The sequence below is a fragment of the Pantherophis guttatus genome, chromosome 17 (genome assembly GCF_059756535.1).
Source record: "Pantherophis guttatus breed Tessera chromosome 17, ASM5975653v1, whole genome shotgun sequence".
Classification (NCBI taxonomy): Eukaryota; Metazoa; Chordata; class Lepidosauria; order Squamata; family Colubridae; genus Pantherophis; species Pantherophis guttatus.
Window position 1 is genome coordinate 15,514,697 of NC_142079.1, and position 53,083 is coordinate 15,567,779.

At 42.8% G+C, this 53,083-nt stretch overlaps 4 protein-coding genes across 5 annotated transcripts; 2 read left to right on the forward strand and 2 right to left on the reverse strand.

The window, feature by feature from the left end:
• Nucleotides 1–12,507: 12,507 nt before the first annotated feature.
• COX6A1 (cytochrome c oxidase subunit 6A1) lies at nt 12,508–16,523 on the forward strand. Its single transcript, XM_034438462.3, has 3 exons — nt 12,508–12,668; nt 14,344–14,483; nt 16,278–16,523. Exons 1-3 carry the CDS (start codon nt 12,569–12,571, stop codon nt 16,356–16,358), a joined length of 321 nt encoding a protein of 106 aa, XP_034294353.1. The 5' UTR covers nt 12,508–12,568; the 3' UTR covers nt 16,359–16,523.
• TRIAP1 (TP53 regulated inhibitor of apoptosis 1) lies at nt 15,164–22,528 on the reverse strand. The gene is made up of 2 exons (XM_034438463.3): nt 22,376–22,528; nt 15,164–21,714 (listed from the first exon to the last, which is right to left on the reverse strand). Exons 1-2 carry the CDS (start codon nt 22,526–22,528, stop codon nt 21,631–21,633), a joined length of 237 nt encoding a protein of 78 aa, XP_034294354.1. The 3' UTR covers nt 15,164–21,630.
• Nucleotides 22,529–22,572: 44 nt separating this feature from the next.
• Nucleotides 22,573–24,815, forward strand: GATC (glutamyl-tRNA amidotransferase subunit C). 2 transcript variants are annotated; one of them, XM_034438460.3, is made up of 4 exons: nt 22,573–22,706; nt 23,036–23,202; nt 23,638–23,741; nt 24,262–24,815. In XM_034438460.3, exons 1-4 carry the CDS (start codon nt 22,608–22,610, stop codon nt 24,321–24,323), a joined length of 432 nt encoding a protein of 143 aa, XP_034294351.2. In that variant the 5' UTR covers nt 22,573–22,607; the 3' UTR covers nt 24,324–24,815. The 2 variants fall into 2 exon arrangements, with proteins under 2 accessions (XP_034294351.2, XP_034294350.2); XM_034438459.3 differs by having other exon boundaries at nt 22,579–22,706; nt 23,033–23,202.
• A 1,007-nt stretch (nt 24,816–25,822) lies between these two features.
• SRSF9 (serine and arginine rich splicing factor 9) lies at nt 25,823–47,229 on the reverse strand. Its single transcript, XM_034438458.3, has 4 exons — nt 46,636–47,229; nt 29,458–29,627; nt 27,830–28,002; nt 25,823–26,792 (listed from the first exon to the last, which is right to left on the reverse strand). The coding sequence occupies exons 1-4, from the start codon at nt 46,893–46,895 to the stop codon at nt 26,649–26,651; spliced, it is 747 nt and encodes a 248-aa protein (XP_034294349.1). The 5' UTR covers nt 46,896–47,229; the 3' UTR covers nt 25,823–26,648.
• Nucleotides 47,230–53,083: the final 5,854 nt, after the last annotated feature.

Consider the following 53,083-nt stretch of genomic DNA (forward strand, 5'->3'; position numbering starts at 1 on the left):
ACTTCTTCCTGGATAGTTTAGTCTAGAGGGTTTTTTCCCCTGCCAAAAAAAGGATTTTTTTTAAAACCATAAGGAGATAGGTAAAAGAAACAATTGGATGCGCTCTTTCATCTCTGTCTCTCTCGTTCTTATTCTCTCTCTCTCTCTTTCTGTGTGTGTGTGTGTGTGTGTGTGTGTGTGAGAGAGAGAGAGAGAGAGAGAGCGCAACCCTCTTCTCTTGAGGGTATGAATTAAAGTTACCCTGATGGAGATATTTCATGGGAAATCCAAACCAGCTTCAGAGGAAGGGAAAAAAAGGAAATATAACTTTCCTTCTGCATGGCATGGTTCCAGCCTATGATCTTCATCATCCTCAGCAATATACGGTCTACTAAATATTGCATTTGGCTATAAATGTGACCCTTTTGTGCTCCAGCAGGCCTCTTGTTCTCTCCCCTCTTCCCCACAGTCCTTCCCTTCCCTTCCCTTCCCTCAAATCACAGTATTTTGGGAAGAGGTTTCAAACAACCCAAGTATCCCCAGAATACGAGTCCTGCTATTCTCTCACTGCGTCTTTTGACAGGAGGGAACTGGGACTGTCCCATCACAGCCCCATCAATGATGTCAGTTCTCTTTTACCCTGGACAAGAAAAAAGGGGATTTCAAAGTAACCAGGATAGAATTAACACCAACATTTTCTACTGTTGTCCTTCTTCGCTTAGAGGTCAGTGTGAAAAGTAAGTTTTCACAATGGCCACAACAATGGTCGATGCAGGACCGCTGTGGCTGGGGAGAAGGCCATTTCCTTTTTTCAGATCTCTGTTCCTACAAGAGAACCTCTTCTGAAGAGGCAGGTCTTTATTCCCGAAAGATGTTTCCAATATTTTCTATAATTTTTGGATATTTGAGTCCATCCATGATGGCGGCAGCTGTGTTCCACCAGCATTTGTGGACCATTGCTAAGCCCAAAGGCTAAAGATCTTGTGTTCTTCAAAACATCAGCCAAAGATCTCCAGACCAGATCTGCCAAAGGACAGCCTGGCACAAGAGTGCCCTCTTGTGTGTTTGTGTCATGTGTCACAGCCTGACAAAGGGGTTGGGCCACACCCTGAAAATTTTTTCCATGAGCTTTGAAGCTGGTGGCGGGAAGTGTTTCCAGTCCTTTCCACCTCCTTCCATTTTCTTCTCCAGCAAATCCTCCTGAAGTCCAAGGTGCCTCCTTCATTGCCCTACAATGTCCTTCCCCAACATAACACCCCACTTTTTAACCTAATGTTCTTATGCCAGCTTTGTTCTCAACATCTCAGCCAACCATTGGCAAGGGCCTTCCCTGACATTAGAGCAACTCAGCCAACAGCCCTGAGAGATTTCATGGTTATCAAATCATTGCAATGCAGTTAGAGTCAAAACATGAAGTCCATCCAAACACCAACTCCGATTGATCCTTGCAAAGAAGAGCTGTCCTTAGCCTCAAGGGCATCACTCTTCTCCGTCTGCCTGCTTTAAGCCAAGGACACCAGTCCATAAGAAATAGCAAGAGATGAGAAGGACTTGCTTTCATTCAGCGCACAAGGCTGCCTGGCATGATTTTTTCGCAAGAATTTTCTCAGGAAAATTACAGCTTGTCCTTCTTATTTTTGCGGCTGGTTGTCAGAGAAAGAAAAGAGAAGCAGGTGAAAGAAATGGAGAAGGTGAGTGGCACATTGGCCTTCCCAGAAAGTTATTTGTGGCCTATGGCTGAATGACCATTGCAGATGCCATGAGATTCCTTTAGATCAGTGTTTATCAACCTTAGTGACTTTAAAAAAGATGTCCACACATCTTAAAGTTGCCAAGGTTGAGAAATACTGGTCTAGAGCTTATCAGTCCTTTGTCAAGGAGAAAACCAGCAAAGTCATATCAGAGTAAGTGCCTCCAAAACAGCCTCTTTGCTTCCTCATTCTCATCCAGATCTCCATCCTCTGGGACTTAAGCTTGACACCATCTCCGATTCAGGCTTCTTGAGATGGCTCTGTTGTGTTTCAAGGCAGACAAGCAAACTTGTCTACTAAAGAGCAACAGCAACGTTAATTTCTCCAGTTAAATGAGGCCACTGAAGGGAAGGAAGCAACTGAGAAGCAGGAGGACAGTTACCCTTCAATTGTTAGGTCAAGGTTTGGTGTCAGCTCTTCTTCTGAGAACAAACTCCTGGGCTTAATTGGGCATTCTAACCTTTAAGGCAAATATCCAAGCAGGCTGGGAGTAAGAATGTCCTAAACAGAGTGAATGATAAAGGTGTATTATCTACAGAGGGAACTCTGGTAAGAATTTGAAATTCAAATCTAGCACTGTCCAATAACTTGGAAGGGACTTTGGAGGTCCTTTAGTCCAGGGGTTCCCAACCTTGGCAACTTTAAGACTTGTGGACTGGCTGAGGAACTCTGGGAGTTGAAGTCCACAAGTCTTAAAGTTGCCAAGGTTGGGAACCCCTCTTCTAGTCCAACTCCCTGCTCAAGGTTGTCCAGTATTTTCTTGAAAACCTCCAGGAATGGAGCACCCACCACTTCTGAAGGCAAGTTCTGTTCCACTGATTAATTGTTCTCACTGCCAGGAAGTTCCAACATGACCTAACTACTAACTACACCATCCAGCTTCTGCCTCCTGCACACCATTCTGGGTAACTGATTTTGATGTTCTAGTAAAAAAGAAAAGCAGCAAACAGAATAGGTTAGTTAGAGAGCCTCTCGGTTATTTTAGAAATACCAGGAAGATTGGAGCTCAGACAGTATTGAGTCAATTCTAGGCTTCGTAAGGTCAGGCCGGCCGGTGGGCAGCCCAAGACTAAAAGGGGCTTTGGAATGTCACTTTGATCTTCTTTTGTTTCACTCCCTGCTGAAAAGACCCCGGTAACCAGAAGGAGCTCACACACCCACACGCACATCCACCATGGGTGGTGTGCTCTCTTTGAAAAGGGAGCAGCGCAAAGCAAAGCGCTCAGCCTGAATTGCTCCTGAAGTGGCCTGCCAAAGATCTCCCCTCCTGCTTCCCCCCCTCCCCAGGCCTCTCCCCCTCCTCTCCGGAGACCCAGTTCCCAGGATCTTCCAATAAAGATTTGCATAAGGCGCCTGTTCTTTAGAGAGGGACAATGGCATTCCAGCCTCCCTCCCCCTCCCTGGCAAAGGCACGGAGTGGCTTGTCAAAAGAAGGGGACGGGCGGGTGGAGGAGAGGACACAATGAGATGGAGGACATGCAAGAGTTTCCAAGAGGGGAGAAGGGGGGGGAGGGAGACGCGGCCCATCGGCCATGGCTGGTTCTCTCCTTTGCTTTGCCTGGTTCGGCAGCCATGCAGATTAATGGCTGCGAACGGACTGTTGAGTTTCTTCTTCTTCTTCTTCTTCTTTGGTTAGCGTTGAAAGCAGCAGTGTGGGAGGTAGGCCTCCCCCACAGGGGCTTCTCACACCACCCCCCACCTCTAGTCAAAAGACTCTGCCCGTTTCGGTCCTAGCTTTGTAAATCTGCCCAAGTAGAGACAAAAGCAAAGGCGAAGATGCAGGGTGAGTTCATCGCAAATTAGAGCAGCCTGTTATGTGAGTTGCAAAGCAGGGAGCCGGTGCCCATTCCAGATCTATTTCAGCACCAGATATTTCCAAAGCAGGCGGAAATAATGGAGCATAGAATTATAGGGCTGGAAGGGACTTCGGAGGTCTTCTAGACCAACTCCCTGCTCAAAGTAAAAACCTTAGACCATCCCAGGCAAATGGTTGTCCAGTATATTATTGAAAATCTCCAGTGACAGAGCAAGTCAGGGAAACACACAGTTCTACTGATTAATTGTTCTCATTTCCTATCTCTCTCTCCCAGGTATTTTTTTTTTAATTTGATTTATATGCTGCCCTTCTCCGGAGACTCAGGGCGGCTTACAGTGCATTAAGCAATAGCCTTCATACTTTTGTACATTTATACAAAGTCAGCTTATTGCCCCCACAAACTGGGTCCTCATTTAACCTACCTTAGAAAGGATGGAAGGCTGAGTCAACCTTGAGCCTGGTGAGATTCGAACTTACTTTAATTGCAGACAGCTGGTGTTAAATTACAGTGCCTTGTCTGCAGAGCTATCCAGGTATCTCTTCCAAGTTCCATAAAGATTCAATCAATCAGAATCAATCAGGGGTCAAAGGTCTAGTCCAACCCCTTGCTCAAGCAAGAGACCCTCAAGCAAGAGACAGGCAATGGCTGTCCAGTCTCTTCCTAAAAGCATCTGGTGATGAAGCATCCACTACTTCTGAAGGCCAGCTGTTCCACTGGTCAATTGTCCTCATGTTAGGAAGTTTCTCTTTAGTTCTAGGTTGCTTCTCTCCTTGATTAGTTTCCATCCATTGCTTCTTGTCCTGCCCTCTGATGACTTGGAGAATAGCTTGACTCCCTCTTCTTTATGGCAGCCCCTCAAATACTGGAATACTGCTATCCTATCTCCCCATAGTCCTTCTTTTCCCTAGACTGGCCATACCCAATTCCTGCAACTGTTCTTCATGTGTTTTAGTCTCCAGGCCTTTAATCGTCTTAGCTGCTCTTCTCCGCACTGTTTCCAAAGTCTCAAATGGGGTCATTCCTGGGATGCTTGAAGCTAATGTACATATTGGTGCATATCTGATATTTACCTCGTTAGTCTTTAATAGGGGTGCCCAAGATGTGCAATGAAAAAGATGGCAGCTGCAATGGTGCAATCAAAGATCTGTTTTATTGGTTTATTGGTTCGATTTATATGCCACCCTTCTCCGGAGACTCAGGGCGGCTTACAATGCATTAAGCAATAGCCTTCATACTTTTGTATATACCTGCTTAGTAAGGCTTTCGCTCCCCCTCACCAAGCAGTGTTCTTTTTTATACAAAGTCAGCTTATTGCCCCCACAAACCGGGTCCTCATTTTACCTACCTTGGAAGGATGGAAGGCTGAGTCAACCTTGAGCCTGGTGAGATTTGAACTTGCAATAATTGCAGGCAGCTGGTGTTACTTAACAGTGCTTTAGTCTGCTGTGCCACCAAGGCTCTGTTTTGCTCTTCTTTATGTGCAACTACTGTCCGGAGCTGCTCTTGAGCGACTTTGTTCTTCCTTCAAAAACTCCTGCCTTTTTCTCACATTTCGGGCCAATTCTTGCCTCCAAGAAGGGGTTTGAGCAATGGCCGCTGAGGCTGCTGTCGTATCAGGGCTGACCACGGGATCTGAGTTGACACTCTAAGGCAGCATTTCTCAAACCTGCCCACTTGAAGCTGTGCGGACTTCAACTCCCAGAATCCCCCAGTCAGCAAAGCTGGGAGTTGAAGTCCACACAGCTTCAAGTTGCCAAGGTTGAGAAACACAGCTCTAGGATTTTGGGGCAACGTCTGCAGCGAGGAAGATCAAAAGCAGCCAGATCTTGGAATTGGCTGGGCCTTGCAGGGTTTCACCAAGTCCACGTGGTGCAGTTTTGCTTATCCAAACGGCAGCTGCAGAGTCCCTGGCCATGGGATGGGAGGACAGAGAGAAGAATGTCAACTTCTTAGCTATTTGCCTTGATAAGTAACTGGGCTGAAGTTCAAGAGAAAGTCCTATCTGCACTACAAGAAACTTTTCTCTAAGAGCAGCATCAAGGAAAGAGGTGTTGTCCAGAAAGAAGAATGCCTAAGCTACATGCTCCAGCAATAAATGTGATGGCAAGTAAAGTAGGTTCAAGAAAGAGATGAACCACTGATGACTATTCATTTGTCTTTGATGTAACCTACAATGCACAAGAAAAAAAATACATGTAAAGCAAATTAAGACAGTGAACTTCTGGTAAATCAAAATAACCCCAAATATCAATTCTTCATTCATCCATCTGTTACCCTCACCTTACTACACTTGTGGACTGTTAGCTCAAAGGTCAGATGAAGGGAAGCAAAAGATGGACTTCACTGGAGGTCTTTAGGCAGAACTGGATGATCACTGCTGGGCATGTATACAGAATCCTGCGAATTAGACTTGATGATCTCTAAGATCCTTTCCAACTCTACAGTTCCATGACTCAAAGTTCTCCTCTCCTCCTTTCCCCTCGTCTCCCCACCACTTTTACAACTTGGCTTCACTGTCCTCCAGAATGGAGGAGCAGGATCATTGCTATCTTCTGTTGATCACTTCCCTTCTTCATGTAGAAGCTGGTTCTGCTCTGTTCTTGGGTCCAGTTCCTTTCCTGGTTCCAGGAATCAACCCAGTTCTGGAAAACAGTCAGCCCAGAACCGGGTGTTTGTATCAGAAGGCCTTGCATGACGCTTCTCCCATCGTGGCTTCTGTGGTTTGGTCTCCTAGCACAGCCTCCTGACCCAAGTATGCACCACCATTATGGGTCTGCCTTTCTATAGTTCCCCAACATTCAGATTTTTCTGAAGATGCTGATAAATTCTTGCTGTGGTTGCAGATATGAAGGATGACTAGGAACTTGGGGTTCAGTTGGTTGTGGGAAAGCAGCCTCAGCAATTTGTGGCTCCTGGACCACTGTTTTGAACTGAAATACTGTGCATTTTTAAAAACAGATTAACAGAGTTGGAAGGGACCCTGGAGGTCATCTAGTCCAGCACCCCCGCCCAAGTAGGAGACCCTGCCTACACCATTTCTGACAGATGGCTGTGCAGTCTCTTCTTGAAAGCCTCCAGTGATGAAGCTCCCACAACTTCTGAAGGCAACTTCTGTTCCATTAGTTGATTGCTCTCCCTGTCAGAAAATTCCTCCTTATTTCCAGGTTGAATCTCTCCTTGATCGATGTCCATCCATTATTCCTTGTCTGACCTTCAGGTGACTTGGAAAATAGCTTGACCCCCTCCTTCTCTCTGTGGCAGCCCCTCAAATATTGGAAGACTGCTATCCTGTCTCCCCTGGTCCTTCTCTTCACTAGACTAGCCAGGCCCAGTTCCTGCAACCGTTCTTCATGTTTTACCTCCAGCCCCCTCATCATCCTGGTTGCTCTTCTCTGCACTTTTTCTAGTCTCAACATCTTTCTTATAGTGTGGTGACCAAAACTGGATGCAGTACTCTAGGTGTGGCCTTACTAAGGCTTTAGAGTGGTACTAGTACCTCCCTTGATCTTGATTGTGTCCCTCCATTAATGCAATTTAGGATCGCATTGGCTTTTTTGGCTGCCGCTCCAGAGTTAGCTCATATTTAACTGTTGGTCCACTAAGACTCCAGGATCCCTCTCAAAGTTACTGCTATTAAGCCTAGTTTCCCCCAGTTTATATGTGTTTATATGTGTTTTATATGTGTTTGGGGGTTTTCTTGCCTAAGTGCAAGACTTTACTTTTCTCTGCATTGAATTTCATTTTGTTAGATTTCTTTGGCTGTTGCAGATTATGTGGAGATGGGTGTGATCCAGGGGTGAAATCCAGCAGGTTCTAACAGGTTCTGGAGAACCGGTAGCGGAAATTTTGAGTAGTTTGGAGAACCGGGAAATACCACTTCTGGCTGGCCCCAGAGTGAGGTGGGAGTGGAGATTTTGCAATATCCTTCCCCCAGGAGGGGAGGGAATGGAGATTTTGCAATATCCTTCCCCTGCCATGCCCACCAAGCCACACCCACAGAGCCGATAAGGAAAAATTTTGGATTTCACCCCTGGTGTGATCCTGTCTTCACTGAGCTTTGATAGCCCCTTTCTTGGCTCAGTAGCAAGAAATTAAAGGTCAATGCCTTATTCCACCTCTTAGATAATGAAATCTAATCCAGACGCTTCCTTTAATAGCAACATCCTACTGTAAACATTCTGTAGATAACAAAACTTATAAAATGTAACCAGTTCAGCTGTTCGCTCATCAGCTTCTTCCTTTTTAACCCTCACCCCTTAATCTTACAGAGAGGGAGAAACTGTTTCCAAGCAATTTGCCATTCAAATCAACAGTGCAGTCTGCTGAAAGCCCCCCCACCAAATTCCAGCTGCTAACGGGAAAGGGGCTCAGGAAGCCATGGCAACTCTCAAGGAAGCCAGCCAGCTGCCTGTCCCATCTTGAAGGGCGAGTTTGGGAAACATTTATTTAAATTCTTGAAAACAAACAAACAAACAAAATTAAGCAGACTTTGGTGCCAAGATTAGGAAAAAGACGACAACAGCTGGAATATCTTCTTCAGCAGTCCAGGGCTTTGGATTCCCAAGGAAAAAAGGGCTACACAGCCTGAGGCCCCCAACTCAAGTAAGTCCTTTGCTGCCTTGGATCAGAGTCCAGCTGCGGAGGGAAACTGCAGGACACCAAGGATTACAGATTAACAGAGTTGGAAGGGACCTTGGAGGTCATCTAGTCCAAGCAGGAGATCCTACACCGTTTCTGACAGATGGCAGCCCAGTCTCTTCTTGAAAGCCTCCAGTGATGAAGCTCCCACAACTTCTGTTCCATGGGTTGATTGTTTTCACTGTCAGAAAATTTCTCCTTATTTCTAGGTTGAATCTCTCCTTGATCAGTTTCCATCCATTATTCCTTGTCTGGCCTTCGGGTGATTTGGAAAACAGCTCAACTCCCTCCTCTCTGTGGCAGCCCCTCAAATACTGGACCACTGCTATCATGTCTCCCCTGGTCCTTCTCTTCACTAGACTAGCCAGGCCCAGTTCCTGCAACCGTTCATTGTATGTTTTAGCCTCCAGTCCAGTGTGAAATTCAATTTTTTTTACTACCGGTTCTATGGGCATGGCTTGGTGGGCGTGGTGTGGTGTGGCTTGCAATCCAGTGACTTGAATTCATTCCAAACATCTGGGTGTTCTCTCACCACTTCCTTGACTATTTTGACTTGCCTTTTCCTTCTGTCCCCACAGTCCAGCTTCTGATAGGTTCAAGTACATTTGCAAAATGACAGGTGCAAAGTTGGAATTAAACAGCTTGACCTTCTCCCAATTTTCTCTTTTACCATCTTACCATCTTGTCCTACCAGAGACATTCTTCTTGCTCAGCAAATCTTTAGAGAACCCTCTCAACATGTTTTGGTCTTTGTTGTGAGCCTCAGTTCATTCTAGGCCTTCATCTTTATCCTTGATTTTGTAGAGAAAAGGAAAGTCTTACACTTAGGCAAGAAAAACCAAAAGTACACATACACAGCGGGTGAAACCAGGTTTAATAACAGTAACTGTGAGAGGGAGTCTTAGTGGACAACCAGTTAACTATGAGCTAACAGCGACAGCCAAAAAAGCCAATGCGATCCTAAATTGCATTAACGGAGGGATACAATCAAGATCACAGGAGGTACTAATACCACTCTATAAAGCCTTAGTAAGACCACAGCTAGAGTCCTGCATCCAGTTTTGGTTACCACACTATAAAAAAGATGTGATTCTAGAAAAAGTGCAGAGAAGAGCAACCAGGATGATTAGGGGACTGGAGGCTAAAACATATGAAGAACGGTTACATGAACTGGGCCTGGCTAGTCTAGTGAAGAGAAGGACCAGGGGAGACCTGATAGCAGTCTTACAATATTTGAGGGGCTGCCACAGAGAGGAGGGAGTTGAGCTGTTTTCCAAAGCACTTGAAGGCCAGACAAGGAACAATGGATGGAAACTGAACAAGGAGAGATTCAACCTGGAAATAAGGAGGAATTTTCTGACAGTGAGAACAATCAACCCATGGAACTGAAGTTGCCTCCAGAAGTTGTGGGAGCTTCATCACTGGAGGCTTTCAAGAAGAGACTGGACTGCCATTTGTCAGAAAAGGTGTAGGGTCTGCTTGGGCAGGGGGGGGTTGGACTAGATGACCTGCAAGGTCCCCTCCTCCAATTCTGTTAATCTGTATCTGTATCTTCCTGGCACCATGCCCCACCCAAACATCTGACCATTATCTGACATTCTGCTTTTATTACATGCCCCTTTGCATCTTCTAAATTTGTTCTTTGGGCTTCTCAATTTATCAGAGGGATCAAGCAGACTTGACATGTCAACTCTAAGCCAGTCACATTCTGCCTAACTTAATCTCACAAGATGCTTATGGAGAGGATAAACTGAAGGCATCACCTGCTTGAGTTCCCAGAGAAAAAGCAGTTTAAAAACAATAAAGTCTCCCTCAAGTCAACTTTGGCTCCTACTTAGCAACCTCTGTGTCTCCTGCCTGGATTTATTTCCCACTTCCAGCCCACTAACCTGTCCTGGAAATCTCTCATCAAAAAAGCTTCTAGATCAGCAGAGATGGAAAAATTAACTACTCTAATTAAAGAAGAATTTATTCGGTTTTGTTTCTGCTTGGAAACCACTTCTGAACTTTATGCTTGAAACAGAAGAGATTGAAACTTTGATCTTAGGTTTTGATGATTAATTTGTCATAGAATTGTCTACTACTTACTAAATATACAAAGCAAAAAGCTGAGGCTGTAACTGAATTATATAAGTTGAAAATCACTTTTTTCCCTTTCCCTTTCTTTTCCTTCCCCCAGTTCCTGAATATCTTTGTTTCTATCTGTTATATTATATTATAATAAGGTTTAATAAAAAGGACCCAACCTACTTAGGATCCAAACCAAAAGAAGGTTGACCAGTTATTAATAAATAAAAGAACAGTAGAAAGAGCATGGATATCTGAAGAAAGGGAGAGCAGAAAAAACCAAGATGATTGCCATAACTGTATGATGAAAACTTTTTCCCTTTTACTTGTCACAAATAATGATGTATAAAACAGAAAAAGATGTGTCTTCTATATGCAGTTTCAGCCATCATTCTGACTTTTTTTCACCTTCCCCTACCCACCTTGGAAATACTTGGAAATAAGAGACAAAACCAGAGGGTATTTTTTCCTTCAATCCAGAATTGCATAAAAAATAGGATATTAAGATCAGGGAGCCATAAAGGGTCCAGGTGAATCTATCTAGCCACAGAATTGGAAAGATCGCAAAGACAAGTGAAGTGAAGACTCGAAGATCTTCCCCTCAAATTCAGCCTGAATGTTGGTGCGATTAAGTCAAACTTAATTTTTGACATTATGAGGCTCCTTGGATTTATTTCCTGTAGTAAAGTGAAGTTTCTCAACTTTGTCAACTGGAAGGGAGATGGATTTCAGTTCCCAGAATGCCCCAGCCAGCACGTGGGGACTTCAACTCCCAGAAATCTTTGCTAGCTGGGGATTTCTGGGGGTTGAAGTCCACATATCATCAAGTTGCTAAAGTTGAGAAGTCCTGGTGTAGAATCTCGACCTGCCCGCTAAACTCGGGAAGGCGCCGACGTGCCTCGCGTGCCGCCCAGCTGCAAGAGGGGAAAGGCCGCCACGCACCAGCGAAGGCCTCTGTCCCGCGTGGGCGACAGAGCCCAACCCGGGCCAGCCACTGATGAATCTGCCCGGTGCCCGAGCCTTCCAGCTGCCTGCAGCGCTGCGCGTCCGAGGGTCGGAGAAGGGCTGGCCGAGCGGGCCATCGCGCGGAGGCCGCGGGGACTGCAGCTGGCCCGCCCGCCACGGCCAGAGGACGGGGAGGGAGGGGGGGGGCTCATGCCCGGGACTTGCTGCTCCTGGCCTGAACGGAGCCTGCCCTTCCCCGGAGCAGCGGCCGCGATCGGGGCCACCTCGCTGCGGGGATGCCCGAAGCGCCGCTCGCCCTCCAGGCGCGGAAAGGCTCTGGCAAGCGGAAGAACGGGAAGGTGGCAGGCACCTGGAGGTCCTCTAGTCCAACCCCCTGCTCAAGCAGGAGAGCCTCCCCTCGGCTCCTCCGTCCCCCAGCCGCCCCGGTGCCCCAGCCAGCGCCTTGCAGGGGCTCCTGGGGCTCCCTTGCGCCCATTCTTCTTCGGAGAGGAACCTTTCCAGCTGGAAACCGGCTGGGCTGGGACTCCCGCGCTCGAGCAGGGAAGCCCGTCGCCCGAGGAGCCTCTCGGCTGAGCCGCGCAGTTCCTGGCTGTTGCCTTGCAGACGTCTCGTGACCCAGCCGGGGTACCTCATCAGCGGCATCGCCTGCCTGGGTCGGTCAGGAGACGCCCGCCAGGCAACTGTCGCCCTGCGAGCGGCGGTTTCTCAATGGGATAGACGGACAGAGAGACACGCGAGGGAGGGAGGGAAGGAGATAAGGGATGAACGAATGAATTGGATGGCTGAACGGATGGATGGATGGCCCAGCTGAGGGAGCTCCAACGACTGCAGAGTAGACTGGGCTCCATTCTCCAGCCCTCTTTCTCTTGCAAAGCTGCCTCCCTCCCCTGAAACGAGTCCCGCAATGAGATGGGCGGCTATATAAACTGAATAAAATAAAAAAATAAACTAAAACTAAAACTAAAACCCGCGTCAGTCCTCCGCCCACGCTCGGCCCAACTTCAGGCGGCCGCCTTCGCCCAGCGGACAAGGAACCGGAGACTTTGCGGGAATGCAGTCCGTGCGTTTGCAGGCACCGACCCACTGGCCTCGTGCGCATGCGTGGCTTTATTCAGCGGAGCTTTATTCTTAGAGCCTGAATTCCGCGGTTCTTCCGAAGCCCCGCCCAGCCGGCCTCGAAGGGAACCCGGAAGCAGCCCCCTTGCGCGCGACTCTGCCTCCAAAGTTTACGCAGGCGCGGGAGCGCGTGCCTTTCGGCGCTGCCGTGACGTCACCATCCGCGCCGCCCAATCGCCATTCTATTTCCGGTTCCGAGCGACCCTCCTGAGGACGGAGGGGGAGAAGGCGGCGATGGCGGCGCTCGGCAGGGTCTGGCGGCGGCTGGGAGCCGGGGCGGGCTGGAAGCGGGCTCTGTCGACGGCAGCGGCGCCGGAGAAGCACCAGGGGACCGGTGCGTGGAGACGGCCTTGTTGACCGGGTGACCTTGTGCTTGTTCCTCCTCCTCCTCGTATCGGGGCCGCCGCGGCCTCTGCAGGCGGGAGGCGGTGGGCCTGGCGCCCCCCCAGAGAAGCTTTAGAGGCCCGAATGTCCCCCCTCCCCGAGGCGAATCGCGGCCTTGAGCGACGCCCTGCGCGGCTGGCGCTGCCTGGGACTGGAGGAACCGGCAAGGGTTAGGAGCTCCCTTCCCGCACTGGGGAGGCTGGTCTCGGGTGCGGCCCCCGGGCAGCCAATGGAGAATGTATCGAATTTTCACGACTTGGCCTGTTGTGCGAGCTAAGTCTGTGGCTGAGTGGATTGAACGTGGGAGATGGGTTAATGCAGTCAACCAGCCCAGTGGGGCGTAGCCCCTGCGCCAAAACGAGCCTCCTAAGTACCGCTCATTGTATTAACATTTACGCAGCAGTTTAGGGGCTCTCAAAAAAACTTAATTAAAATGGGAAGCATTTCCCAGAAGGCGCTGCAGATTATTTGGGAGCGGGCGTCTCTAAGAAATCTCTTAAGTAATATAAAGATCTAAATAATATAAAACAGGATGCTAAAGGTACAATGCTTCTTAAAGATCCATCTAATCCCGGGCACCCTTTTTTTGAATTATTACCGTCTGGCAGACGGTACAGGGCAATAAAAACAAGGACAAATAGGCTGAAAAACAGCTTCTACCCAGAGCAGTAACTATATTGAATTCTACTGTATAGTGCAATATTAATGCAATATTGATTTTCAATTCAATTGTATAGAATGCGAAGGATGTGGGTTTGTGTTTTATTTTTATAAATATAATGTACATTGAAGATGGCATTTAATTTCATTGTACGAGGTGCAATGACAATAAACTAAATTATGTAAGATGCTAAATTACACAGATAAAAGATGCAATGATTCCAGTTCACAGAAGTATCTTTGATTCCACAAACTACTATTCTGAGATTGATCTTTAGTACACCTATTTTATAAAATACTGACACTAACCCTAGCTCTTTACCTGGATTTCTTCATGTGGTGTTAGCCTTGCTCTTTTTCTTTTGCTGATAATATTCTGGAATTGGTAATGGAAAGGAGGGGCTGGGGTTGAGAAAAAAATATGACATTAAGCAGGAAATTATTGTAGCAGAGAGGCTTCAGCTTAAGAAAGGGGTGTCAAACTCGCATCACGGTGGCGTCACGTGACGTATTGGGACTTTCCTCCCCTTCGCTAAACCGGCCATGGGCGTGGCCAGCGCATGATTTATCTGGCCCATGGGCCAGGAGTTTGACAGCCCTGGTTTAGGACATCGTGGTCCAGATATGTTTTTGTTGAATTGCCTATAGGAACTAAAAATCAGTCCTGGCCAAGTAAAAAAAAATACTGAAGCACAAAGCAGCCCAATTTTAGCTTAGTATCTTTTGTGAATTGAGCCGCTGTATAATCAAAAAATAATTCCAAACTAATTAGCATCTTCCACTTTTTCCTCCTCCTGGTACATTTTCAGTTCAGTTATAAGCTGTCCTGCAACAATTTTTCATTGCACCATCTGTAAATTGAATTAAAAGGCTTGGATAGTAATTCTATTGGTCCTATATTTTAATTTATTGCAAAGAAATAACACTCCTTGACTTTCTGTTTATGTTTGAATTCAATCAATTAGATCGTTTATGGAAAATCTTGTCTCTTGTGGTTGCTATTCCTTCTGTTGCTATCTGCCAGCTAAATTGCTACCTGAAGAAAGAGGATCATCATGAAAGGCCAGAATTCATTCCTTACAAGCATCTTTACATCCGGACCAAGGTACTGAATTTGCATTGTTTTTAGATCTGTTCTATACAGACTGTTGGGAGACATTTGTAGAAATTGAGGTTTTGACTGGTTGGGTCAGATCCCAAAAGCATGGCCTGGATATACCCATTGCTTTTCATCTAATACAGGTAGTTCTCGACTTACGATCACAATTGAGCCCAAAACTACTGTTGCTAAGTGAGATGTTTATTAAATGGGTTTTGCTCCATTTTAAGACCTTTCTTGCCACAGTTGTAAGTGAATCACTACAGTTATTAAATTAATAATATGTTTGTCAAGTGAATCTGACTTTGCTTGTCAGAAAGTTACAAAAAATGATCACATGACCCCGGGATACCACAACCGTCATAAATATGAGTCAGTTGTCAAGCATCCAAATTTTGATCACATGTCTATGGGGATCCTGAAAGTAGATGTGAAAAATGGTCATGTCACTTTTTTTTTGTGCCGTTGTAACTTTGAATGGTTGCTAAACGAACTGTTAAGTTGAGAACTACTTGTATTTCCCTTCTTGTAAGTCTCTTCTACACTTGGGTTTGAAGTAGGGTGAGAATTACATTGCCTACCTATTGGGAAACTGATTATGGTTATTTAGTATCCTGAACTCTTATTAGTTCACAGCAAATTTTAAGGGCGAGGTGACATAAAATTACATAAAATTCACAACTAAGTTTTGATGAGAAATGAGCTTTATTTCCAATACAGAAAAATCAATTTCTCACCCAACAATCCCTGTGCATGATCTTCAATGGGCCAATTGCTGTCTCTGAGCCACATTGACAAAAAATATAAAAAGTACCTCTAATTTCTGATATTCCTCAGTGGGTGCCAACTTTAAAAAAGAATCATTGCATTACTGCCAAACAAAGCCACTGTTCTGCACATTCAGTTGCACATCTTCAAGGATTGATTTTTGAAAAATATTTTTTAAAATTGCTTATTATCCTTAAGGCTCCTTTGAATCAAGTTTGACCCCTGGTAACCTCTTGAAAATACCCATGCACTTTTCTTCGCTACATTGTGGAAGTAGTTTGTCTTTCCTTCTGAGATTTCGCCCCTCCCGTCCCCTTTTTGACTTCACAATCTAGTCTACAGCCTTGGGATTTTGTAGTGGTCCCCCACGTCTATACTAATTACATCTGACCAGGTTTAGGTTTTTGAGATAACATTGGCTGGCTGCTGCCACCTTGCTGGTCAAAAAGCCATTATAGAGATCTTACTGTATATATCACTTAGGACAGGGGTGAAATCTAAAATTTGTTACTACCAGTTCTGTGGGCGTGGCTTGGTGGGGGGGTGCAATGTGACTGGGTGGGCGTGGCCTTTCTTTTTTTTTACTTTTAAAACCATTTTTAAAAGTAAAAAAATGCTTTCAAAAGGCTCTGACGATCCCAGCTGAGTTGCCTGATTGGCAGAGACTTTTTTTCTTTTAAATGCCTCTGATGATCAGGCAATTCAGCTTGGATCGTCAGGCATTTAAAAGAAAAAAAGGGTTTTTTTGATGATCCCAGCTGAGCCGCGCAATCATCAGAGGTTTTTTTTTTTTTTACTTTTAAAAGCATTTTTTCGGCCAAAGGTTGTATAAAAATGCTTTTAAAAGTAAAAAAAAAGCCTCTGATGATTGTGTGGCTCAGTTGGGCATGGGGGTGGGGGGCAGGGATTTTTGCTACCGGTTCTCCGAACCACCTGCCGTCATCGCTACCGGATCGGGTGATCCGGTCCGAACCGGGAGCATTTCACCCCTGACTTAGAAAACTAAAAGTACCATCTCTCTTCTCTTTGCAGCCCTTCCCTTGGGGTGATGGGAACCATACTTTTTTCCATAATCCACATGTCAATGCACTTCCAACTGGCTATGAAGAGTGACCATTAGGCAAGTGGACCACAGCCACAGCATGGACCATTAAAGGTAGCTGGACCAGAATCAAGGCTGGGACCATAATCTGCATTTCCTGTATTGTTTGTTCTGACTTCTTACAGTCGATGTTCTTCCTGTAGAAGTCTCCTGAAATAAAAAATATTCTAGCCAAATCTTTCATTTATTTTTTAAAACTTTGTATCAATACCTTTTATCCTACTATCTTGAAGGGGGGGCATTGTTGAGCTTTGTAGATGAAAAATTAAGCAGCACTGTTTGCAGGAAAGCAGTGGTGCTCAAATTGTTAAGATATGTGATGTAAACTGATACCGGTCAAGATTGCTTGGAATTAGAACAAATTATTTTCTGAAGAAGTACGTTTCTAGTATGGAAACTGACAAGAAAATGAGTAATCATTTTAGTGAACACAGAATTATTCATCTTGTGATGGTAATTTTTCAGCACTATTTAGACCTGACTTGCATAGTGCAGCTACTAAGGGACAAGTGCTGTTTTCAGATGCATTAACAGGAACATAGAATCCACATCGCAGAAGTCAACTCCCTGCTCTTCTCTTTGCCTTGGTGAGGCCCATTCTTCCCTTCCAGTTTAGGCACTGCGATCTAAAACAGACATTGAAAACTGGAGTACGTTCAGAGGAGAGCTGCCAAGCTTTTGGAACAGTTGAAAGATCTAGGTCTGTTTATCCTTAAAAAAGAGGAAACCAAGGAAAAATACAATAGGAGCTTTCAGATTTGTAAACCATTGTCATATAAAGGAGGGAGCAGGCATGAAGCTTGACGTCCCTGAGGTCAGAACTAGAATCAGTAGGTTGAAACTAGATTCTAAATAAACACGTTTGGTTAGATACCAGTAGAAATTTCTTGATCTTCACAGCTATCAGCCAATCTTAATAGGTTGCTTTTTAAAGTTTCCCTTTACCAGAAGACTTCAAACAGAACCCTGTCCAAAATTGTTTTAAAATCTTTCACCAAGCAGGAGATGAACTTTCAAATCTGTGATCCAATACTGCTTAAAAAAATTCCCAATGTGATAAATAGCAGTGGCATGTGATTGCATCTTATTGTTGGCCTCTGCGAGGGTTCTTTATAGTAGAGCAGCATCCATTGCTGATCTGTGGGTAGGAGGGCAGCCCCACCCACCCCCCGGCTGGTGGAGAGAGATTCTCTGAAGTTGAGGTTGTGAGTGGGTTTTCTGTCAGGCATAACTTCTGTATTTCTGTAAACCATAACTTCATATGCTTCTGTCAAAACATAACCCCCAGTTTAAACCTAAGTTACAAGTCATTTCTAATTTTGTATTTTAGTTTCCTAATTTAATTTCAATTATTGCATATACCAGAACACACTTTTAACTGCTCAATCACATTGTAAGGCACTTTCTCCTGCAAGAGTGTTTCCATGCCTTCTATGACAGTGTCCAAAGTGTTTTCTATTATACACAGGAAAGTGGGTTTTAGATTGCCTTGGCACATTTGAAGAAATGCTGCTTTTGTGGATAAATCTGGGAGAGAGAGTAAAGGATTGCAAAAAGGAATTTTGTCAGAGTGGAGTAGGTGCTGGGAGAGGATTACTCCAGTAGTCTCTCTCTAAGAGTTTCTCTCTCAAAATCTGTATTATAAAAATAAAATTGTAGTTTTTTTATGGTGAGCCAGAATTTGCTTCATTGTGCTGATGCTAGACATGCTCTACTTATATCAGGTGTTTCTTTAAAATGCTCTTTTCCTGGCAGTGATGCTTGCTGAAAGGAGTTTGCACCAGTGATACAGGGAGGGCTTCCTGCTTTATTGCAAAGTCTGAGGTTTTTGATGTTTTGTTGCCTCAGTGGTGGCATTAACTGGAAAAAAACAGGCATTCCTGAAAACAGGATTTTTTTTTTTTTTTGCTGCAAGAAGGATTTAACAAGCTCATCCTGTATCCAGCTTAGAAATGTTTACGAAAGTTGAGGCACCTTAAACTAGTTGCTTCAATTTGGCTACAATAATGCCGCCTTCAGTATTGGTAAGGTTTTTTTTTAATTCTAATGCCACATGAATTATTGCTAATGCTACTGAATTATTTCATTTCTAGATTTGAAGAATTAAGGGTTCTGCCCATGAGATGAGAAGAGGCTGCCAGGGAACTTTGCCTTCTGGCCTCCGATTTTGAACGTGGCCCAGGGTACAAGAGCAGCGGCCTATTTAACAGTCTTGGTTGGGAAGAGCAGCCAGCTTAGATCAAAGGGCAACATTCTGGGGTTGCAGAGGTGCCATCTTGTCTTTAATGGCACCTTCAAAGGGCCTGTAGGCATCCACACAGCCTTAGCCAGACAGATGGGAGTGCTCCTTTTTCCATTCAGACAGGCAGAATCCTTCAAGAGAATTCAACTGATCCAGGACTTCACAGCACTTCCACCTGCCCCACTCCAAAATGTCAATGTCCAGGCCTCAGAAAAAGATGTTGGAATTGCAAGCTACAAATTCAAATGCAAAACACAGCAGCCCCCTCCCTCCGAAATAGTGCTTAGCCTTGATCCACCTGCCTTGGCCAATACAGGGAAGTTCACAGCCCTGATGAGCTACAGTCATGTGAAAAAGTAAATATATCCTATGTAGTTTAAATTATGTAGACCAGGGGTGTCAAACATGCAGCATCACGTGACGTATCTTGACTTTTTCCCTCTTCGCTAAACCGGGCGTGGGGGGGGGATATAGACATACTATTATTGTATTGTCAAACAGTATATGGGTGATTTGATTGAACAAAATAGCCTATGAAAAATGGACATTGCAATCATTTATTCAACAACAGATATGCCCTTTCCTTGTGGGAAAAAGGAAGTCCTCCTCTCCCGCCCTTGGCTCCAAGGCCTCTCACTGACCCCTTTGGCAGAAACTCCCTCCAGCAGGCATTTCTCATGACTGTCTGTCTTCTTTCCACTCCTCCTACAGAATTTTTTCAGCTGGTGGTTTTGGAGGGTTTCCTGCACGCAGAGCCAAGCTCAAATCCCTCTCAGCATCTCGGTGGGATTCAGATCCAGGCTTTGACTCGGCCACTTCTCTCCTTTTCCAATCGTTCTGTGGGGTTTAGAATCATGGTCATGTTGCATGGTCCACTTTCAGTTGAGCCTCAATCTTCTGAGAGATGCTCTCGTGTGACCCTCAAGTGCCCAGAGTTCCATGGTGGGGAGCTGTCCAGGCCCCGATGCAGCCCCAGACCAGAACATTTCCCCCCACTGTGCTTTACAGATGGTATCAGGTTCTTGTGAAATTTTAACTTTACTCAGAACCAGACACAGGCGGCTATAAAAATGAGTAAATAGATGCTGTCCTTTATTTTTTTTCATCTAATTTTATTATTTTCATACACAACTCAAGGTGGTGAACATGCGTTCTGCCTATTTTCCTCACATAACTCTGAGCTGGGTGGGACCAAGAACGTGCAACAGGATTTTGTCCCTCGAGGGACTAGAATTCGTCTGCTGCTTTCTAGGTCAGCACTTTCTCCACTACACCAAACTGTTTTTTTAATGTCTTCTGCTACTAAAGCCAAATAACACTATTTTTGCCTTGTCTGTCCAGAGCACATTGTTCCAGAAATTCTGCTCTTTGCCTAGTGTCCCACTTCAGGTTCCAAACACACAGAGTTGCTTGGTGATAAGCAATTTACCTAAGGCTCAGCAAAGTAATGTAAGTCAGGGTCTTTGAAGATAAAACTTGCCCAAGTAGCCTCACTTTCCACAGGGCAGGCTAGAGCAGTCATGATTCAGTCCAGAGGTCTGAGCAAATCAGGCTCTTCAGCCAGTCCTAGGGTGAGAGTTTCAGATTTCTTACACAGGAACAACATATTATCACAACAGGAAATCACAGTTGTTTCCATGGGTCAGAGCTGCCTCTTAAACCAGGCAGTAGCCAACTATTTTTAATTAACGCACACACCCATTTCACAAAGAACCTCATTGAGCATCTTGGCTCTGCTGTCCGCTCTACGTGTCAAGTGTTTGATGAAGGGGCACACCTCATGATTCGACTGCTCTGGTTAGTCTGATGCTTTTGATCAGCCTCAGACGATTCCTGTGTTGGTGTCTCCAGAGACTGACATCCCACTGGTTTAGTTGGAGCAGCTTTAGACTCAAGAGTTGTCCAAGTCATGGGCCACAACATCTAGATGTTCATGAGGAAACTAGTCTTGTCCTGATGGTCCTTCTGAAGGTCAAAGGTTTCCTGGCTCACTTCCCATGTAGATTTAATTTGTGCAGCTTCATTCTAATGGTAGAGTCATACACTTAGACATCAATAGTGAAGAGAGATACCTGTTGGTCATGTGACATAATTCTGAGGTTCTTAGAGATTTCTTTCGAGGTCTTGCATTTGCCCATGGGGTGAACCTAACCGGCCCCCCTAGGCTGGACAATGAGTCATTTTATTTTGGTCACTGACCACCAAATGCCTGGCCAAATTGGCTGTTGTTTGAAATCTTCTCCACTTGTAATCATTGGAATGATTGCTGCCCAATTATCCAGTGATCTTTTAAAATCCTTTTATGGCTCATTGATTTCTATAACCTTTTGGAAGGCCTAAGCATTCTTTCAAGCTAAGCAGGAGGATACCACATATTTCAGCAACAGTATAAACCAAACTAAAAGCCTGAGGCTTTAAAACAGGGCTATCAAACTCCTGGCCCGCGGACTGGGTGCCACATGCTGGCCATGCCCATGCAGTTTAGCAAAGGGGAAAAAAGTCCTGATACATCGCATGACGCTGCTGTGATGACGTGAGTTTGATACCCCTGCTTTAACGACAGGTTCCTCCAAGATTCTAACAATGTTCTACTCATCTAAAACCCTATTTTAGACATTTGAGGTAGTGATAAACAGAGGTATAGTTACTTTGTTATACATGCAAAATTTCAATTATTTTTATTTAAATTTACAATGGTCCACAAAATTTAAATAGCGCATGATATATGTTATATTGTGTCCTCTTTATCAATATTGTGGAAGTTCAAGTATCTGTAGGTTGAAGAAGTCAAAAATTTCAATAGGGGTGTTTACTTTTTCACATGACTGTACATAGGCAATCATGATAAAACTTTCCCGGCAACAATGGAAGCGAAGCAGCAGTCCCTAGACTGATGTGACAAACATTGCAAGGAAGCAGCACCCTGTATCTCCCCACCCGCATAAGCGGTATTAGGGTGAGTTCCTTGTTTGGCAGCCAGTTCATTTTAGTTTGCCTGTTTCATAGTCTTTTGGGGGGGGGGGTTGCAGGTGTCATCAGATTTATGAAGAGTTCTCAGACTTTTCTTTGCTGGAGCCCATGAATTCCAAGCCTTCGATGGGTATGTCCTTCTCCTTAATAGCTTTCTGAAAGGGAAATAAATGAAGGATATTCTAAGATGCTGAGGAGGCTGAAAAAAACATATCCTAAGCATTAAAAGTCTGGGACAGCCACAAGATAAATGTCCGAACTGTCGAAAAGGAGCATCAATTGTTTTCAGATTTGCAAGCAAAACCCCCTACTGCCCTCTTTTTCACAAGGCATTTGTCCACCCTTCAGCAATCACTCCCAAGGCTGGATTTGCAGGACAACCACATTTCAGCCTAGCAGGACTCGGAAACCCGCAGCTGAGAAAATTCAGAGTCTCACTCAGCTGGGAAGCGACCCTCATGCCGCATATCCCCAAACCAGGCAGCCTCTGGTGGTCGGGCTGCCCGCTACCCGCCCTGGGATGCAGGCTGGGGGCCCAAATTCGCTTCCAGGACGCTGCCCGGAAACACCCAGCGGCACCCAAGGGAGGCGCTGGCTGGAGACGCCCCGCCCACCGCCTTCGGAAGCCTTGGGTCGTCCAGCCTTGGTCGCTGGCTGGGGAATTCTTGGAATTGAAGTCCGCCCGCCTTCACGTGACCAAGGCCGAGAAGCGTTAACACGGCACTCTCCCTTCTTCGGGGGGGGCATACTTTTCTGGACACACACACACACACAGAGCCCCCCCCGCCTGTCCCGCGAGCGAGCCCCGCCCGTCACCTGGACGCAGAGCTGGTAGCGCTTGAAGAGCTGCACGCAGGGGTCTCCCTCGGCGCCGGCCTCCCCCTTCAGGAACTTCTCGGCGAACCAGCGGTTGAAGCACTGGTCGTAGTCGCGCTTCAGCTCCGTGCAGGCCTCGCCGACGCTGTTCATGGCGGACTGACGCAGCGCCCAGGAGGCAGGCGCGGCGTCACTTCCGCCTCGGCGCCGGAAGCGGAAGAGGCGCGTTGAGATGCTCGGCTGCAGGTGGGCCCGGCGGGGCTGCCGGTCGTGGCGCGCTGCGCTCGGCTGCAGGGGCGCCTCTTCGGCGGAGGACGCCGGATCCGGCCGGGTGAGTGGGGAGACCGGGCGACACCCCCCCTTGCCAAGATGACCGGGGAGGGGGGCACGATTAGGCCGGGGCCTGAGCGTCCCCCGGGCTCTGCTGCTTTGGGGACCCGCAGGGAGTTTCTCCAGCTCGGCTTTCCGCTGCGTGATTTAGGCTGGCAGGAACGGAGCCTTTCCCGGCGAACTGAAACGTGAAGTGTCCCATTGTCCCTTATCCCATTTCTAAGAATATATTCCCAGTTGCCACACAGCGTGGTTTGCCGGCATTTCTTTATTTTCCCCCCCCGAGGCTGAAATGCGCTATTTGAAGAAAAAACAGAATTGTTTCAGCAGGCAGAGATTACTCTGGAGTTGTTGGATCACCTTGAGCGACTGGCGCTCGTTGACTTCCGCAACTGGGAGGGCGTCCGCCGTTTGGAGAGCGCAGTTGAATTCGCTGAACAACTTCAGGAGGTGAAGACCGATGGAATTGAGCCCATGGAATCGGTGCTGGAAGACAGGTAGCTACCGGCAGCCCCCGGCCGTTTCCGGAGTTTACTTTCTGACTTTCCAGCTCCAGGAGAGCCGTGCGGATTGGGTATTCTCAGGAAGCCATTTACGTCCGGGTTTTTTTTTCTGTATTTTTTTTTAATGATTTTCAATAAAAAAATTTTTTTAAAAAAGGAAACCATTTAATTGTGAGGAAGGGTATTCGTCACCCCTTCAGAAGCAGCTGACAGTTTTTGCAGGCAGAAGGTGGCAAGGCAACGATATTGGTACTACTGAATCATTCATTCCCCATTCGGATGAAAAGTGGGACCACTTGCAATCACTGCTCTTTCTAGTCTTGGCAAGCCGTGTAATATCACCTGGCTTTTAGGGAGAGAACATTGTAGAAAGCTGCCATATTTCTAAGCATCCTAGCAGGCTGATGATGAATGATTTGTATTCCTCAGGCATCTCTACCTCAGGGAAGATAGTATCTCAGAAGGGAATTGTGCAGAGGAACTACTGAAGAAGGCTGCAAAGACAGTTGAAGGATATTTCATAGCTCCACCAGGTAACATTTTGCAGGGGGCACGCAGGGAAATCCATGTTGTAGAATGTTAAAACACCTTTTTCACAGTGTGAATGCAAGAGAAGTTTCATTATATAGGATGCAGTAATGGTGGGTCTATTGTATCTCTGCTGAGAAATACCATTCTGGATTTTGGAACCTGCCTAAATTATTGAATTCAATATTACGTGCTTAATTTCAGTTATTCTACAGAGTATAATTTGGTTGATGCTGTGTTGGAAGCAACACATAGAACTGTGCCATGAACATCCTTGACAGCTGACATTTTCTATTTAAAATTTGTAAGGTGTTGCCTTGAAGTTCATTTTTACAACTAGGAACACAACTGAAACTTGTTTCTTTGGAAACAAGTTCTTTGTTCATCAATAATATACATCTGATTTAGCTTTATAGCACTGGTAGTTAAATTATATATTGGATAATATAAGTCAAATTTTATTTCTAATAGAAATTGCCAAAACGATCGAAGTATTTTATTCCTGCCAATTTCTTTTTGCACTAGGTAACATTCCTCTGCCAAAGGTAGAAGAGAGAAACACTTTTCTTCACAAGGAAGATTCTTAATAGAAGATCCGACTTGAAATGCCATCACTGATTGCTTTTAAACACGTGCATTGTCATCTAGAATTTTTATATCAAGTACCTCATATAATTGGGGAGGGGAGAGGGATGAGAACTGAAATGACTGGTGTTGCTTTATGGAGAAAAAAAGGCATAGAGCTGTATGGATTGGGAAAGAGTATCACTGACTCTAAATTTAACAGAAACATGGTATGCTAACATGTCTAGAACTTCTTTTAAACCCCATACAAGAATTCTGGACTTTGGAAATATCAGAAAAAGTGACATTAATAAATGACACACATGCTTCTGTCTTTGGAAAAAAAATCCCAGCACAAGAGGGACTGTGTATTACTGCTAAGGGCAGAACATTCTGAAAATTGAATTCAAACACTCATTTTATGAATTCAAATTGAATTCAAATTACTGTTACCTTGTTACGTGGTCATGAAACAAAATATTTTCTAGGAAAACTGAATAAAATGTAGCACAATTGATTTTATACTTTGAAATTTCTTTCAATTATTGCAAAAGAAGATGTGTGGTATTGTGTATTAAGATATGCTGTGGCATTTAGATTTAATTAACCGAGGAACAATATTCATGGTCTTTAGAGACAGTCTTCCAGATGGGAATGAATTGCTTCAGAAATATAGCCCTTTTTTGGATGAAGGATAATGTTTAGGCTAACCTCTCTATGTATGCCTAAGAAGTACAATTTTTGTGTGTGTGCCCAGTAACAGCATTTTATGATTAGTGTGGCATCTAAAAGTCCAAAAATGGCCAGCTAATATTTTGTGCTTTATGAAGAGCAGGTGGAGGCATTTAAGCCTTGCAGAGAAAAGAGTCCAATTCAGGAGAGAGTTTTATTTTAAAAAAAGGAAATTGGCGTCTTAAACCACTTTAAGCCTTAAACCAGTCCCCTCAATAAAATGCATCTAATGCTATTCTGCAGGATACAAAATAAGTGCAGATAAGCCACATTCAGGGTATCTAATCACTAAGCCACAAACAAGCCATATTTTTTTTTACTCAGTGCATTTTGAACTCCAGCCACTATTTAATAAGCAAAGCACAAAGACACTCGGACAAATATGCCACATTGGATTTTGCAATGGACATGTACTGCTTTGTGCTTTTCTAGCCAAATGTTGCTATGTAATTATTTTATCATTGTACATAAATTGTATTTCATATACAACACAAGCAGCTTAATCCGTTTTATACCAAAATGGCATTCGTTTTATTCTCCCACTAACTCTTCATATGACTGCAGCTATTAATATGATGCAGTAAGGTATTAATTCAATAAAAGACCTGGGACTAGATCTTTGCAGCAACTCACTTCTGCCAAGTCTCAAAATATTATTCTCAAAGCCTAGATTGGCAGCACTTTCTCTAAATTTGCAAGCTGGTTAAAATGAATCTCCTTATTAAGCTCTTAATATGTGGACAGTTACAGACACAGAATTCAAATAAAACACCTCATTTTACAAGTTAACTAAGCACAAAACCACTGAAATCCATTTTATTTTATGGATCAAATTAATGATGGGACTTCCATAAAACTTCCAAGAAATGTTTAAATTGAACACGTTTTGCAGTTGGTGAGAAACACAGAACACTCCTTCCCCAGTAAGTTTCCCAAATTTTCAGCCCCTCCCTTTAAGTAATGAAATTGTATTAAATCTGCTCTCTCAACTCTTCCAGGCTTGATAAAATCTGTCCTGGATACTATTTTGTGAAATAACGTATCAAAAACAGCCAGTAAAAGTAATTGCACTGGTGTTATAGTAGAACAGCTTAAACATCCGTTCGATGTTTCCAGTATAACAGCTGCAGAGAGCAAAATCTTTTTAAATGCTTCTTTAACCCAATAAGAAAAAGTAATTTAAAAACCAGGGTCATCTGTTTTATCTCCACTTTCTACCCTGACTGCACAAAAAGACAGCCACTCATTTATGAGTTACAGAAACATTGGAATATATTTTGAAACACCACCAACAATCTCTGCTTTAAAGCCCATCCAGCAAACTATTTAACATGTGTGAGTTTCAAGCTCATTTTTCCTCACTGAGAAGTAAAGCAAAAACAACTTTACATTTTCCAAATAAAATGCATTTTAAGTGGCAATGATTCATAATACTTCATTACCAACACTTCCCTAGTAAAAACAGTTGTCATAAAAAAAAGATTTTCTTGAATAGAAAGAAAAAAAAAAACCAAAAAGGTTCCTACGAAAGATTATATCCATCCATTTTGGAATGTAAACTCTGAGCACAAATGACAAGCTCAGTTCACATCGTTACAAGTCCCTATTGGGTGCAATCAGAATGGCCTAAAGGGTGAAGAGTAGCGCGGTGATCCCCTGCTTTGGTAGGGAGAATCGCGACTCCTTGAACCAGAACGGGAGCGTGAGTAGCTGTAGCTGATGCTTCTTTCAGGACAAACTCTGATATAGGCTGTTTCACCCTGGAATTCAGAACAGAGAAAACCCAAACATTGGCATAACATCCTGTGGTTAAGGGTTATGAATAAATGAATGCCAAAAATGAAGGCGAGAAACCAATGCACAGAGTGGCTCAGGACTGAAGAGTTTTCATATACAGGCAGGTCAAATCCTATTGCTGCCGTAGGCCAATTCAGATGTGGCCCCTCAGGTCTGCAGAAAAAGGGCTTGTTACGGAACAGCTTAGGCTGCGTAGGCCAACACAGACACGTTTTGTCCCCCTGTAACTAAGAAGGGCGATGATGTCGGATTCCAAAGTTAAGCTATCAGAGGGAGAGATGCAGGCTACTGAAGTCCTTCAGCACAGCTAGGAAAGGTCTTGGTGAATTCTCACCCAGTCCATCTTAACTTAATTCTGTTTCTGCGGTTCAGATTCTTGAAGAAAATTCCATAACAAGCAGCCTCCATCTGTGATTGACTGGGTGGTTGAAGATCAAGCCAGCCACTAGAAGAAGGTGGTTGCAAGTGAAGTAGCAATGCCCCAAGAATAATAACCTGGTTTATAGTAGAGAGATCAAACCACCTTAAGTAGGAAGATCCAAGCACAGGTGGGGAAGATTACTATTAAGTAAGCCATAAAGCTACACAGCTGCTCCTCTGGGAAATATCATTTCAGCTTGCCAATAGAAGGCAAGCTAAGCTTATTGAAACAATCAGCTGGTAGCCAACTTTGTTCACCCACTGGCTGTCAATGGGAGCATGACAAATGAAATCGACTTGACTTGCTCAGATGTTAAAAGCAAGTAATCCAAATGCTCATTTTCCAGGAATAAAGCACAAAACCTAGTTTCTGCTTCAATGTTTTTAACCACACCATCATGGGGCAGGACTCACATAGCCTTGGCAACTCTTAATCTTACAAAGTTTAAGCCACCGTTTCCAAGACTACTGCTAGATTGCCCAGAAGCCTCTTGAAAGAGCATCGCAAAAGGACAGGTTAATGTGCGTTCCTCCATGACTGGCACACACACATGCTCTTCACCCACAGGCAGGAACCCACCTCATGAGATCGGAATTTGGTGTCATCCAGTTTACGCAGTGCATATTCCATATCTTCTTTGCGAAGAAACTCAACCACCCCCATTCCATCTTTCTGAACATCTGCATAGCATACATCACCAGCTTCACGCATATGATCCTTCAGGTCCTGCCAGCTGCCTGATGGAGGAAGCCCTGAGCAGTGAACACAAAACACAAGAGATTGTGTAAAGAGATGTCACTAGTTGCTGAGGCTATGCCAGGCATGGCTGTGGTCCACCATTTCCATAGAGTTCCTGTTCTTTCCAGAGAGTCAGTGCTACAATTAGGGTCCACAGAACAGCAATAAGTTCCACTCCAAAGGGTGAGCCCTCCGTGTCAGCAAGGCAATCCCCTAGGTAGGTCTAGGATTCAAAGTACTGGGTGGTCAGAGGGCTCCTCCTATTTGTCCAATGCAAATTTAATATCACCCTAACTCTGACTGGACAGATTGTACTCCATGTACTCAAAATTAGATTCCCATCCAAGAATGAGGGTCCCATTCTAAGAGTGTTTGGCTCCTTAGATTCCAATAGCTTATCCTTGGGCAGCGAAGCAAGGATACCTGTGTTAGCTATCCACAAGTATGCTATAAAGAAAGATAAAGGGAAGTGAGTTCCCTGTTCCACAGCATATTCTGAAGAAACTAGTATGCTGCTGCTTCCTGGCAGTTTTCAAGAATGCTTCACAACACTCTCTAGTAAGGCAGGTTCTCCCTTCAAGCCAATAACCAGTCCAGGTATCCTCCCTGCCCTCCCAGGCTTCTGTGTGGGAGATGTACACCTGGGGTTGAGCCTTTTCGTCTCCAGGTCCTGCTGCAAAATTGAAATGATTGCATTCAGCAATTTCCTCACCGAGAATTCTCCTATTTCTAGCCACGATACCACAGTCACATGCAGACTTCTTGGCATATTATGTTAGTTTTTAGGAATATTTTTATGGGTTAAGTGGGCCATTCCATATGTTTGGCCAAAGCGTGCCAAATTTTCTTCAGAGACTTGATCACCATGGCAAAACCTTCAAAATACTTCCATTGCTTTCCAGTGAGATTAGGACTTTTTCATTTGTCTCCCAACTCACTAGATAGAGACACCTATTCCAGGTATATCAAGGTTGTTTTGAGGAATCCACAAAGCTCTGAACAGAGGGGATCTAATTTTGGGTTTATTTTCTTTCATAAAGGACACAAATATTGTGCAGCTGTTTCTCAGGTTTTAATAAGACATATTTTGGTTGCACAGCACCAACTAAAGCCTGTTCCTTCTGCCATAAACACTATAAAACCGATCCCTGGTTTTTCTTCCTTCCCTTTGCCCGCCCATATAGTGACCCCCTTTTTGCATCCAAGAGTTCACTCTTGCCTCCAGCTGGAGACGTTTTTGCTCACCATTCATTCAGCATGATGAATCCATAAGCAAGACTTCCTCCATGCATTGAATCAGAAAAGTATAGTGTCCTTTTGCAGTTTTAAAAAGCTCCTCCACAGGGACAGGTTCCGTATTAAGAAAGAAACCATATAATATGGTAATAAGAAGATAATCTTCTCTCCATTACAACTGGAGATTGCATCTGAGGGGTTCCAGTCAATATGAAGTTTAGAAGGAAACATACCTGAAACAAGGACTCGAAATTCAGATCGTCGTGAAGGAGGGCCATTCCTCCCACGAGGCCCCCCACCAAAGCCTCCACCCCGACCTCTGGAAGGTTTAGGAAACTCAACACGGAGACGACACTGGCCATAATCATAACCATTCCTTCTGTAAACCGCATCTTCTGCATCTCTGTGAACAAACAATATATAGCCATGTTTACCATTATCCAAACAATCTAAGAACATGAAAGGTTTTGAAAATTTTGCAGCTTAAGGCTTAAAGTGCAAAACATATACAAGCCTAAAAGAGCTAGAAGCTGCTGGTTTCTACCGTAAGCTGTCAGACATTAGCACATGCCCAAATTCATCTGATTTAATCTAAAATGTTCTTAAGATCAAAGTTCAGAGTTTTAGTATAAGGATTATTCTTTATATTATTTATGTTGTATTGAATAATGTTGTATTCTTGTATGGACTGTACCAGTAGAGGCCAAACCAATTTCATTGTATACATGATGTACAATGACAATAAAGGCTTTGAAATGGAAACTTTTAGAAATATCACAAAAATATGAAGTTCCATCAGGATTTTAGAAATAACCCAAACATGTGAAGTTGATAATTTATCAGAACTGTTACTATTGCAACAGAACTGTTGCAACAAAAATCACAGCATAAAAGAGGGATTGTAAATATTATTCATCCTCAATGCAGATTATTTTTCAAGAACAAATTGAGAAATTTGGGACTTTAGAAGCACCACTGCATAATCACAAAAGCTGCTATACGTTTTATGAATATCAGCAGAATATATGTTGCCACACGATTGTCTTGTGTGTTCAAGATAGTTCTTCAGCAAAATATAATATTTAAGGTATAACTGTTTCAGGAATTACAATAGCCTTGGTAGTGCAGCGGACTAAAGTGCTGTTAAGTAGCACTTAGCTGCCAGCTGCCTGCAATTACTGTGAGTTCAAATCTCACCAGGCTCAAGGTTGACTCAGCCTTCCATCCTTCTGAGGTAGGTAAAATGAGGACCCAGATTGTGGGGGCAATAAGCTGACTTTGTATAAAAAAAGAACACGGCTTGGGGGGGCCGAAAGCCCTACTAAGCAGGTATATACAAAAGTATGAAGGCTATTGCTTAACGCATTGTAAGCCGCCCTGAGTCTCCGGAGACTCCATGCTCCATGCCCTTGAAGTGATGTCCCAGTGCCTGGAGGCTGTGCGGATCTGGATGGGGAGGAACAGGCTCAAGCTCAACCCTTCCAAGACTGAGTGGCTGTGGCTCCCGGCATCCCGATATAGTCAGTTGACTCCATCACTGACTATTGGGGGCAAGTCTTTGGCCCCCACTGAAAGGGCTCGCAATCTGGGCATCCTCCTGGATATGCAGCTGTCCTTGGAGGAACATCTGACGGCTGTAACCAGGGGGACCTTTTGTTAGGTTCGCCTGATTCACCAGTTGCGGCCCTTTCTTGATCGGGATTCCCTGTGCAGTCACTCACGCCCTCGTCACCTCACCTTGACTACTGCAACGCTCTCTACATGGGGCTCCCCTTGAGGAGCACCCGGAGGCTCCAGCTGGTCCAGAATGCAGCAGCGCGGGTAGTGACGGGAGCAGCATGGCGCTCCCATGTAACACCGCTCCTGTGCGAGCTGTACTGGCTCCCGGTGGTCTTCCAGGTGCGCTTCAAGGTGTTGGTTATCACCTTTAAAGCGCTCCATGGCATAGGGCCTAGCTATCTTCGAGACCGCCTGCTGCTACCGACGACATCCCATCGACCCGACAGAGAGGGCCTCCTCGGGGTGCCATCAGCCAAACAGTGCAGGCTGGTGACCCCCAGGGGGAGGGCCTTCTCTGTGGGGGCACCTACCCTCTGGAATCAGCTGCCCCCAGAGATAAGGAGAATCCAAGACTTCAGCGCCTTCCGTCGTGCCCTTAAAACCCATTTTTTTAAGCAAGCCGGGCTGGCTTAAGAAGAAATTTTAAATGTTTTAATTGGTAGTGAGTTTTAATTGGGCCAAATTTATATATTTGTTTTTAACTGTTTTTAATATTTGTACTGCATGTTTTTTAATTTTGGCTGTACACCGCCCTGAATCCTCAGGGAGAAGGGCGGTATAGAAATTTAAAATAAATAAAATAAATAAATAAATTAAATAAATAAATAAATATAAATCGAACCAATAAATAAATAAATAAATAAGTAAATAAATAAATAAATAAATAAAAGTTTCTTTATAAATCTACTTCAATATGCTGTGTGTGAGTGGGTGGCTATATAAATTTATTTAATAAATAAATGACATTTTCAAAAGAAGTGCATGAAAACAATCATCAAATTTATGACTAAGCCAGTCAGTTCAATAAATATTGCCTCCACAGAGAAAATCATTCGAATTTACCCCTGGATGGGGTAGAAAAGAAAATAACTTTCACTAGAGAAAGCCACAGAAGTTGTCATTTAAGTTAAAAAAATGGGAGACAGTGATTATATATTCCATAAATTGGAATGAATTGACCTAAATACAATTATAAATAAAAAAGAATCAAATACTTATAATTGTCAGCTAAATGAAGATCAAAATTACAATAGAGGTGGAAAAAAGAACCAGTGTAAATTTCAATTTGCTTTAATAGATCACAATACTCAAGGCCTCAAATTTAACAATTCTGCTTTGTTCTATCTGGAATAGTAGTCTCTCCTTTTCATAGGATTAGGCTGGTCAGTGGCACAATTAACAGTGTCCATATCTCTAAATCCTAAACTTTGCTGAAGAATTAGAACAGACTTCTTGATGCTAAGAAGAGGCTTCTGAGCCCAAGATGGATGGCCGTCCATTTAGATTGTTCTGGATGTCCACAATCAAGCAGGCAGCTGGAGTATCAACTCTTGTTCTATAAATCATTTTAAACTTTTTTTTTATTGAGAGGCCAATACAACAAATTTTTCTTTGGCTCTTAGTGTCAGGGTTCCAAGTAACACTCCCAACGAAAGAAGACCTCGAGGCTAGGCATTCCTCAAAGTTCCATTTTATTAGTGATATCATACTGGCACCATATGGGAAAACCCGAAATCAGAAAGCTTCCAGGTTTTCCCTACCCAAGTGAAAGTCCAAGTCCCTTCCCCTGCACCCACATGTCCATCACATGGTCCAATCAATGCACCGTCCCGACTGGAGATGCCTCCCAGCCACACCCCTCCAGGTGCAGGGCAGAGTGACCTTGAGGAATGTTATTATGACTGTATATCTCCTCAGCTCCCTACAATCTCCCCCCTCCCAGTTTCCCACAGCACTAAATGTGGCAGGCCTGAAGATCCAATGCCCAAAACAGCTTCCAGGCCTGACACTTTAGTCCAACTTCAGGGTTACAGTAGTGTTTGGTCATTCTTTGTTCTTAGTTTTGCCATGTTATAGATAAGAGTGGCTTTTTATCTGGCTCAGTCCATTTCTTCACTCAGAGAATCCAAGGTCTTCGTCAGCAGAGAATCTTTATTTTTTGCAGCTTTGAACTGGAAGGTAGGAACTTTGGGTGGTGCACAATAAAATGTTAAAATATAAAAACAGTATATAAAAATTAAAAGTTTAGAATTTAAAAAGTGGCACGGATGATTAAAATTTGTTAGAAATTAGTTTAAAAGGCTAACTTGAGTCCCATTTTAATGCCTTTTCAGAAGGCCAGAAGAATAGAGGCTTCTCTCCCCGTGTGTGTGTGTGTGTGTGTGTGTGTGTGTGTGTGTGTGTGTGTGTGTGTGTAGTTGCTGTGGTGTTGAGTAACAAATGGTATTTAAACTCTTCAAATATAGAGTTTGACTCAAATGTGGAATTGAATAAACTCCTACATTTGAAGTATAATGACATTACCTACTCAAAAATATTCACATAATTTGCTTGAGTTAGATAGGTACATTTTTCAAAGCAAATTCAGTATGTACTGGTGAATCCATGCCCAAGTTTCTGCTACACCTACATAGCAAAAACTACCAGTATAGGTAGTCAATTTACAACCATTCATTTAGTGACCGTTCTAAGTTACAACGGCTGTGAAAAAAGTGTCTTATGAATGGTTCTCACACAACCGTTGCAGCACCCCTTCAGTCACATGATCAAAATTTGGATGATTGGCAACTGGCATGTATTTATGACAGTTGCTGTGTCTGGGGTCACGTGATCACTTTTTGCAATCCTCTGACGAAGTCAATGAGGAAGCCAGATTCACTTAACAATGGTGTCACTAACTTAACAACTGTGGGGATTCACTTAACAAGCATGGCAAAAAACATCGTAAAATGAGGTAAAATGCACTTAACTATCTCGCTTAGCAACAGAAATGTTGGGCTCAATTGTGGTCATAAATTGAAGATTACCTGTAACTCAATTAAACTGAATCTCTAGCCACCCTAGCCACTGTATCAGATTTAAAAGAAAAAAATAATTAATTAAAATTTGGCCACAATATGTATTTCAGTTACTTTTTCTTTTTTAAAAAAAAATTTATAAACTTTATTAATACAGATAAAGAAAAAACACAGTAAACACAAATGACAAAAACAAAACAAAAATATACATTATACAATAAACAGTTATAAATAGTCAATCAATTGAAGCATCTGTTTCGTAATGGTCTTTTCAGTAATAGTTTTCTTATTCCCTTAAATCCTAAAATAATAGTTTCTTATTACTTCTTTATCCTCTCCTCTTTTACTCTCTAAGACTTCTGGTCTGTATGTTATATGTTTAAATTATACCTTCGCATTCTAAAATTCTTTTTGAAAGTTTATTCGCCCGAAGGGAAGTAACTATATGCATATTTGTACTTCTATCTAATTTCTGATTATATTTCTTCCATAACAGCCTTATGCCATTGATACCAATTATTCCAGACTTTATAAAATTCAGAGTCTTCTTTTTCCTTTAACTCTTTTGTCAGTCTGTCCATTTCCGCACATTGTGTAATTTTATCTATTATTTCTTCTTCCGTTGGGATTTTTTCCGCCTTCCAATTTTTAGCATATATTATCCTTGCTGCCGTTAAGATATGAGTTAACAAGTATTTTATTTCTTTGGGGTAAGATTTTGTGAAGATTCCTAACAGAAAAGTTTCGGGTTTCTTATCTATTTGTAGTTTAGTGATTTGATCTAGCCATTTCTTGATAGTGGACCAAAATTTTTTTGCCGCTGGGCATGTCCACCATAGATGGTAAAAAGTGCCTTGTGGATTCTTACATTTCCAACACACCGAACTATTTTTTGGGTTTATTTTGGCCAATCTTGTAGGTGACATATGCCACCAATAAAACATCTTTAGCTGGTTCTCCTTGTATGCCACCGCCAGTGTTGTTTTTGTATTCGTTTGCCAAAGTTCTTCACATCTCTCCAATTCTATTGAGTATTTAAAATTTTGCATCGTATGTTTAACTATTTCCTCCTCCATCTTATAACTTAACAGAAATTTGTAAATTTTACTGATTAATTTCTCTCCTGAATCTAGTATAATTTTGTCTAGTTCCTGTTTTTCTTTACATATTTCATATGTTTTTATATAATCCTTGTGTTTGGATTGTATCTGAGAGAAGGTCCACCAGTCAATTTCTCTATTTAATTCTATCTCCAATTGTTGTTTGGGTTTCAGTTTCCCTTGATGGTCAATTAAATCTTTGTATCTAATTATATTCTTGGGTTCTGTTAGATTTGGGTGTTTTAGAGCTTCTGAAGGTGAAAACCAAGTCGGGATTTTTACATATTGTTTTTTAGTTTTTAACCAAATTGATAATAAAGCATTTCTAAGTGTATGTATGTGTATGTCTTATATTTTTCATCCCATAAAAAGGAATGCCACCCTGTTTGTAAATCATGGCCTTCAATGGTTAGTATTCTACTGTTAACCAACTCCATCCAGTCTTTAACCCACACTAGTCCTGCTACTTGGTAATAAAGTTCCCAATCCGGGAGTGCTATTCCTCCTCTTTCTTTGGAAACTTTGGATAAAATTTTAATTTTATCCGTGGGCGCTTCTCCTGCCATATAAATTTAGAAATACCGTATTTTCTGGCGTATAAGACTGGGCGTATAAGACGACCCCCGAATTTTCCTGTTTGGGCTATACTCACCGTATAAGACTACCCCTCTTCCAACGCACACCAAATAAAAATTAAAAAAACATCAACTGGCTCACCCACAATGTAAAGGCAGCTGTGTTAGACCCAAAATGGCCCCTGAAACAAGCAGGAACCTCACACAGCCACAAAAAGCCCCAAAACCCAACTCTCACACTTTACAAACACAAAATTCCACATACAGCTTTGTGAGATTTTGTGTGTTTGTGTAGTTTTTTTTTTTTTTTTTAATTTGATTTATATGCCGCCCTTCTCCGGAGACTCAGGGCGGCTTACAATGCGTTAAGCAATAGCCTTCATTCTTTTTTATGTTTTATACAAAGTCAGCTTATTGCCCCCACAAACTGGGTCCTCATTTCACCTACCTTAGAAAGGATGGAAGGCTGAGTCAACCTTGAGCCTTGGAGAGATTCGAACCAGCAGAAATTGCAGGCAGCTGTGTTAATTACAGGGTGCACTAAACCCCTGTACTATCAAGGCTAGTTAGAGTGAAACACTACAAAAACATACTAAATCTCAGAAAGCTGCACAAATATTATTTTATTTTATTTTAATTTTTATATGAAAGCTAAATTTAAAACTTCCTAAACTTTAAATGGCTAGGTCTAAAAAAGAACAACTAAAAAAAACCCCAATTAACTATTTTTTTTAAAGATCCCAAAGGGGAAAAAAAACTTACCCAATAGAACAGGGGTCTCCAACCTTGGCAACTTTAAGACTTGTAGCCTTCAACTCCCAGAATTCCTCAGCCAGCTTTGTTTTGCTGGCTGAGGAATTCTGGGAGTTGAAGTCCACAACTCCCTGCCTGCTTGATTGCAGGCAGGGAGTTGCTTGCTGATGGAATGGATTCAGGCAAGCAAAGCAAGGCAAGCAGCTAAGGCAGTGGTTCTCAACCTTCCTAATGCCGCGACCCTTTAATACAGTTCCTCATGTTGTGGTGACCCCCAATGATAAAGTTATTCCTAAAACCATCAAAAATATGTGTTTTCCGATGGTCTTAGGCCAGGGGTACCCAACCTTTTGGACCTCAGGGACCACCAACTTCATAATTTTAAATTTCGCGGACCACTAATACGAATCCAGTGCGCCACTTGCTGAAGCACCTGGACTCCCAGTACGGGATGGGGTCCTTCAGGCACTCCCTCCTCTCTGTCTCCCACTCTTTCTCTCTCATTCTCTCTTTCTCTCGCTCTCATTTTCGCTTTCTCTCTCTCTCTCCCTTTCTTTCTCTCCCACTTTCTCATTCTTTCTCTCTCCCCCTCCCCCACTCTTATTCTTTCTCTCTCTCTCTCCCACTCTTTCTCATTCTTTCTCCACCCTTTCTCTCTTTTTCCCAATCTCTTTCTCTCCCCCCACTCTTTCTCTTTCTGTCCCCCTTTCTCTCCCCCCACTTTCTCTTTCTGATTCTCTCATTCTGATTCTTTCATTTTGTCTCTCATTCTCTTGATTCTTTGATTCTCTTTCATTCTGTCTGTCTCTCATTCTCTCTCTCTCTCTGATTCTGTCTTTCATTCTCTTTCATTGTCTTTCTCTCTCTTTCATTCTTTGTCTCTTTCTCTCTGTCTCATTCTGATTCTCTCTCTCATTCTTTCATTCTTTTCTCTTTCTCTCTCTGTCTCATTCTGATTCTCTCTGATTCTCTCTTTCATTCTTTGTCTCTTTCTCTCTCTGTCTCATTCTGATTCTCTCTCTTTCTCTTTCTTTCTCTCTCTCTCTCATCTCATGGGCCAGCCAGTGTCTTGGGGCTGAGAGGAAGTCAAGCATCTCCCTGAGAGACTGAGGGCCGGAAGAAGTGTGCGAGCGAAGCACTGCTTGAACTTGTGTGGCATGAGCATTCGCCTTGGTATATTTGCGCCAGCCGATGGCCAAGGCAGCCCTCATCTCTCTGCTGAAAGTGCAGCATCAGGATTCTGCCTTGGTATATTTGCGGCGCAAGGCAGCCTTCGTTTCCTGCTGCTTGGGACTCAGAGTGGTAAATGGTGACTGGTCCGGGGAGCAGCTGGATTTTGCTCTCCATTGCGGACGCCAGATCAGACCCCTGCAAGCTCTCATCTTTCGAGGAGCGCTCCCTGAAGTGGCACTGGAAACTTTGGTTGGGCTCCTCCAGAGACGAGAGCTTGCAGGGGGCCGATCAGGTGTCTGCAATGGAAAGCAAAATCCAGGTTCTTCTCTCTGCTGTGAAGCTCTGCGCAGCAACCAGCTGGGTCCAGCATTGAGCAGCATGCAGCCTTGACGAGATCGGCACAGCTTCCCGAATCTGAGTTGCTGGCGCTGACTGATGACGCTACGGGAGCGCCGACAACATTGACAGGAAGCTGTGCCGATCTCACCAAGGCTGCATGCCGCTCAATGCTGGAACCAGCTGGTTGCTGCGCGGAACTTCACCCAGGCATCCAGGGGGATATTAACGACGCTCCGACTTCCCCAGCTGACCCCCAGTGATGGCGAGCCCCAGCTGGGACTGCGTGAAGCTCCGCACAGCAACCAGCTGGTTCCAGCATTGAGCGGCATGCAGCCTTGACGAGATTGGCACAGCTTCCTGTCAATGTCGGCGCTCCCGTAATGTCATCAGTCAGCGCCAGCAACTCAGATTCGGGAAGCTGTGCCGATCTCGTCAAGGCTGCATGCCGCTCAATGCTGGAACCAGCTGGTTGCTGCGCGGAGCTTCACCCAGGCATCCAGGTGGATATTACCGACGCTCCGACTTCCCCAGACAGGTGGGGCTCGCCATCACTGGGGGTCAGCTGGGGAAGTCGGAGCGTCGGTAATATCCCCCTGGATGCCTGGGACGGCGGGGGAAGATCCGCGTAGCAACCAGCTGGGTCCAGCATTCAGCGGCATGCAGCCTTGACGAGATCGGCATAGCTTCCCCTCAATGTTGTCGGTGCTCCCGTAGCATCATCGGTCAGCGCCAGCAACTCAGATTCGGGTACCCGGCATATAAGACGACCCCCGACTTTTGAGATGATTTTCCTGTTAAAAAGTCGTCTTACACGCCGGAAAATACGGTAGTCTTATTTAAATTCACAAAAAAAATTATTCTAATTTAATATTGCTGAGCACATTGTAAGCCGCCCTGAGTCTCCGGAGAAGGGCGGCATATAAATCAAATTAAAATATATATATATATATAGAACAACCTGGAACAAATACAGCAGTTTTGGTAATATGTTCATTGTGATAGTGGAGATTCTTCCCATGAATGAGATTTGTAAATTCTTCCAAGTGTCCGGGTCTTTTTTTATCTGTGTTATTAATTTGTCATAATTATTTTCTTTTATAGAGAGAGTTCTTGGTGACAGCCAAATGCCTAGATATTTAATTTTATTAGTCACTTGAATTTGTATGCTTTTTTCCAGTTCTATCTCCTGGGTTTTTGTTAGATTTTTAACTGGTAACTTTGATTTATTTCTATTTATCTTTAAACCTCGCCATAATCTTCTATTTTCTTAAGGAGTTTTGGTGTTACTTCTAGTGGTTCTTCAACTATGAGTACAAGATCGTCAGCGAAAGCCTGAGTCTTGTATTCTTCTTGTCTCACTTTTAATCCTTTAATTTCTTGATCCTCCCTAATATTTTTTAACAGGATCTCCAAAGATAAGATATACAATAGAGGAGAGAGTGGACAACCTTGTCTGACCCCTTTTGTTATGACAAATTGGCCTGTCATATCGTCATTCACAATTACCTTTGCTGTTTGTTTTGTGTATATTTTCCCTATAATATTTTCCAAATTTGGTCCAAATTGCATATTCTTTAACTGTTCTTTTAGGAATTTCCAATTTAGGTTATCAAATGCTTTTTGGGCATCAAGGAAAACCAGCGCAAATTGTTTCTCCGGATGGGCTTCGTAGTATTCAAGTGCGTTTAATATCACTCTCATATTATTCCTAATTTGGCGACCGGGTAGGAATCCATTTTGGTCCAGATGGATGTAATTATTCAATACTTTTTTAAATCTTTCAGCTATAATTATGGCAAACACTTTATAATCTGTGTTTAGTAAAGATATCGGTCTGTAGTTCTGGATTAGTTGAGGATCAGTATCTTCCTTAGGTATGATGGTAATTATTGCCTCCGTCCAGATCTGTGGGATTTTTGCCTTCTCTAGGGCCTCATTATATACCTCCAACATGATTTCTACTATTGTTTCTTGCACTGACTTATATAATTCCCCCGGAAGTCCATCAGGTCCCGGAGTTTTGTTGTTTTTTTAATTTTTTCAGTGCTGTATCCAATTCTAACTTAGTTATCGGTCTATTTAATATTTCTCTTTGTTCGTCTCTGATGGGAGGCATATCCGATCTTTGTATATATTGTTTTATCTTTTCTATTTCTACTTCTTCTTGTTTGTATAAATTGATATAGAATGTCTGGATGATTTCTTTTTTCTCTTTCCTATTGTAGTGAATTTCCCCGTTTGAGTCTCTAAATTGGTATATCATTCTTTTATCTCTGTTCTTTTTCAATTTGTAGGCCAGCCATCTTCCTGTTTTGTTCGCAAATTCAAAATAGTTCTGCTTGGCCATTTTTATTTTTTGTGCCAGTTCTTTTTGGTCCATCAAATTTAAATTGTTTTATTGTTTTCCACTCTTCCTTTATCTTTTTATTTTGGGGTTGCTGTTGGAGTTTATATTCTATATTTTTAAAATCTTCCTGAAGTTTATTTAGCTGTTGCTTTCTTTATTCTTTTCCCCAGTATACGCTATAGTCAAACCCCTTATAAATGCTTTTGCAGTGTCCCATGTATTCTGAATAGAGGTATCCTCTTTCTTGTTTATTTAAAAAAACCAATCTAATTCTTTTTCTATCATTCCTTTGAATTCTTTTTGTTTACAAATTCTCTGATTCATTGTCCATCTTCTGAATCTTTTAACTCCTTTCCAATTCACAAGTATTGGGTTGTGGTCTGCCCACTGATTCGCTTCTATTTCTATTTTATCCACACCATTTCTGATATTTGTGGTCATCCACGCCATGTCGATCCTTGACCAGGATTGGTGGGGATGGGAATAGAAAGTAAATTGGTTCTGATCTTCATGGGTTTCCCTCCAGACGTCTCTCAAATTTAGTTCCCTGGTCATGTCGAAGAATTCTTTAGGAAGAGTCTCTTTTTTTTTCTTATTCTTTTTACTCGTTTTATAATCCTTTTTCACATCTACTATCGCGTTATAATCACCAATTAGACAGATATCTTCGTGTTCCAGCTCCACTATTTTATTATGAATGCCTTTAAAAAATTCATGTTGATTTTGATTCGGTGCGTATATCACTACTAGTAGTATTTTTCTTGTTTTCCACTATTAGTTCAGTCATAATTATTCTGCCCTCTTCATCCACATATATTAATTTCGAACGGATCCAATCTTTAACATTTACCGCCATTCCTCTATTCTTTTTTGAGGTCAAGGATGTATATAATTTCCCTAGTTTGGAATTTTCTAAGATTTTTTGGTATCTTTTTTTTTAATATGTACTTCCTGAAGACACGTCACATCTGCTTCTATTTTTCGTAATTTTGCAAAAGTTTGGGATCTTTTTTTTGGTGCATTTAAACCATTAATATTTACAGAAAAAAGTTTCAGGGCCTCTTCCATTATCTGATGTTACTGTTTTTTTGTGTGCCTTGTTTCCATCCGTATCTTCGTCCTCGCACCTTCTCTCTCCTCTCTTTCTTTTCCTTGTCTTGTTCTTACTTCCTTCTCTTTTATTACCTCTAGTTGAGCTTCTTCTTGGCTTCCACTTTCTATTTCCTCTTTGCTGTCTTGGTCTTCTTCCTGGTTAAAGTGTGAATCATAAAATTCTCTTGCTTTCTCTATTGTATCTATTTTGTATTTTTTATCATCCACCATGGCCAGGATCCCTTCCGGTATTAGCCATCTGAAGGCTATGTTGTGTCTGTTCAGCTGCTTGGTTAGGAACTGGTATTATTCTCTCTGATTCCTGATTCTTTGGGGTATTTGTTTTAGGACTATAATTTCTTTGCCTTTGTATGTCAACGTCCCTCCTCTGGATTTCGCATATACCTCGTCCCTAATTGATCTTTTTGAGAATCTGATGTGTACTTCTCTTGCCAGACGATGCCTCCTTATGTAGTTTGTATGGACACGATAGGTTTCATCTATTTGTCCCTGTATATCCAGCTTGTCTTTTTCTGTTATTTCTGCTATTATCTTGCCCATTTTCCCACCAAGATCCTCATCTCCCTCTTCTGCAATATTTTGGAACCGCAAGAAGTATGAAGCCTTTTCCATCTCGAGGGTTGCTAGGGAGTCGGACAGTTCTTTATTAATTTGAGCTGTTTTCTGTTCCATTCCCTCTACTTTCGTCTCTACTGAAACTATTTTGGCTTCTGCTATCCTAATCCTTTGTTCATTTTCGATTATTGATATTTTAATATCCTCCCGAACATCTCCAATTTCATTTATAATTTCTGTGTGAAGTAATCTCATTTCTTCCTGGTTCTCTGCTATTTTTTCTTGTGTTTTTAGTAACGTTTCCTGTATCATCGAGAACATACTTTGCATGGTATTTAAAGTCATTTCAGTTTTTTCTTTCTCCTTTTCTTTCCCTACCATACTGTCTAATGTTTTTTGTTGCATTGGTGATGCTACCAACGTTGTAGTATTTATAGCTGGTTTTTTCCCTGTTTTCGTTATGGTAGATATTGTTGACATCTTTAGTGCTCGGAAGCAGCTTTCCCAGGTTAACATATAATTCTTAAACACTGAGTTTCTATCCTCTATTTCTATAACTTCTTTAGCTGGATTTCTATTCTTATTTATTTATTTATTTATTTTTATCAAATTTCTATACCGTCCTACTCCCGAAGGACTCAGGGCGGTGAACAGCCACGATAAAATACAGATAAAACAAATATTTAAAAAATCCCTTAAAATTATTAAATATTTTGGCCGAAACACAGATTAAAACATCCAATTTATAAAATCACACAAATTAAAAATTTAAAAGAGGAGTGTTAGGCCAGGCCAGCCTGCTGAAATAAAAAAGTTTTGAGAGCACGACGAAACGGGCGCAGGTCCGGGATCCTCGGTATCTCTGGGGGGAGCTCGTTCCAGATGGTAGGTGCCCCCACAGAGAAGGCTCTCCCCATGGGGGCCGCCAGTCGACACTGTTTGGCCGACGGCACCCTGAGAAGCCCCTCTCTATGGGAGCGTACTGGTCAGTGAGAGGCTATTGGTAGCAGAAGGCGGTCTCATAAATACCCCGGTCCGATGCCATGGAGCGCTCTAAAGGTGGTAACCAAAACCTTGAAGCGCACCCAGAAGACCACCGGGAGCCAGTGCAGCTCGCGCAGGAGGGGAGTCACATGGGAGCGCCATATCGCTCCCATAACCACCCATTCTTAATCAGACTTTAATTCCAGTGATTTTTTACTAGACAGCCCACTATACTAAATCAATAATTAATTAGTATTCAATCAATATTCAATTCAATCAATTATCACAATAAAAAAATCTTAGTTAAATTTCATTCAATCCCCTTTTTTTTGATTCTATAAAATCTTAACACAATCTGTACTTAAGCCTTATAAATTAAATAATTTAATATGTAGATGAGGTACTTCTTTACCACTTTAAAATGTCTAATATCTATGCAATCTATACAATGTATCCAAGCTTTTGGCAGATAAAAAATAAAGAGAGATTTCTCCCCCGTTTTTTTATCGTACTTAGCGTTATTAGTCCAATCCCTTCAGTGACTTAAGTATGGCTGCTCCTGCTTTCTGTTCAAAACAGCTTTTCTTCCCTTTCGTCTTATCACTGCAGTCCTCAATGACACCAATAGGTGACTTAGCGTTCTTCAGCTCGCCTTAAAACTCAGAGTTCCGTTGCTTTTTAATTTGTCTTCTTCTTTCGTGCTTGTTCCACCACCACTCGGTTGCTTTTCAAAGTCTTAGAGACCCTCGTTCAGTCCAGCTTAGTCACTCCACGAGGTTATAATCCCTCTCGCAGCTGCTCCGACCTGGCTTGCGCGCTCCTCTTTTAAATCGCCGCCACCGGTTGATTCGTCAGCTTGCGCCCCTTCTCCTCTGCGTTTCTCTTCGTCTTGCCACTTCTAGGGATTTTCCGCTCCACTCTGCCACTCGAAACCGCTTTCTCCTTTTGGCTTCGCACTAGATGGCTGCCATCGCTCCTGTCCGCCCGAGGGGCAGGCTTCTTCTCCAGTAGATTAGGGGGGTTTGTCTCGTTTCCTCTCCGACGCTAGCGCTGCGTCTAGAGGCTTTAAGGCTTCCCCTCTTGTTTCCCGATCTCTAAGGGATCGGAAAAGCTCATAAAGAGCTTCTATTGAAGAATCTTTGGGTTCCAGAAGCAGCAGCTGCCGTTTCCTCACCCGCTCGCGATGTCGTCACCCCCGGAAGTCTCAGTTACTTTTTTATTGGGTGGAATCCAAATCGTATTATTCTATTTTGCTATCAAGCACTCTGTAAGTGATTAGAATGTTCCAGATCTACAGACACTCAAACAATAATCAATACTATATCCAGACCTCTATCTGTACAGCATTAGCCACAAATTGGCCATAATAGATTTATTTTTCTTTGATTGACCATGACCAAGGTAGAAAATGACATATTTACTCTGTATTTTCTTTAATTTATGGCCTAAAAAGGAAACACCATTTTAACATTCCTATCATTGCAAGTTAAAACTATGGAATATATTTCAGAAAATGAGGGAATAGAAAGAAGTGACTTTCACAAGGTAATTGTTTTCTTATATATAAACAGGTGGGATAAAAGTCTTATAAGTGAAGGTAACAAACTTATCTAGTACTCATGCTTCCTATTTTTATATTTTTTGAGAGGAAAATCATAGTGGTGAAAGAGTGGCAGCTCTTTCATTTCAAAGTTACAGGATGCCAAGAGTTAAGCTCTTTTCTGCACTTACACAGCACCAACAAATTATACTGCTAAGTACTATTTTTTGTACAGCTAGTTCGTACAGCAAGTAGAATATAGCTATTAACAAGAGTGAGGTGTGCTATACAAAGAAAATTATCCTTTTCAGAGAAGACGCAGAAGACAGGCACACAGGAAATGCAACATACTTTCCCCATTTTGAGTGTGTTGGAAGGGGTCAATAGTGTTCCCATTAGAGTAAACTTAATTGTTTGAGCAAATCTCGCAAAAAAGAGAGGGGGGCATTTAAGGTTTGAGGAAAGCAAACATGATGGAAGTTTAAGTCATTCAGTAATGGAAACTTCAGCGTCTCTGAGGAGGGCATGTCGAGACAAAGTGGATGTAGGGAAAAACATCTGCTTTTATAATGAACAGACTGTAGGGACCGAATGCTTTTCTTGCCTGGGTCAAAATGTGAAGATATATGTAAAAAGCACAGCTGTTCTTTTTCCATCTATCTTCGCATTTTCACATACACAAGACTTCACATAAATGCACACAAGACTGCGTTAAGGTTTCCAAGATTACATTTCATATGAACGGTATAGTTCAACAGAATTTAACATATTTTTTTTAAAATCACTATGCTTGCATTGTAAACATGGGCCAAAGAAGTCTCTTTGTTAAGGGGCACAGAATACTTAATGCTTCTGGCACAAAACCTACTAGACTGAACCAATAAGCTGCTTACTGATGCCAAGATGCTCCTGTAAAACAAAGAAGCACCACTACATCCCCATTTGCGTTATTGTTATTACTGTAGAAGAGTCCCAGCACCCAGATGATCCAGAGAAAGGTAAACAGAATCAGTGGAGGCAAATCTGTTCAGAACATGAGAGACCATCACAAATCTTTCCCCCCCACCTCAAGTCAACGGCAAATCAAGCTTTGCCTGGAATATTATCTACCACCACTACTTTTCAAGATTGTTCCCAAAATGCTTTGAATATTCTTGTTGCATTGTACAGTGCAAATGCCCATTTGCATCTCATTCTATTTCTATTGATTGCAGAAGATTGGTTGAATGTACAGTTTTTATTTTTCATAACCGCCCTACCAAACTGATATTGATAAACATATCAAAGTACTGTATACAAAAACCACCCTACCCAATATTGAGAAAACATCCAGAAGCGAAGCAGCACTGCCATGCAGACCAAACAAAGATGCACACACACAGTTTTTGGAGCCAGGTCGTATTTTCTCACACAGGCACATGAACAGAAACTCTGACTTCTCTACTTGTGGAATTCCTGTCAGTCACCTGAAGGATCCTGGGCTGGGAAAAGTGATACTTGTGTTTCTGCCGAAAATAAGACCCTGTCTTATATTTTTCTGAATCCTGAAATAAGCGCTTGGCCTTATTGCCATGCGCTCAAAAGCCTGATTGGGCTTATTATCAGGGGATGTCTTATTTTGGGGGAAACAGGGTATGTATGTATATTATATAGATATATACACACACACACACATATATATATAAAAGTTTTGGCATATTTGGGTCTTTTCCCATGTAAGATTGAGAGTATCTTGGTGATGTTTCAAGGAGGTCCCACTATATATATATATATATATATATATATACACACACACACACACATACATATATCACATCCCCAATGGCAACAAATCCCTTTTTCAAATGAAGACCGACAAGAGTGTGTGTGTGTGCGCACTTGTCAGTCTGTATTTGAAAAGGGATCAGTTGCCTTGTTGCCGTTGGGGACGGAGCTTAAATGTGTTTTCAGAGCTGCTTCCATGCCCGCAGCGCTGTAAACAGGCGGATTTAAAACGCGCCTCGGTTGGAGGGCGCCGCTGGGCGCGCGCGATCCTTCTCTGCAAGTTCTTTGTACGCGATCCAAGCGAATCCCCCCTCAGTTTCAGGGCTGGCAGCCAGGTAGGATGATGCGAGGCTTCGCCCGGGCGGCCTCCTCGCCGTTGCAGCCCCGGTCGATCGCCCCCCCACCCCAGCGGATGGCGGATGGGCGGTGCAGCCCAGGCCCAGCGGGGTCTCCCTCCCCTCCCTCAAGAGACCCCCGCCAGGGCGGGTCGGGGCCGCGCAGCGGGAGCGCGCGCGGGGCAACTGCGGCTGGGCCGCGGCGCAGGCGGGAAAGGCCGCCCTCCTCCCTCCCCCCCCCCGTCTCCTCACGCACCGCGGGTCCTCGAAGCGCACGAAGGCGAAGGGCACCAGGCCGCGCTTGCTCTTCAGCTCGATGTCGCGGATGCGGCCGTACTTGTAGAAGAGCTCCTCTAGGTCCTTCTCGCGCACGTCGGGAGGCAGGTTGCCCACGTAGATGCGGCCGTCGCCCCCGGCGCTGCTTCCCCCGCGGCCTCCACCGCCGCCGCCGCCGCCGCCGGAAAACCCGGGCCCGTCCCCGTAATCCATCATGTCCCGGCCCCAGCCCCCGGACATCTCGCCCGCCCGCCTTTCTCCCGCGCTCGGCGACCGCTGCAGGCTCCACGCACGGCCTTCCCTCAGGAGCCGCCTGACGGAGGGCAGAAAAGGGGAACGCGGCGCCCGCCTTAAAGGGGAGGAGGGAGCGGCCGCGCGCCGGAAGCTGGCCCGGCCTGGCAGACAGGGGTCGCAGGGCGCATGCTCGGAGGAGCTCGCGCCCACCTCGCCCGAAAACGCTGGGGGAATTGGCGCGCGGGGCGGGACTTCCGGCCCCCATGGAAAGGGGCCCGGCTTTGGCTGGAAGAGGTCCGCGTCCCCGCCAGCCCCGCGTTTAAAGTCTGCCTCTTCCCGGCTGTGCGGGTGATTTTAGAATAGAATAAAATATAGAATATTTAGAATAGAAGAATGGAGTGGAGTAGAAAATGAATAGAATAGAATAGAATAGAATAGAATAGAATAGAATAGAATAGAATAGAATAGAATAGAATAGAATAACAGAGTTGAAAGGGACCTTGGAGGTCTTCTAGTCCAGCCCCCTGCACAAGCAGGAGAACCTATATTATGTCAGATAAGTGGCTGTCTGGTTTGTTTTCCTCTTTCCCTTTGGGAGACGCAGCCTGAGATCACTGGAAAGGCAGCTCGGTTGGGGGAGCGACCTTATAAAGTAGTTTAGATTGACTTATTCCCCTCTGCATTTTATCTAGTAACAGAAGGAGTATTGCAGTCTATAAGTTTAAGGACAGTAATTGCAGCACAAAGAAAACCATTAACTTCTGTGGCCAAATATTGGTTTAAGGGGGTTCACACAACACACCAAACTTAAGATTTACTTCATGTGATGCACAGTATAAGCCTGTTTGGCAGTTCTCGAATCACAAATTGACTGTACATATTTCATCCTATGCTCTCTGTAAACAAGCGTAGGTGATTAATGTTTAACATAACCAGAGGTGTGTTAATTAGTGGCTGTATTTGTATGGCTGTAAATTAAAGACTTACAACTTTCATTAGCAGCTGGAGGGCTTGACTATAACATTCTGACAGCTATGCTCCAAAAATGAATGAAGCCAGGCCCCAGTTGGAAGAGACGTGTGGATGGGTAAAACATACTTTGAATTCTTTAAAATTAAATCATTCTGACTCATAATCACACAGCCCCTACATTTTAAATCAAAATCTAGAAACCACATTATGACTGATGGAATCACATAACTCATGTAGTTTCTTTGGATTTGGTATAGCCATAAAGGATAGTTAACCAGAGTTTATTGTTCATGGCTTTGTAAATAAAACATTAATCTGGAAACATTTGTTTTATTTAATCAATTTATGTAGCTGCCCTTCTCAACAAGTAACTCTGGTTGGCAAACATGTTAAATAAAATCTAGACCCTAGATTTAGATAAACCTAAATCTAGAGAGCTAGGAGCCCTAATGGACAATCACTTAAATATGAGCCAGCAATGTGCTGCAGCTGCCTTAAAAAAGCCAATGCAGTCTTAGGCTACATCAGGAGTGTCAAACAGGCGACCCACAGGCCAGATGCATCATGTGCAGGCTACACCTACTCCAGCTCGGCAAAAGCAAAAAATGTTATGTCACATGACATCATGTGACACAATCAAGTTTGACATCCGTGGGCTACATCAACAGAAGGATAGTATCAAGATCACAAGAACTGTTAGTATCACTTTATACTCCACTGGTAATACCACACTTGAAATACTGCATCCAGTTTTGGTCACCACAATACAAAAAAGATGCTGAGACTCTAAGAAAAAAATGCAGAGAAGAGCAACAAAGATCATTAGGGGACTGAAGACTAAACTGTACGATGAATGATGTGGGAATTAGGTATGTATAGACCTAACTATAGACTATAGAGAAGTACATGGTAACAGTCTTCTAATAGGGGCTGTCAGAGTGGAGGGAGTCAACCTATTCTCCAAAGCACTTGAGGGCTAGACAAGAAGTAACAGATCCTGAGAGATCCAACCTAGAATTAAGGAGAAATTTCCTGTCAGTGAGAACAATTAATCAGTGGAAAGACTTGCTTCCGGAAGTTGTGGGTAATCCATCACGGGAGGTTTTTAAGAAGAGATTATATAGCCATTTGTTTGAAATGGTAGCGTCTCCTGCTTGAGCAGAGATTTGGACTAGAAGGCGGCCTTCCCTCTGTTATTCTGTAATTGATCAAAAATAAAAACAGTAACAGTCATAAATACAAAAATGCTTAGCAGCTGAAGAAAATATCACCATCAGCAGTGTTAATGTAGCCAGGAGACAGGTCCTGTCACACAGTCAGGGGCCCAGACTTGGGCACAGAACCAGGTCTTTTGGTCTTATGAAAGGGTCAGAGTCATTCTAATCTTTGGAGGGAGAATGTTCCATAGGATAGGTTCTATGACAGAAAAGGCATGAAAAGACCTGCCAATCAGCATTCTTAAATCAAGGGGACCTGAAGCATGCCCTTCCTGCTGGATTAGATAGAATGAGCAGAAAAAACCATGGAGAAATGATCGCTCAAGCAACCCAGTCCCAATTTACTGTGTATAAACAGGGAGCAAACCAACACACAAACACATACTGATGCTCGGCAACCAAATATCTGCAACCAAACCAAGCTCAGAAAGCACCAAGGACCTTGCAACTAGTACTTTGAACCACATCTGGGAGCAAACCAGCAACCAGTACAGTTTTGGAAAGCACATGACATGGATGTACTGATGCATGCCCATTACTGTTCACACCATAGCATTCTGACATTCAAGCTAAGGTGTTCAAGGAAAAACTGGAAGCGTCGCGGCGAGACTGGCTGGAAAATAGCGGGCTCCGACGAGCCCTGCCAGACAAACTGTTGGGGGGGGGAGTCTTCGTACTGGAATCGTCCTGTAGGGACAGTGAAGAAGGAGAGGGACCTCGGATGACCAAGAGGAACAGGCAAGTTCCTTGAAAGGTCGGATGCAGCTCTTTGAACCAGTGGCGGGGGTGGCGGCCATTAAAAACGACCACTTTGAAGCTGGGGCAACCGGAATAAGATTTTGTGCAGGAGCAGTGTCTGAACAGAGTACTGGTACTGGGTGAGTGATTGGCCAACTCACAGGTAAAAAAGGAAATTAAGAAAAAAAAACCTTAAAAGGTGTCCCAGCGAGGAAATGAGCAGCTAATTGGCACTTGGGAATTTTAATGGAGGGAGAAGAACAAAGAGGAAGTTAAAGTACTAAAGCCCCAAAAAGAAAACTTTATATTTGGAATTAAAATTGGATTTGGAGAAATTAAAACTAATACAAGAAAAAGAAACCCGAGAGAAAGCACTTTTTAATGAGGATTTGAAGTATTTTTGACAGTTTTGACATTTGAAGGAAGAACAAAGAGGTGGTCAAAATATTAAAGTCCAAGAAAGGAAATTTTACAACTGGATTTAAAACTGAATTTGGATAAAAGGAAAAGAAATCTGAGAGAAAATATTTTCTATGTGGACTTAAAATATTTTTGTAAGCTTGATACTTTGTTATTCTGAGAATTGTGGATTGGAGAGAGACATCTGCTGGTGGAAAGAAAGTACTATAACGACCGGCTTGAAAATTGAAGGAAATAACAACTGTGACCTTGACCACTGAAAGAATTGAGAAACTTTTAAGGAGTAATTGTTTCTTTTTAAACTGCTTGGTCTCGACTTTTAAAGGAGGTGAAAAACAACAAAGCTTTAAATTGGAGTGGATTGGGCAAATGTTTGAACTGGATATTATCTGCAAATAAAAAAGAGACTATATGGACTTAAATCTTAATTAAATATAAGTTAAAGTATCAATTTTTTAAATTGACAATATGGAGTCTTGGATGTATGAGGAATTAATTGAGATGCTTAAAACATATGTGAATCATTAAAAGGGCAATAAAAAGTCAGAAACTTTGTTAAAACACACAAAACAGGAAAAAGAATATAAATGAGAAGCAAGAAAATAATATTGAAGGAAAAGGAATTGAAGGTAAAAAGTTAGATGATTACACTGGGATTTACAGTGGCAAAGAAAGAATGCATAGGGAGGAATATTCACCAAAAAAGAATCAATCAAAAGAGAAGGAAATGGAAAAGGATTAGGTAAAAGCTTGGGGAGAATTACCCGAGTAATAGACTCAAAAGTTAGAAAGAAAAGTTATTGTATCTTCAGGAGAAGATACAATAAATATAAAAAGAAAAAGAAGATAAGAGAATGGGATGAAGGGAGAAAATTATTAAGAAGTGGAATTTTGGAGAGACGAAGAGAAAATGGTTAAAAGGGGAAGAATAGTGGAAAGGAAGAAGAGAAATAAGATATATATTAGTAGATGTAAGGGAACTGTATTAACAGTAATTGTGAATGTAAGAAGCAAATATGATTATGTATATTGTTTATTGTAAAATAGAACAGCAGATGAAATATGAAGTAGTAATTTGGTTCAATTATGAAAATAACTGAAATCAAGAGACAAAATTCAAATGTTAAAAAGTGTGATGGGGATTTTGAAAAAATATGTTGTAAATGATGAAATAAAATAATTGATGCTATAATAAGAAATCAGGAATTAAGGGTGGATAGTGATATTATTATGTACTAAGAAGTGATTAAGATAAGATGTGGAAGGTCAATTAAGTTAAAGGGTTTCAATGTAAGAATTGAATAAGAATTGAATAATACATTGTATATAGCCAAAAGATGTGATGTGGATTTTCAGAAACATAATTTATAAATGGAGAAATAAGATAATTAATTGAAGTAATGCTAAGAAATTAGGATTTGAAGGGCGGATGGTGATATTGTTTATATATTATGTATTAAGATGAGATTAAGATAAAAAAAGTAGGGAAAAAGAATAGTATGGCAGAAATTGAAATATGTAAATTGCATTTGGAAAAAACAAAGATTGGAATAGATTATAAAAATCAATATATAACTATGTTATAAATTGTATAAGATGTGACCCGGTCAATACTCTGTTCATAAAATATGTATGTGAAAGAAAAATGTAATAAAGCATGTTTTTTTTTAAAAAAGCTAAGGTGTTCATAAATAGCCCATGTAGGATGTGTTGCAATAGTTCAGCTATGAGGTGACTAGGGCATGAGGGGCTCCGATCTAGGAAAGGGTACAATTTGCAACCAAATGGATTGTGCAAACAGGCCTTCCAGACCACAGCTGACACCTGCTATTGAAGTCAGAGCTGTGACTAGATTCCCAGCTTGCGTGCCAATATTGAAGGAGAATGTGCTACCCATCCAAGTTCAGAGAGAGAATTCTTAATTTCTTTGCATTGCGTATTTCTTGGCTCAAAAAGTTAGTGAAAAGTTAGTCTTCAACTTATAATCATAAATGAGTCTGGGATTTTGGTCATAGGTTATTGCAGTCATTAAGTGAAATGGCCATGTGACCACACAGTGATTACTGTCCCAGTTTTCCCAGCTGTGGTTGTTAAGCAGTTGTATGGGTTGTTAAACAGGTGGAGCTAAAGAGTGGCCTGCCAAGGGAGGGCAGGCAGCTCATTTCCATGCATGGAAAGGAACTCCTGCTCTGACTTGGAGAAAAAAGCTTGGTTCTCAAAGATTTGAGTTTCCTTTTGCCAACCTGTTGCCAAAATTGGGTATTTGCCCATTAAGGAAGACTGGGCCAATCTATTCACAAACAAAACACCTTCAGCTCCAGTGGATGGGATTAAGAATTTGCAACCCCCCACCCAAATTCTAAGCACAGGGCATGACCTTTTAGGACATAATAGGATTAACCCACCACCACTGAAATAGCAAAAGACACAAAAGACGCCCTTCAATGCACAATCCCAAGAACAGTTCAAACTTCAAACTTTATAAGTTCCTGTATAAAGATCCTATAAACCTATGAAGATCCATCCACTCATCCAACCAATTCGTCAGCTGTCCCAGAACTGCATGTTGTGGTTGGTTCTGCTCATCAATAAACAAGAGTCCTTCTTTCCAATCAGCCTCCATTTTATTTCCAGCAGTTTTTTCCTGGGTTGGAACTGGATCAGATTTTTTTCATCCAAAAACATGTTTAAAAAAATTGGTTCTGGCTGGTTTCCTTAAGTTAAAAACACACACACACACACCTGCTAATATCATTTTAATTTAAAATGTAATAAAGCCTAAAATCCCAGGGAATTCTGGGAGTTGAAGTCTTGCTGAGGTTGAGAAATGCTGACCTAGAGAAGGAC

Bases quoted from the DNA above. Each gene is read 5' to 3' on its own strand.
- COX6A1 (XM_034438462.3), top strand. From the start codon at position 12,569: ATGGCGGCGCTCGGCAGGGTCTGGCGGCGGCTGGGAGCCGGGGCGGGC. The intron at 12,669-14,343 runs GTGCGTGGAGAC...TCAATCAATTAG, and splicing joins GGAGAAGCACCAGGGGACCG to ATCGTTTATGGAAAATCTTG. The intron at 14,484-16,277 runs GTACTGAATTTG...TTCTCTTTGCAG, and splicing joins ATCTTTACATCCGGACCAAG to CCCTTCCCTTGGGGTGATGG.
- SRSF9 (XM_034438458.3), bottom strand. From the start codon at position 46,895: ATGTCCGGGGGCTGGGGCCGGGACATGATGGATTACGGGGACGGGCCC. The intron at 28,003-29,457 runs GTATGTTTCCTT...TTCACTGCTCAG, and splicing joins ATTTCGAGTCCTTGTTTCAG to GGCTTCCTCCATCAGGCAGC. The intron at 26,793-27,829 runs GTGGGTTCCTGC...TCTGAATTCCAG, and splicing joins CCAAATTCCGATCTCATGAG to GGTGAAACAGCCTATATCAG.
- GATC (XM_034438459.3), top strand. From the start codon at position 22,608: ATGCTCGGCTGCAGGTGGGCCCGGCGGGGCTGCCGGTCGTGGCGCGCT. The intron at 22,707-23,032 runs GTGAGTGGGGAG...GAATTGTTTCAG, and splicing joins AGGACGCCGGATCCGGCCGG to CAGGCAGAGATTACTCTGGA. The intron at 23,203-23,637 runs GTAGCTACCGGC...TGTATTCCTCAG, and splicing joins GAATCGGTGCTGGAAGACAG to GCATCTCTACCTCAGGGAAG.
- TRIAP1 (XM_034438463.3), bottom strand. From the start codon at position 22,528: ATGAACAGCGTCGGCGAGGCCTGCACGGAGCTGAAGCGCGACTACGAC. The intron at 21,715-22,375 runs GTGACGGGCGGG...TTTCCCTTTCAG, and splicing joins GCTACCAGCTCTGCGTCCAG to AAAGCTATTAAGGAGAAGGA.